Here is a 60,948-nt window from a genome sequence, read left to right as displayed (position 1 = left end):
ACTAATACTGACCAACTCAAGCGAAAGAAAGAACTGTTACACTCTTTTTACATGAAAGGGCTAAAGAAGCTTTAGTCCGGTCAAGATTCGCTGCTGTTAAAGATATGGATGCCCCCATGTCCTTCTTTTTTAACCTGGAAAGACAGTTTAGACGGAATAAGCAGGTGGTTTGTCTCCGCTGTCCAGATGGAACTCTGACCAGTGATCTCCGTGCCATGTAGGAGCATGCAGTGGGTTTTTACAACAACCTTTTCAGACAGCAGGTTTGCAACAGAAGCATGGATGCTTTACTGGATGGTCTTCCCCAACTTACCACTGCAGATGGAGCTGTTCTGTAGGCTGGGATTTCTATAGAGGAACTGACAGCTGCTATTTAGCAAATGGCTTCTGGCAAGACTCCAAGTTTGGATGATTTACCTGCAAAGTTTTATAAACACTTTTGGAGGCTGTTGGGAAAGGACTTCTGGGAAGTATTTCAGGAGTGCATCCAAACCGGCAACCTGCCATTATCCTGTCGGGAGAACGTCCTCGAGTTCGTTATACACAGAGACCAGTCATACTGTGTACCTGACAGATCCATCAAGGACAATCTTTTTCTGTTGAGAGATTTGTTTGACGTCTGTCAACTTTATGACATTGATGTTTGCATTATTTCATTAGATCAGGAAAAGGCTTTTGATAGAGTTGATCATTTTTGTATCAATTTTTGTATTTGGTGAAGGTTTAATTTCTTTGGTAGGTTTATTGTACAATGAAGTACAATTATATTCTGTTGCGATTGAACCTCTTTTGCACAAAGTCAACTCAACTTTAACTGGGATTCTTCTTCCAGGTTTATCACATCGTCCAGCATCAGTAGTCTCTGCTTATGCTGATTACTTAGATTTTTTTTTTATCACAGCTCAGGATGATATTAAGGGCTTTCAACACTGCTTGGAGCTGTATGAATAAGCCTCCCCACATTACCAGGCAATATAAAATGGGCTAATCAGGGCTTAAAATTTTAGGAACAGACACTTTTATAGAAAAAAACTGTGGGGGTGTCATGGAAAGAGTGTGTGCCAGACTGTCCAAATGGAAATGACTCAGCTCTCCTACGGGGGCAGAGTTCTGGAGGTAAATAACTTTGTTTCTTCCGCCCTCTGGCATAAACTGACTGTCTTGAAACCACCGTTATCCCTCTTACAACGTATCCAAAAGACTCTTTTGGATTTCTTCTGGTCACAACGACACTGGGTGAGAGCTACAGCACAGGGCTAGGGACAAATTGACATAACCTCACGGGTCGCTGCTTTCAGGCTTCAAACTGCACAAAGACTTCTTTATGGTGCTGGACTGCCATGGATGGACACTGCATGTCTTCTTCTGAGGAGAGCAGGACATTTGGGTTATGATAAATAGCTCTTTTTGTTACAGCAAGGGTCTTTAGACCTATCTATCTATCTATAGATTAATATTTTCAATCAAATAATTAATATTTTACAATAGTTTTCTGGCATGAAGCACAATAAACAGGGTTACAGATACATGTATTCAGTTCACATGAAAAGCAAAAAATGAAATATGGAATAATTATGTCTTTTACAGAAATTAAAAATTCATCCGGGGTCAGCAGTCAAAGCATCTACAGTTACATATTTTCCTCCAAGTCAAAGCTTCTTTAAAATAATTTGTTGAGCTCAGCTTTGCCATTCAGCTAATTTTCCATCTGACACCAGGCCGAGAGAACAGACAGACTGAATGACATCTTCTACAGCGACAACAGGAGTAAATCTGGGAACAGACAGATCTAGATCTGAAGGTAAACTGGACCACTGGCATGTTTAAGTATAATAGAGGACAAGGTATAGCTGTCCCCTGCTACAGTGATAAATGTGTCTCTGCCGCTCCAAAAAAGAAATACTTTGATATTGTAGTAATCAATGCACATTACTGATACATTTTTAATGACAATTGTCGTTTTTGTGCTCTGTCCCGCCAGAACCCATTCAAACTGACTGACAGAGCTGGGATGTTTGGAACTATTCAGAACTACATGAACCACGTGACGCTGTGTCGATTAGTTCAAAGAGTGTCGTAATTATTTGTTTCATAAAGCTCTGGATCTACCCAGTGCTTGAATCATTCAAGCAGAGAAAGCAGAGAAAAATCACTATATTTTTAGTTTTGCACAGAATTTGACATATATACTAATAATATCCACATTTATGCTGCCGTCTCTGAGACATTGTCTGTCAAAGGATGTATAACTCGAACTAAATTAACCACATCCATCTTGCAGAGAAAAAGCTAAACATGTTTTCTAGTTGAGGTAGTTCACTACCAGGAATTCAATTCAGGCATACTGATACAGTCACCACCAAAGGGCAAATCTAATAATCAAAGAAAATCTTTATATGAAAAAAAACAACTACAATAAATATGAGATAAATGCAGGTTTACTGACGATGTCTACGGTGACTTAAGTCTTGCTCACATAAACTAAATGCAGTTAAACTATAACTCGCTGGTTAACACGATTAATTAACTGTAACTGGCAACATGAAATAACACTGTTGACTTAAATCGTTACAGAGCAGTCAGCTAATGCCTCACAATACCAAAAAAAATGTTGTAGTTTCATCAATTTACTGGAGAAAATACACTATTGCGTCACCACTCTTTTTTACATTGCTTTGGACATAGACGTAAAGAAATAGACGCCACATCAACCGTTATTGCCTATTGGCACTGACGAGCCGTGGAGCCGCCATCTTGGACTGGTCACCCACTCCACTCAGTGTAATCTGTCTGGCAGGCGCAATGAAGTGTCAGAGAATTTAATCAATCATAACTCACTGAATACAAAACTGAGTTTCACAGGGTTTTTTTCTGCAACTGTCATACATGTAGGCATGATACCGGACACATGATTCGGTGTATTTTGATATTCATAGTAGGCTTAACAGTAATAGAATATTCTGGTATGTGGTTATGTATGATAGGTAGGCTATTTTGCAAAACATAAACAATATATAATATAATACACACACACATATATATATATAAACACTAATATATAATAGAAAAGCAGAAGCAGATTGTGTACTACTCAGCTATTTTAATAAGTTGAAAAATGAAGAAACAATAATACATTATACATCCATAATTAAAGTAAAACACAATAGATAGAAGTTATATATCAGAAATTAAAAAAAAAAAAAAAAAAAAACCTATATTGATTCAAATTGGCACGAATGGTATCAACCATTGTTGCCGAAAGCAAAACATACCCAAATACAATTCAATTATAATACAATTACATTGAATTATCTAAATCAATTATTATATAGTTACTCTCTCTCTATCTCTCTCTCTCTGAGAGATCTCACCCTGAAATAAATGAAAATCAATATATATCTGAAAAAAATTAAGACAGACAGATAGATGATAGAGAAATCCTAAAAAAATTAAATTAAACACTCAAGTTAAACACAAGAACATGACAACAGCCTGCCCCAAACCATGTTTACACAAATTTGCTCATGAAAGTTTAAATGAGCTAAAAGCCCTGAAAGAGGACCGTTTGCAGAGGAGGCGAGTTTGACAATGTGGTGCAGCCTTATGACTCGCTTGCAGTGAATCCTTCCCTCCTCAAAGCAACTTCTTCCTCATATCTTTGTCTTTGGGAAACCTTAAAAATAAAAACGGGAGATTAGAGAAAGTCAACACAAAAACATTTTTAAAAGGACATCAAGCTTATTTTCCTCCTTCAAATTTCTTAAGAGGGTTAGGGTCAACAAAACTCCGATTTTGACGCATATCTGTTGATAATAAACCAAAGCTGCTGAAACTGTCAGCTTGTTTGCAAACTATTCTACAGTCAGATATTCTGTAGTCTGTATTTTCAAGTAAGTGGGGTGGGTATGAGACAGGAAAGGTATCTTACTTTTGTTAGAATAAAAGAATTACATGTGAATAATACAGCCTGTGTCACCTGTGTAAAATGTTCTTATCAATGTTATATCAGCAATATTTGCATTATTTATTACAATAGCATTTTTGTATCAGTTGTAATCTAAGCCTGTGTTATGGAATATATGATTTATAAAGTCTCAGTTGGCCTAATAGCCGGGTGAACATCGGCTATAAACATAGCCTAGCTTAACGTGTGCTGGCTAAGATTTCGGTGGCGGACATAAATACAGTACAATAATATTCTATTAACAAAATACATCCAATGATAATGTTGAATCTTACTTGCGAAAAGTAATCCCCCCAACCCATGTGCGCAATAGTCCGCCAATTTGCACAGGAATTCACCGCACAGTGCTCTGGCATCTTAAATACCCGCTATCTGTGGGTAGGATGACCGGCCCAAGATGGCAGCCGTATTTCTCGCGCCCCATCGGTCAGCTCATCGACCGCAGGGGCTGTAATGTCTATGGCTCAGGATCTACCCAGTGCCTTATGGATCTACCATCTTGCCACGTTCCAGAAAAAATGGGGAGGAGGGGCAAACATAGGACTATCCACACGGTTGAATAAGCCCAAAGCATCTTGAAATCCATTGGCCTTAATATCTGTCAGCTCCCGCCTATTTTTGTGTAGCAAGTACGTTATTGGCTTAGAAAGCTGTCGGTCTTACAGTGGACGGGTTCTTTGGATGTGAGCCTTATGAGGCATTTTGATTTTGATTTTACAGCAAGAACTACAGGCCTAGGCTGCTCCAATACCTTCTCTGCTGTTTTGTCAAGCTGCTGCAGACTCACCATGGCTTCAAAGAAAAACGCTAAAGTGCACGTTAAATCTAAAGGTGCGTTGTTACTACTTTTCATTCTACCATAGGTTGCAGACCTTTAAAAGGTAATCGAAGGTTCGGCTATGATTTAATTCAATATAAAGTAATATCACTGATGGCCACTCGTTGGAAGTGAGAGGATTTCGTCGTACTTCGTAAATTCATGGAGCATGTAAACAGTTTAAGTGGAACATTGATGAGTTTAACACGTCACCGCAGCTGCGTGAAAGCTTTGACTTGATAGCTTTGCGTCAAGCTTGTTGAAATTTTTTCACATCGAGACGCTTCACTCTTTGCCACCATATTGTTTTAAACCTTAGCGAGGATTATAGCTCAGGTTTTGTGGCCGTTTGTTCATGCTCCACAAATGGGCTTGTTTACCATGGAAAATCCAGTGTTTAGGATTTCTATGGGACACTTTCGCACGCGAGAAATCGTCAGCCTTCTCTCGTGAGGCTTCGCTGCCTTTTTGCACATAGTAGGATAGTCCTTAGGTTCCAACGCTTACTCATACCTAGGCCATTCCCAATCAGCCCTCTTGGATACATACTTCGAAGTGTACCACAAATGAAAATACGCATCCGCCCCCCAGTTTATTCTTTATCTGAATACCCACGTGTCAATATACCATAAGTGAGTGGGTCATACGTGGCGCTCGGGGATCTCGGACCCTATGCAACAATTCGCCTACCCATTGTAGCTCCAGAGAGCGGTGTGCGCTAATCTGCTCGGATATAGTGCTATTGGATCTTTAATCCTGCGACATGCATTCGATCTCCGATTATACTTTTAAATTTGTCGCACAAACCAAGCACTTGAGGACATTAACTTTTAATTTAGTCTTATATAGATAAGATAGTAATCGTTTTCAAACCGACACGTGGCTGTAAGTAGACGAGTGAGCCCACGTAATACAAACTATACAGAAGGTATGCGTAGTTCAATTTTGAGACAAACTGTCCTGTGCAGAACACCGAACTTTCAGGAGCCCCACACCCAGGTAAATCTGAAACAGATATGTAATACAGCTTTCAATTAGACATCGTTTATTCATTTATTTTATTTGTTGTTATTGCAGTTGGATCAGCAGATAGCTGTGTACCAAACTAAAGGGCAGTGTCAAGGTCGAAAAAAGTGACTGAACAAAATGTCTTTTACGTCGTTTTCCTGACCCCGCCCATTGCAGTTCCTATATATTTGGTGTATGACTCAAGTTAAGCTCCAAATACAAAATATTCTAGATAAAAAGAAGACATGTTTGAATGATCAAATCACTTTTTCAAACAAAGATTGGTACTGATAAAATGTGTCATGATACTTTGGGTCTCGTTTTGAATGTCAGTATTCCAATATAAGTCATAAGTCACGTTCATTTGTTTATGAACTGCCTCTGTAGCCCAAGACACTACTACAGTGAATTTAGTGAATTATATTTACATTTGGAAAAATGCAGCCAGATACATTATGCAGTAGTTCTTAATAGATGAGCTCAGAATGGAGCACACAAGACTATGGGACACATTGAAACAAAAGGATTTGTAACCTAAACATTAATGTGAAAGCCCTGCCAAATTTGGATCTTTAACTCAAACTAATGTTGATCAGGAACTAATCTTCCTCAAAGCCATGGTAACATGATTTCTTGACTTTTGCACAGTTGAACATCAGTTGAAGTGTTCATGAAGCAGTGGTGAGTTCATTGATATAATTGAAAGAGAAAAACTAATGCACTTTGTCTCCATTTACTTCAGTTACATCAAGTAATCAAATACTGATTGTGGCATGTCAAATATCAATAGTTTTTTGCCTTGCACAGTCTAACTTGAGTAGTTAACAGTGAATTTTTTTGCAAGGTGTTTTGAATGCCTGATAATATTGAATGGATCATGGATCTTGGAGAATATATGAGAGGGATTTATCTTTGTGTATTTGTTGACGATATGTGCTGATCCTAATTGTATTTTTTGGCTTATTTGTAATTAGTAAAAATAAAGAACTATGTCTCAGGGTTCTCTTTTCTTCCTCCTGGAAACTACTCAACTTTGGAAAGATGGAAGGGTAACAGACTTGTCTATTGTGATGTAGTGCTGTGTCCTTTGCATTGCAGACTGTTTACTTTTTCTTAACTAAACCCTTTAGTCTGAAATGCATGAAATTGCAGTGTTGTGTTCATCTGTATCAGGGACAGATATTTAATTTGTAGCAGCATTGTGCTGATCACTGTTGAATAACACCAACAACCAAAAGTTTAATTTGAGAACCACAGTTTTCTTTTTTTGATGATTGAGATTGATGATTAACAAAGAATGAGATTCATTTATTTAATGTAGAGTTTCTCATTTTGTCCTTTCAGATGAGACTGTTGTATACCAAGCTTTTTTTTTTATTTATACCAGTATGAAATGAGATTATACCAGTGATACTGATTTAATCTAACCCTGTCTGTATTCCCTGCAATGCTGCCTGTGTGCATTTTGTCCTTTCTCACAATGTTTGTCAGCAACAAGCTGAGCTGCACTTGCTTATGCTGTCTTCTCATTTTTGCAAACTCAGTTACTTGATCTTTCAAAAAAGCAATCACCTTTCCATTTAGCAAGATCTTGCACAAACTATGGTTAATTTCTTCAGAGGAGAATTGCCACAACAGCCCCACAAGGGTGTGCAGGCTTTTCCTCCCCTCACGTGTCGAAAAAGGTGACAGCTGTCTGTTAACCGGGACTGCCCCCATCTACAGCTTTCCTGGTCAACCAGCAGTTTCAATTCAAAGCAGATAGTTGATGCCTAAATATATTTGGCAAAAAGCTTGCATATTTTTTATTTCTTGCTAGCTGAAATTGTGAAAAATTCAGAGCTGTAGATTTCTGTGAAGCTCTTCGATATAGCAGTCCATCTCTTGAGATATATATATACATATATATACACACACGTGTGTGTGTATATATAATATGTAAATTAGTTCTTTCCCACAGACCCAGATTTTTCCTCCACTATGGTTCATGGTGTGGGATATTTTGGCTCTGTTGTTTTTTTCTTTCTGTATGTCACGACTAGCTTGTCTAACACCACTATTAATAGATGTCTATGATCTCTCCAGCCATAATAGGCACAGAGGGTGAAACAAAATTAAAGGAACTTGGCCCACTGACAAATGAACTGAAAGAAAGCCAGTCAGTCGAGAGAGAGGGTGGGGCCAGATAGAGACCCAGAAGAAGTGAGAACAGGGTGCGCAAGGCTGTTCTTGTCCCTTGCTTCAGACTGCAGACTTTCATTTTGACCTCTTCTCAGTTATTCATCATACGGGAGGGATGGGTGATCCAGCAACCTTGGTAGAGTCTGCAGTTTTTCCAGCAATTCCTACGGTCATAGCGGGGGAAGTGCAAGGTGAGGAATGTGACTATTCAAGAGCTGCAGACTGACAAGTGAAGGACAGAGCAGTGTGGAGGTCATTGTGGGTGTCTGGTTGATTTTTGTTGGAGATACAGAGGTCTTCTCAAAATTCAGTTTCATGTTCAGGATCCAAGTTTGCACTGCTTTTTGATCTTATTAAAATCTGAGTTATTAATCTGTCAGTTAGGCATAAATCCTAAATTTCAAATGTAGTTTTGGAAGGAACTGTTACAGTATTCTTATTGAAATGTATAGCCAAATCAATTTCCAAATTTTTGACCAGCGTTTATGTTACATGTCACCTTAATTTATAAAGTGTTGATGCAGCAGGCTGTGCTCTCTTTTTATGCTTAGCTATATAAATAAAGGGGACCCAGAGAAATTAAGCCAATATCGATACGCTCAGATTCTGAGAAGACATGACATCTGCCATTTCCCCTGTAAGTAGGAGTCCATACGTTTCAGCTGGCTTGATGGATTTTCAGCTTATTACACTGTTCAGAGTAGCACTGCTTGGGAATATGTCTGCAAACCAGTGTTTGCCAGTGTCTGAAATTTGACCTCTTACCATGTAGCTATTTTAACACCCGTTCATTCTCTCTTGCTATTTTTTTCCCCTTATGTATTGTAGGGTATCTTGAGCACTCCCCAAATGGTGCCTATATGGTATATTTTATCCATTTCCTTTGGCTGTTTGTCCTTGTTTCCAGTGCAAGATGGATTAGTGCAGATATGATTGACGTATGTTTCGTAACAAATTTGCTCAGGTTTACTTTTAGAATTTAATATTTCATTATCACAGGAACATTTTAGTGTTCCTGTGCTACTTTCCAAGTTGGTTCCCTTGACACTTTGCTGGTGTTATGCTTAAGTCAAAAAGGGAAGCGGACAAAGTTGCACAAGAGATTCTGAGCAGATATAATAAAGTTGAACAGTTTTATTCAGGTTGTGCCATTGTAAATGACTTGTGCAAGTTTTCTATTTGCCTTTAATAATTTGCACTGCAATATTTCAGTTTGGTAACTAACCAACTATCCAGATGGTACCTGCAGCTTACAGATTGTTTTGTTGGTGCAAATAAATGGATATTATGAACTCAATAGTCTTATTAAGATGAAATGATTTTTAATGTAAAGTATTTCTTGTAGATTAAAGTAGCTGGTGATTTGCTACAGTATTGACTGTCTTAATTTAAATGGATTTCAACTTCCATTATAAAACATTTAGCTGCATCTGTTGGTAAAAAAATGCCATTTTATGAATAATTTTGTTTTAGTTTATTATGAAAAAACAAAGCTATTTCTTTATTCAGACTGCGCAGGTCCTTTTTTGTGAAGTTTGAAATATTGCATGGCCTTATTTCATGTTTAGCTAAATATTGGCTCTAGAGAATACTGATTTGGTTTTTTTTCCACTGCTTCCTCTTCATGCTGGAAAAGGCAGAGTGGTGTGACGGCTACTTAGTTGGTGGCAAACTGAAAATTTTCGGCAGGATATCACTATAACCCTACACACCATTTCTTTAAAATGCTTGAAGTCTGGGCGTTTGGTGTTTATGCATTATTACCTAAGATCTGTGAATATAATTTAGCTCAGAATGGCAAATGGATTACTCATTCTTCAAATTACTTTGTAGAAAATATCCTGCTTGTCTTCTTACTTAACGTGGTTAATTAAAAATATCTACATTTACAATGTGCTGAGTGTGTTAGGCTAGATTTAAACTCAATATTTGATTACAATTAAAAGGAAATGCTATCAAGAAAATATGTTAAATCTCCATCTCAATCTAATATGTTTATATGTTTGTATGTATGTATGTATATATATATATATTTTTTTTTTTTTTTACAGATGGCACTAAATCCCAGTCAGCCAGTAGGAATGGGAAGAAAGCAGACTCCGGATCAAAAAGTGCCAGCTTCTTCACTTGGTTCATTGTGCTGGCCCTGCTGGGCGTATGGACATCTGTTGCTGTGGTTTACTTTGACTTGGTGGACTATCAAGGAGTTCTTGGTATGAACATGTTGTAACACATGCATGTACATGCATGCTTCTGATAGAAAGAACATCGGAATATGTTTATTCCACTTCATTTGTCCTGCTGGAAAGGTGTGGCAGCACGTAGTTTGGCTTTTGTCTTTATGTGTTCATAGACCCATCACCTGCTTCTTTCAAAGTGATTTTTAAGCCGTTTGCATTTCTGCAGCTGCAGAGCAGCAACTGTTTTTAGATATGTACTAGAGTAAATAGAATGCAAATTAGCTACCATAAACTGGCCAAACGTAAGTTAGACAAATAACTTAAAAGCAAAAGTCACCTAAAAACAAACAGAATGGACACTTGTTATTGAGCATGACTGCTGCTTCGAAGAGTAGTCCTACAGAGTAAGCAAAAAAAAGTACAGCAAGGATAAAGGGTACTGCAGTGCTTGCTAACCCCTTAACAGTCGGACAGTTTCTGCCTACAACTCCTTTTTAAAAGAAAAAAAAAAAAGGAAAGAAAGAAAGAAAGAAAAAAAAAAAAAAGCATACCAAAGTAAATTGAAAACTGTTCTTGAACCACTTGGAGTAGAGGGCTGGTTGAGGTCTCTTTTGAAAGAAAACACTCTGAATTCTCAGCCACAATAGTCAGAATCTCGGTAAATGCTATTGCCACAGAGTAATATAGGCTTGAATACAGTGAAAGAGATGGAATTTTATTTCTGCCTAATTTTTCTTCCCAAATATGTGTAGGCTGAAAGGCAGAAAAATACCCACGCCCACCCCCTGTTCTCCCTCGACCTCATGCTTTTTACCTTTTCTAGGAGAGGGGGGATGGGGCTCCTCTAAACTTTTGTTTTGTTCCACTTTGTTTTTAGAGAAAGTAGCATGTGGGACCCCGTCGTCTGAATTATCTACGACGTTCTATTATGTAAAACAAAGAAAAAACAAAAATGTATTTTATAATACAAGAAAGACTGAGCTGTGTTTATATTAATTAACACTACTTTTTGCTCTTTGATGTTTGCTTTATTGATGAGAATGCTGCTGAGTGATAATGCTGTGCCCACGTTTTCCTATTTGGGAACAATAAAGCATCTAACTATAAAGTATCTATCTGTATCCATCAATCTAGAACTATAATAATATTAAGTAAAATAACAATGAAATATAAATTATACTCACTTGTTGACAGCAACGTTTCCCTCTTCAGATGTTTTTTACCAGTCATTACTACTGTCCCCCTCTGACGTCAGAAGCATCACTGTCCCATCGTAAACAAACCTCCAAGGCATACTGTATTTTGTTTTTGACGTTCGTTTAGCCATGTTGTCGAAAAATAAACTAATAAACTGCACAATCTGAAATTACGATGCGTGATTTTACAACTCAAAAAGGTAAACTACTTCTCTGTGACGCTTTTTACGCTTTACATTTGCCATATATGGAAGAAGAGAAACCCCCGCAACCTGCATACTGTTGTTTTCAGAATTTCATTCGCCACTCCAAAGTAAAATCCACCGCAACTGGTTCGAGCCACACACATAAGAATAGGAGCAGATACTTTTGACGCATCAGTGAGTAATTGACTATCATGCCCCAGCAGACAGGGTAAGCAGTTCCAATCTATTGGAACAAGTAAGATGCCATTCAAAAGTTTAAAGACCGGAGCTTTTACAGTATCACGGTGTGGCTAATACATGCATGCTAACTGAAGTTATGATCAAGAACGTGCAGAAAAATAAGCATCTGACGGAAATTTTGAAAGTTTGCCGCTGCAGACTATGTGTCTTTGTGGGCATAAGACTTGTTGTAGACTAACTATTTTACCGGAGTACATTAACTGGACCCTTGCCAACGTAACAGGAGCGTTTTGTTGGAGTTTTATCTTTTCTTAGAATACTGTGAGGCTTTATAGGTGACTTTGTCATTTTCTTGTATTTGCGACTGGTTTTACAGACGTGTTTATTGTGTCCACAGTTCTGATTGTTTCCTGGATTGCCATACATCACTGGAATCACAAGATCCTTAGCTTTCCAACGGTATATAACATATTTAGGTATATATAAAGGGGGGCTGAGGAAAACCCCAGATTTGTCCTGAGGTATGCAATGACATAAAAACATTAAGGGGTTAACAACATAAAATCAGTTTCCATGATTTTGTAATTGAAAAGGGAAATCGTTGAAATCGATAAAAAACTTTATTTATCCAAATGGGAAATTATAATTATGCAGTAATATTTTTTTCAAACAATCATAGGCTATCATTATGCGTAGTATTTGCTGCTGGCAGGACCAATGACCTTCATTGACTTGTGCAGCATTCTTCTTGCACAATCTAGTCTAGTGGCTCCAGAGCAGTCCCCAGAAGTGTCAGCCTTCTATATCAGTTTGTTATGGGTGGGGGAGCAGGAGCCTATCCCAGCTGTCATTGGGCGAGAGGCAGGGCACATCTTGGACAGGTTGCCAGGTCGCACTTGTAGAAAATACACACATTTTTTTTTTTTTAGCAGACATTGACGGACCTAAGCTTGAAGACAGACTCAGGGTTATATTTACAGTGTAGTGTGCTGTTCACATACACACACAGGCATCTGTATTCCTCAACCACCTTCACTTCTATATGTAATATGGAGACAGTGATTTCTTATTCCGGGTCCACCTAAATCCCACAGTCATTTGTTTTGTATTGTTTGTGTTCATGATGGGGTGATTGTTTTGACCCCGTGCCACAAAGTGATTGACCAGTTCCCTAAACTTTGCCTCATGTCCATTATTGATATAATCCAACAACTGCAGAATCATCAGAACATCTTCATCACCATTTCTACGTCTCCATGACCCTACCTTGGAGAGGGAACTGCCACAAAGGCAAAGCAGTTACACCCTTGAAGGAGCAGCCCACCGATCATGCCATGGACAACCCTCTATCTGATGTCAGCAGCGATGTCTGATAAGGGATTACATGAAGTGCCCTTCAAGCCACTGGCCCTACTGTGGTCACCAGTGTCCCTATATCTGAACTCAGTTATTCACTGCAGAACAATTAGGTAATTTTTTAAAAAGAATTTCACTGGCCTCTTTTACATATTTTTTGCACTTAAAATAAATCACAATGGGAAATCAGTTAACTTGATTATATTAAAATAAATTTACAGGAGACAAAGAAAAATTAAGAGTATTGCCCTTTTTCTTAAATTTCTACCACCCTTTTGTTAGTTTTTTTTAAATTAATGAAAAAATAATGCTAATTAGGATTAATCAAACATTTGTGATCTCCCTGATGACTGTGGTCATCTTTACAGTATTAATTAATTACCCCTTTCAGAATATCTGCAGAAGTAAAGTTCACCAAATCTCTGTGTCATAGTTCATCTAATTCTTCTCCGCTGGCACACTGAGGTTATCTTGGTGAAAGGTAAAGTTCAACCCTGGCCCTCTGGATGTAAGGGTGAAGGGTGAAGTGCTGCTGCGCCCCAAAGTATTGTGCAGGGCAGTATTGGTGTTTGGAAGGGTTCAAAGTTGGCGAATACTACAGGATTCTACCACAATAAACCTTGAATATATTGGTTCAGTTATAGCCAGTACCTCAGAGGGCATTTGATGTAATCTCCAGACCGGTGTAGTTGCTTCAGAAAGAGGTGAAATAGGGCTATGGTGTAATAGGAGGATTGCTCCTGCAGAGGTGTTTCCTGAGGCAGGAGTGTGTTCCATAGCAGTTCCCTTTCCAAGACAGGGTCTGTCTGCCAACTTTGATCCTCGAAGATAGTTGGTAATGGTGATGAAGATAACAATGGCTTATATCGTAGTCCAAAAGTCATGGGTAAGTCATGAGCAAATTAATATTTCTTTCTGGGATCACTGAATTTAACTAAGTTCCTTATTAGGAACTCTGTTTGGGGAAAAAAAAAAGAATTGCAAATAAAAAAGAAAACTTGCTTGTCAGCAAGATCTCTACAACTAATGTCCCAGTTTCCAATGACAAAATTTTAATTAATAAGAACATTTCTATGTTTATTTCATCGTCTCAGGTGTAAATGCTGCTACTGCAAAGAAATTTCCCAGTTTGGGATGAATAAAGTACTTCTGTTCTATTCTAAAACGTACAGATCAATGATGGATTTGAATTACTTGATACAACCAATTAACTGCCGAGCCCTTATGTATTGAGAACCTAAAATGATGGCAATGGAACCAATCTCCTCAAAAAAGGATGAAAGACATGGAGATATGAATACTTGCTACCAGTAAGAGCTTGTTTTATTTAAATTTTTTGTCAATGTCAAAATGGTTGCATAATTGTTATATGGTACCATATAAGACAGCTTTCCATTAGAGCGTGGGCTTTTTTTTTTTTTTTGCTTGTTTTCCATCTAAATAACGTAACAAATCCCACTTGTTTTTGGTACTACCTCAATTGAAATTCCAAATTGTTTACGCTCCTGTACACTCTTCACTCAAAAAGGCGATTTTGATAAAAATATCTGTTAAATCAATGGAATGTAATACATACACACAGCAAAACTGCGTGTCGTAGGTTGCTGCTTTTTCACAGATACAAAGATGTTTAACGGCTGCCTGTTATTTTTGACTCTTATCCTAATTTTCACTCTACTAATAAATGGTTCATTCTTGTATGCTTAGAATGGATCTGTTGTTCTTGTGTAACATTTGAATCTGTTTAGTTCTGTTTCCTAATCTTGCTGTTCCAATATGTATGTTCTTTGTTTTGCATGCAGACAAGGCTAAGGGCTTACAAATTAACCTGTCTGAGACCCTACAAGGTAAAAATCACAAGGCATATTTATTTTTGTTATGTTAATTGACATTGTTATGTTTTTCAAGAGCTTTTTGGCAAAAAGTTTTAAAAGGCAATCATTTCTCCTGATTTGGCATGCTAGCTGACAATTATTTTGTTGCCCATTTGGTCTTAAAATAAATTCACTGTCCATGTTGTGAGCTATATTTTAAAGACCCCATCAATTTTTTGTACGCAGCACATAGCCTTTATGCAGCATCCAAATCTGTTAAAACGGGTATATTACTGTTAAATTCTGATTTGGTGAATTTTGCACTAAATTTCATAATGAAAAAGAAAGCTTTCAAGAGCCCACTAAACTGATTTTCCTTATTTAGATCAAATTTTCTATTTGCATGACATGTTTAACATGTCCTGCCATTTCAGTGTTGTTTTGAGAAAGAACAACTTATCCATTGACCAATGATAGTCATAAATAATACTCTTAATTCAATAAAACGAGAAGTTTCTATTAATTATATGTCAGGCGGTATTGTTTCACATATCCTGATAAAACTACTGGATCCTAGTAACAGGGTGATGACCAGTGACCCCAGTGCTTGGTAGATTTTATTTAAGCCATTTCCCATCTGACTTCTAAATTTAATTACTTTGTGATAGTTTCAACAATACTTTTCAATGAACATGTATGCAATATTTTGCACTGTGTTTTGTCCATTATTTTGGAATTCTTAATCTTTGTCATTTTTTTTTTTCAATGTATCAAAAAGACTTGAAACAGTGACTTGTCTATGTTGAATGATTCATGTTAATCTGACTTTGTGGTCACTGTGAGAACAAAACCCTAAGTCTACATGTATATTTCTCCCTGCTGTAGGTAAACTGGTGGCCTACGATACAGATGGCGATGGTGATTTTGATGTCGAGGATGCAAAAGTTCTACTAGGCAAGTTGATTTATCTCTGATTTATAACCAGTTTTACAATTTGTTGTCTTACAAAAGAATATATGACGCCTGAAAATTGGCACAATTTGTGTAGGACTCTGCAGGGATATGTTTTGTGTTTTATGAAGTGCACAAAATGATGCTTTTGGGTTTGTTTTGCATTGCTTAATGTTACTTTAGTAGATTAAATGCTGTTTAATCTGTTAGAATGCCAAATGATGATTTTAAAAACAAAAACAACTCTTCCAACATTTGAATATTGAGTTTTCTTAACGAGTTTGTTATTTGGAACTAACGTTGCTTACACTTCTAATTCAGTATAACTAGTTGTTGCTTCAACCAGAAACAAACTTTGCAGAGGTATTTTTAAAAAAAAAAGAAAATTAAATCTATGATGGACTTCAAGAGGAAAATGAAGATGGAGAAGAATTAATTTTGTCTCTGGGAATATTTTGGGTATTATATCAAAACGGAAAAGATGCTGGACAATCACAACAGTTAACCACTGGCTCAGAATGGAAACGGGTAGGCAGTCGCATCACTTGAATCTTTGCCAGACAGATCAGACATGATTTGCAAAATGGTTTACATTCCCCTTATTGCACTTGAAGTCTACTTGAAAAAGTGGGCAAAAACCAACTTGTGGGTCCAAAAATTACCTGAAAGTTGCGGCATATTGAAATGCGGCATTTAATGTCAGTGTGAAGCAATTAGTATTTGTTTTCATTGCTTATTATTCAAGGCATTTAATCGATGGATTTATTTCCAAACCACTCATGGCCTTATACCAGTCCCTGACCCGGTGGTTTGGAGATTCCTTGAACAACAAGTCATTTAAAATCCATGTTAAGTCATGAGTTGTTGTTTTTATCATTTCCTTTTTATCATTACTTTTATCATATCATTATTCATTTGTAGAAATGTGCTGTACCGAAGTTGGCAACAAGTTGCTTCAGCTCTTGATGTATGATAATGATGGCTACTTTTTCAGCAAAAAAGATTTTGAAAGATTTTCCAGCACAGGTTTCAAAAGCTATGCTGTTAGAATGGATTTTCCTCATATTTTTTACATCTGTTATGAGTTGCTGTGCCAACTCAGAAGTAATTTACAAATGGGAGCAGCTAATTGAGATTTCCAAATGTCAGCTGCACCCTCAGAAAAGGCTCCAAAACCCCAACAATGTGAAGAAGAAAGTTTGTGGATGTAGGGCAGGAGCAAGATGGAGAAACGAGTGGAGGAAGTCCAGGTCAGGTCTTCACGTGATACTGATGGGAAATGTCAGATTGCGTTCAAAGTTTGGACTTCTTTAAAGGCCAACGCCTCTGTACCTGGCTTTTAAGACAATAACATTAGGAACAGCAAAAGGAAGTATGTGCTTATTTAAAAACAGGTGGTGAAATCCTGGATGTGTCGCTGTGAAGATAAGGATCTGTACCTGGGAAATTTAACTGCAAGCCTTGATGTTTGCGTTCATATTATTTACCAAGAGAGCTCACTTGTGTTATTCTGATAGTGGTGTTTATAACCTGGTGCTCCTGCTGACACAGTCTGACTTTCATCAGCAAACCCAAACCCACAAACAATTTCCAGAGATTTCATCCAAATCTCAACATTTTGTCAACTGCTCCAACAGAGAAAATAAAAACTTGTTTGTGCAAATGTAAAAGATGCAATACGTCTCCTCTACCCTGCCGCCTTTCAGAAAATCAGACTACAATCTGGTTCTCCTCACCCCCACTACCCACCTCTTTGTTTTTTTTTTCCCCACAATCTCTTTGTTGATATTTTCAGAAAAGGGGCAAATACCACAAACCAAAAAATATGACCCAAGACAAAGACCGAAAACAAGAAACGGTTCAACATGATAGAATTGCAGAGCAACAACAACAACTACAACTTAACCTAGTTTATAATAAATAAATTAAAAAAAAATTGTAATGTTAAAAGTATGAGGCAATAGGTGTGGGCTGGCCTAAGATGTGCCACATCATGACTCCAATAACACCTCTGAGACACCAATAAGTCAAAGTAGCAAAGTCCAGTTCTTGTACGCAAACAAAAAATGGTGTGGGGGGGGAATGGGATTTACAGTTATTTGAGCCAATAAAGAATGTTTGGAGACCAAAACAACATATAAACTTATTCTATATTTTGTGTAATCAGAAGAGGGACTCTTCATAAGAGAATTAACTAATGCTGAAAGTGACACTAGGTACATGATGCAGCCTCCATTTTAAGCCAAATAGGGGAGGAGAGGTGTGTGTCTAAGTCAGTGTTTCTCAATTCCGGTCCTCATGACCCACTGCCCTGCACGTTTTCAATGTTTCCCTCCTTCACCACACCTGATTCAAATGATCAGCTCATCACCAAGCTCTGCAGTGGCCATTAATTGGAATCAGGTGTGGTGGAGGAGGGAAACATCGAAAACGTGCAGGGCAGTGGGTCATGAGGACCGGAATTGAGAAACACTGGTCTAAGTGTAGCCAAAATTAATTTTTTCTGAGATTGGCTGCCCTGTAATAAAGTTTCAAATTTGGCAGTGCCATTCTACGCAGCATCTATGGCTTCTTTAAGAGTTGTTTACAGATCTTTTATTTATTTATTTTTGTTTTTCAGGATAAGAGAGATAGAAGCTTAAGTGATGAGGGTATACTAAGAGATGAAAATTATACGTTAAACATATCAATTAAAACAGGCTAATTTGTGTTGACATTTTCTGTAATACTCAATTGGATGGCCCCGGACATTTGTCACTTTGCATAGCTGGAATAGCAACTGAGATTTCATCGGTTATTGGCATTTCCAACTTTTCAACCATGTCAGGTCTAACCAGAAGAATTTTGAGTGCATTGAAAAGAAATGTCAAAGCCCTGCGTATCTCAATCGGACGTATATGATAAAGCATAATAGTTTTTAAATACATCATTAATTCTTTTAGGGTCAATTGGTATACCTGCTGATGTTTTAATTTGGGGGATTTGGTGAGAAGAGGTAGGCTGCTTTAATTGGTGGGCCAGTAGCTTGCCAGCCTTGTTACAGCTAGACTTAAGAAGTAATTCAACAGCATGATCTGTATTAAGTGTGTTGAATTCTGACTGGAGTGATAGGTGTTCTCTATATAAATCTGGGGATGGAAATGAGGATGTGATGTATAATCTCTCCACTTGAGCAATACGTTCAATTCATCCAAATTTTCTTTTCTCCTTTTTTAGTGGTCTAGGTGTCTTATTTGTGCTAAAAAAATATATATCAATGTTTAACAAATTTTTAATCCAAGAGTAAATATCCACCCATTGTTAAGCAAAAACCTGTCACAGTATGATCTTTGAAAAAGTTGTCTGGGGCGGCTGAAGATGACGTGCGGGGACGCTTTGAGCCCCCAGACAGGAATACACTCTGTGAGCAGCATGGAGATGCTATCAGTGCCATGACTGAGTTTGTTGATTACAACCTCCGTATGGAGAGTTTTATTCCCACAAGAACAGCAAGGTGCTTCCCCAAAAACAAACCCTGGATTACCAGTGACAGAGGGGCCGGAAGATGTACAGAAAAAAAGAGTAAAAAACTAAAGTAAACTCAAGCAGAACAACATCGGAGGCGTGTGGTCAAGGATAAGAAAGATCACAAGCTTTAAGGTGAAAGAGGATTGGACTGATAGAAGCCTTAGCTCAGATCAACACTTGGCCTGCTCCTCCCCCATCTCCAGCAGCATCTGAGCCAATGCCCCAAAGAAACTGAACAAACTGAAGTAGGCTGGCTCTGTACTGGCGACCTCTCAGGAGTCCCCGGACCTGATTGTACGAGAAGAATGCTGCACAAGTTAATGAACACCACTGTCAATCCTCTTCATAACATTGTGATGAAATCAGTGTGAAGCTTTCTTAACTCCTCTGTAACATGGAGAAATACACACGTGGATAAAATTGTTGGTACCCCTCAGTTAAAGAAGGAAAAACCCACAATTCTCACTGAAAGCACTTGAAACCTACAAAAGTAACAATGAATAAAAATGTATTGAAAATTAAATAATCAAAATCAGCCATTACTTTTGAAATGTTGATTAACATAATTATTAAAAAAAAAACTAATGAAATAGGGCTGGACAAAAATGATGGTACCTGTATAAAAGATTGAAAACTATTTGACCAGAGTGACATGATTAACTCAGGTGTGTCCTTTAATTGACATCACAGGTGTTTCCAAACTCATAATCAGTCAGTCTGCCTATTTAAAGGGAGACAAGTAGTCACTCTGCTGTTTGGTGAAAAGGTGTGTAACACACTGAACATGGACAACAGAAAGCGGAGGAGAGAATTGTCCCAGGACATCCGAAAAAAAATTATAGACAAACATCTTAAAGGTGCAGGCTGTAAGACCATCTCTAAACAGCTTGAAGTTCCTGTGACAACAGTGGCTCATATTATTCAGAAGTTCAAGACCCACGGGACAGTAGCCAACCTCCCTGGACGTGGCCGCAAGAGGAAAATTGATGACAGATTGAAGAGACAGATCGTTGGAATTGTATCCAAAGAGCCCAGGACAACCTTCAAAGAAATTAAAGGTGAACTCCAAGGCCAAGGAACATCAGTGTCAGATCGCACCATTCGTCGTTGTTTGAGCCAAAGTGGACTTCATGGGAGACGACCAAGGAGGACACCACTGCTGAAAAAAAATCATAAAAAAGCGAGACTGGAATTTGCATAAATACATGTTGACAAGCCACAAAGCTTCTGGGAGAATGTCCTTTGGACAGATGAGACCAAACTGGAGCTCTTTGGTAAGGCACATCAACTCTATGTTCATAGACTCAAAAACCAAGCATACGAAGAAAAGAACACTGTCCCTACGGTGAAACATGGAGGAGGCTCAGCAATGTTTTGGGGCTGCTTTGCTGCATCTGGCACAGGGTGTCTTGAATGTGTGCAAAATGAAATCTGACGACTATCAAGGCATTCTGGAGAGAAATGTGCTGCCTAGTGTCAGAAAGCTTGGTCTCAGTCGCAGGTCATGGGTCTTCCAACAGGACAACGATCCAAAACACACAGCCAAAAACACCCAAGAATGGCTGAGAGAAAAGCGTTGGACTATTCTAAAGTGGCCTTCCATGAGCCCAGATCTGAATCCCATTGAACATCTGTGGAAGGAGCTGAAACATGCCATTTGGAGAAGACACCCATCAAACCTGAGACAACTGGAGCAGTTTGCTCATGGGGAGTGGGCCAAAATACCTGCTGACAGCTGCAGAACGCTCATTGACAAATACAGAAATCGTTTAATTGCAGTGATTGCCTCAAAAGGTTGTGCAACAAAATATTAAGTTATGGGTACCATCATTTTTGTCCATTTTTAATAATTATGTTAATCAACATTTCAAAAGTAATGGCTGATTTTGATTATTTGATTTTCAATAAATTTTCATTTATTGTTACTTTTGTAAGTTTCAAGTGATTTCAGTGAGAATTGTGGGTTTTTCCTTCTGTAACTGAGGGGTACCAACAATTTTGTCCACGTGTGTACAAGATGTCCCTCCTGCTAGCAGCAATGACTCTTCATAATAAAGTTAATGTTTGTTTAAAAAAATAGATACACAACTGTAACAGCATAATTTACCCTTTGGGAATATGTTGTTTTTCATTTAATTTTCCTTTGACTTGTCTTAAGGTCCAAGTTAAGTTGCACTCGTAACTCACCTTTGTCAATTTTCTTGATTCAAAGTCAAATTTGTGACTAATCTCTAATTTGAGTCAAAGTTGGGTAACTTGAATCCACCCCTTAAGCACTGCACTCGGAACCACAGTAGGTAGAGGTCATTTTTCCCTGACAGGAATGACTGATTAGTAACCCTGATCTGAAGATAGCTGCCACTCCTCCTCCTCTGCCTGTGGTTGGAGGAACATGAACATTTAAATAGTCAGAGGGAGTTGATTCATTAATGCTAACATGATCCTCCTGCTGCAGCCAGGTTTCTGTAAGACTAAATATATCAATATGATGATCACAGATCAAATCATTCACTAACAGAGACTTCGAAGGGAGAGATCTAATATTCAGCAAACCACATTTAATAGTTTGATGTTTTTGTTCAGTTAAAGTTTTTGTTTTAAATTTTTTTTGCACAAGAGGATTTGCTCCTTTTGTGTTTTTTGATTGGGGCGGGGGGGGGCAGCATCAGCTGGGAAGCCGCAGAGAAGTGTGTAAGACTACAACTCTGCATCCTGGTCTCAACCCTGGGTTGTCATGTTTTTGGATGACTAATAAATTTCTAGAAATGAGAGCCGCTCCTTCCAAAGTGGGATGGATGCCGTCTCTCCTCATCAGACCAGGTTTTCTCCAGAAAGATTGCCAATTATCTATGTAGCCCACGTTGTTTGCTGGACACCATCTAGACAACCAGCGATTGAATGAGGACATGCGGCTAAACATGTCATCACTGGTCAGATTTGGCAGGGGTCCAGAGAAAACTACGGAGTCCGACATTGTTTTGGCAAAATTACAGACAGATGCAACATTAATTTTAGTGACCTCCGATTGGCGTAACAGGGTGTCATTACCGCCGACGTGAATAACTATTTTACCGTATTTACGTTTATCCTTAGCCAGCAGTTTTAAATAGGATTCTATGTCGCCAGCTCTGGCCCCTGGAATACATTTGACTATGGTCGCTGGTGTCTCTAATGCCACGTTTCTGACTATAGAGCTGCCAATTACCAGGGTTTTGTCCTCAGCGGGTGTGTCGCTGAGTGGGGAAAATCTATTTGAAACGTGGACAGGTTGATGGTGAACCACGGGCTTGACTTTAGGACTATGACTCCTGTTCCTGACAGTCACCCAGCCACTCTTAAGTCCCGGCTGCTCGGGATCTGCTTGGGTGTGACTAATGGATAGCAACGCTAGGTGGCTCCGCACTGGCTAAAGGGGCCTGGCTCGCTATCGGGTGGTTTTCAACAGTGCAGAGCCGAGCTTCCAATTCAGATAACTTCTCCTCCAAAACTACAAAAAGACTACATTTGTTACATGTACCATTACCACTAAAGGAGGCAGAGGAGTAACTAAACATCTGACACACGGAGCAGGTGAAAGCAGGAGATAGAGGAAGAGAACTGGTAGCCATGCTAAGCTAGAGAACCAGACACACCGCTAAAAAGTGAAAAATAAAGACTAAAGATCTGTAAGAGTGAGCGTTAGAATATAACAAGTATGCGATAGAGTTAACTATGCAAAATGTGTAAATTATAGGGAGAAATGAGGTGATTATTAGTAGTTCAAGAGGAGCAAGAAATTCCACAGTACACACAAATGGTAACAGGAAGTGATGCAATACGTCTTACTGCAAAGCAAAGCCTCAGAGGCAGGTTTCAGCTTTCAACACATACCACACTAACAGCACCAAAGTACATTAAAATTGGGGCACATCTGCCATTTGGGACTTAAGTGGACTACACCTCCAACTTAACCAGGCTTTGGATTTTGTCGACGGGCTCCATGCGCGCTAACTGTGGATAGTGAAAAGGAATTTTTGCCCCTGAATGTGGGAATGCTTCATCCTTTTTTCTGTGGGAGGGGATGAAAGGAGATGCAGGCTGCTCTATCCCAGCTTGAATAATACCCAGGATAGAAACCTAGAGCGATACAGAGAACATTCAGTGGAACAAAACAAAGCCTGTTTCTCATTTATTCTTTCTAAAACCACATTGACATTTGTGCATTTGTAGTGTGGCAGACCACTACAGTTTGCAAATCTGCGCAATTTCAGCAGAATGTTGAACTTTGCATAAATTACTTTTTATTGCACCTTTTATTACCAGCTCAATATTTGTTTTTGTACCATTTAGTGTTTTCTGCCTATTAAAATAGCATGTCTGCCAAATTGCAAATGAACATATAAGTCACTCAGGACTAAAGCACACCTGTTTCAAATGAATGGGTCTTCTGCAGACTTTAAAGAGCTGACCAGTTTATTTGAATCGGGTGTGATACATGGAACACATGCCCGGCTGGGTGCATTGAGGACCAGGGTTGGGAAACGTTGTACCAGATTGACCACTTATAAATGTTATGTGAAGTCCATTGCTCACATGTTCATTTACATGGAAACTAGTGAAGACAAAAAGCGTGCATTTCTCATCTCCACTTTGGAATGCCCCAATAAAAACAATAGGATGCCGTTATTACACATGGCAGTTTTGATTGGCACTAACAGGTGACCCCACCCCTAAGGAGACCTATAAAATTTGGAGATAATTTGCCAGTGTGCGGAACTTGTCACCAAACCAGACAATCTTGCATATCACCAACTAGTTTCACAGAACTGAACAAAATTTGCCTTTCGTGAAAGCCTGCTGCATTTAGAACTGTATGCTTTCTCATTCAGCTGTCATTGTTGGAATCTACTTCTCAGTTAACCTGCCCTTTATACAAGCACATAAATACTTATTTGGATTGAGATCTGGACTCCTTCCTGTCCATATCATGCTAGTTTTTGATTTCTGCTCAAAAGAGATAATTTTTTAAATTTTTACTCAAGTAATGTGTGCATGTGCATTGTCATGCTGAAAGATACTGTAACATATTGTTTTCACAAGGGAAAAGCTTTTGTTGACTGTAAATTGTTTTAAAAGCTTGGTCATATTTGATAAGGTCATTAAATTCGGCATAAGAGAATGCACCTCAGACCGTTATCCACCATGTTTCACTGTGGTAACGATGCAATCTGGGAAAAATATTTTCATCTGTTACCTTCTCATACAACGCTGGCATGGGGACACTATTAAAAATGTGATCCGTCACCCATAGGGCAATTTAGATAATTCTGTCCCATGCTGCCCACATATGGATGTAAAGCTGAGATAATCTATAATGCTCCACACAAGTGTTTGGTTTTTTTTTAGTTTTTTTTTTAATCTTTTAGATGAAAAACCAACAGATTGCATTGGAAGTTCTAAATACCTCATCCTGAGCATGCATGATGCGATGTTGGAAAGAAAAAGCTCTCTGGCTTTTGGGATGCCTGGTTGATCCTGCCATTAGCTTATGCTTGTCTCAAAGAATAAGCCATCCAAGTCTAAGTATACACGGTTGGTACAGTGAAACTGCAAATGGTTCATTAAATCAGTTATGCTCTATAACACTAGGTCAGCTGAAGATCTGTTACCTCATACCTGCTGAGAAAGAGAAACACAAGTTAAGACAAGAATAATGTTATATGTGCATTGAGAGTAAAAGAGAACAGAGTGACGAAGTGTGCATCACAGGAGGTCCCCCAGCAGTATTTCAGCGTCTCCTGAGCCATGTCTCTATCTATACGCTTTATCAAAAAGGAAGGTTTTCAGACTGATTTTAACGGTAGAGAGAGGGTGTCTGCTTCCCGGACACTGAAAGCTGGTTCCGCAAGAATGGTACCTAATAACCGAAGAGCTTCCTCCCTTGGGTAAGCTGGAGGCCTTTCAGAGAAATTGAAATGATTGAGTTGACATTTTCTATTAAAAATATCAAATTAAATAGATTTTTAGAACAAAGAATAGACCGTTTTCATGCCATTTAATTGAGTTGATGTGTTTTTCCTGGAGAAAGGTTTTAACGTTCTTTACTTGGTGGCAAGATTCATTATCATCCCAAAAAATTACTTCAGCATCATCAAACTGTCTTTCGATTGATGTAGTGAGAAAGTGCCTAAAGTTTTGATGTATGCCTATACATTTACTTCTGAGTAGGGTTCATATGGTCATGAAAAACCAGGAAAAGTTATGGAAATTGAAAATGCAATTTCTCGGTCCTTGAAATAATAAAATCCTCTGTAAAGTTTTGGAAAAGTCACTGAAATATTGCGTGGATAATATTTAGAATGTGTAAAGTAGGCCTATTTAAAAATAAATATAGTGTAACGTGTGATTAAAATTTAAATTCACCTGGAAGTGCGACGTTGCATCACCTACGGTTTTGCTCGAAGTCCTTCGATGTGAGCGGCATGGGAGAAGCGGCCCTGCTGAGCCACATGAAAGGAAAAAAAGACACGGCAGCCACAGATCGCTGCAGAAGCAGCTCAGAGTTGTTGTTTTTTCCCCACACCGACGACCGCTGCTGTGGTGGTGGCACTGCCAATAGTTTACAAACACACCTGGATGCCTCTGCAACAACAGCTTAAGGCTGAGGTATAGAGGGCATTGAAAGTTATGAATTCACATTACTTGTACAAATCTTCGGAAGACATATGTCGTCTTGTCCAAGCTATGTTTCCAGACAGTCAGGTTGCAAGGAAATTTGCATGTGGAGAGAAGAAGTGCAACTATGTGTTGCACCATATTTTAAGAGACTGATACTGAAGGAGGTGTCGCAACAAACAGCATATGTTTTGTTATTTGACGAAAGTCTAAACAAACATTTGCAGTCAAAACAAATGGACATTCAGATTAGACTGTGGGATGGACCAGAGGTCAAAACTAAACACATTGGCTCTGAATTTTTGGGACACTCATCGGAGGCCGATATAGTTCAAAAACTGGGCAAAGTGCTATCAGAGATGGGGCTGCGCAATCTCCTGCAACTGTCCATGGATGGACCACATGTTAACTGGAAAGTATTTGAACTCACTCAAAAGGAGATGAATGCACTATGGTAAATGTGTTGATAAGAATTCAACTTGCAATTAAAACAAAACAAAGTGTATCAAAATGTGTCTGTGGTTTGATTTAGAGGCACCGACGACAATGGTCCGACTGAAATGCGTTAATTCTTTGGTCTTGAAAATTCATTGAAAGGTTATGGAGAAGTCATTGAAAACCATTGCTAAAAAAGTGTATGAACCCTGTCTGAGGTAATGACTGCCAGGTCCTTTACCTTACATGCAACCCCATATCATCAATGATTTTGGAAATTTGCTTGTTTTCTTCAGGCACTCATCTTTATACTGTAGGTTTCATTAGACCTGCACCTGTCTATGACTGTTTATCTTTAGCCCACTGTAACATTTTCTTCAGTTAGGTCTTCCAAATGATTTTCTTTTTGATTTTTACATTGTTTTTTATTTTTTTGTATATAAATCCCATTTCCTTCAGCTGGTTTCTTACACTAGTAACAAAAATGGACTCTGGTTTTTGCCTAGTTTAATTTCTTTTGATATACATTTCTTGCATTTTCAAGACATATTGCTTTTGAGTTTTTGCTCCTAGCGCTTTTACGTCTTTCTTGGTCGAATTCAATTCAATTCAATTTTATTTATATAGCGCCAGATTACAACAATTGTCATCTCAAGGCACTTAAGTAATATAGTCCAATTCAAGCCAATTGGAATTCAATTCATTGTAATCATAATCCAATTAATTCATATAGAGCCAATTCAAAAAATTAATATCGTAGCTAAGGAAACCAACAGATTGCACCGAAATGTGTCTTCAGTCCAATCTCCCGTCCTGAGCGTGCCTGTGGCAACTGATTTGTATGTTTCCTTTTTACAACCCATCCCATTTTGTTTGTATTTGCTAAAAAGTTTAGACAAATTTGACGATGAACAACCAGCATCTTTTTCCACACTAAACTGTCTTCTTGAAAGAGTTTTCTAATCCATTTCATTGTCTTGACATGTAGCTCACTTGTTGGGGCCACGTTTCCCGCCAATCAGCTAGATGCAACAGCTCATTAGGCTCTGCATGTACACTTTATATATGCAAATTAGTCTGCAGTTAAGACTTTAGCTGGAAATTGCATTTAGAAATGCAAATTACAGTGATTTCATAACTTTTTCCTTCACAATTGAGTAATTCCATTTTTCTTTTACTTCACCTAAATAAAAAAAGGGTTTCAAAATGTTCTACAAAACCAGAATGGTTGGCTAGTAAATTAAATAGATTTTTTTTTTTTTTTAGAAAATAAATACTCTGGATGAACATCTTCTAAGTGCGGTGATTCCATCATTTTTGCTAGGGGTTGTGTACCCAGACAAAGTGATGGAGATGGCTCAGACAGTTTACCGTCAATAAGATACCGAATTGCACTCTATCGAACAGTAGCTTTTAAGGTTTAATGGTATAGGCCACCATTTACACCTTTTTACAAAACAATGTTATTTGCTTCCTGGCATTACGATGCTCACTCCCTTGTTTCTATCTGGCTCATTATTTTAATGCTTATTTATTGAAGTTGTGTAGATAGTAATATGTCTGCAATAATATTGCTTAAATTGATCAATATAAAATAAAGTGTAGTAAATATTCTTTGTATTAAAGTCTAATACCTCCTAATTTGTAGCAAAATATGTGCAGATATTAGTTTTTAACTTCTCCTGTGACCTCAATCATTGAAAATCCAACTTCAACTTTCCTTCCTTTCTGTGTCTTTTTGTTTGTCCAAGGATATTTCCACTTTGTAAGAAATGTCAAATAATGGATCACGATTGTTAAATTCAGCAAAATTTTTTGCAAATTTTAATTGCTTGCCATAATTACATCATGGCTTTAGCTAGAACAAATTGATTTTAATTTTTTGTTGATCATGCTCAGATAGCCAGACTTTGTACCTATGATAGACTGAGAGTAGATCCCTCACTGCCTAACCTACTCTTAAAGCTTTTCTTACCTTCTCCTCTTCTTTCCCTCCCTCCCTCTCTTTCCTTTTTTCCCCTCAACCCTCTTCAGTACATTTTGTCTTTTATTTGTATCCCCCCCACCACCACCAATCACCACCGGCACTACCACCACCACCTCTTCACATAACATCCTTCAATCCGCATATCTTACCTCTCACCCCTACTACCATCCCCCATTGACCATATCTCCATCCCACACCCTGTTTGCATAGGCCTGACCAGTGAGGCTGATGGTCAGGGTGAAGCCAAGGCTCTGGATTGGTTAGAAGAGGTGGAGGAAGGTGAATCTGATTGGTTTAACGGTATCTTCACTTTCCTGTATGGTCTTATAAAGCCACTGGAGTCCATGGAGGGTATGGAAGAGCATGGTTCTTCAAGAAGAGGCATGAACATGCATGCGGAGGAGGAGGATGACGAAGATGAGGGAGAGGTTATAAGAAGAGGAGCCAAAGATGATGAAAATCGGGGGCAAAAGATTGTCATAGTTGGCTTACATAACCAGTAACTCTAGGTCAGCTGCAGCAACCTGAAGGGCCAGCTGAAGTGCCTCAAAGTCCAGCAGACACTACAGTGTAAAAAAGAACCGACTATTGCAGTGCTTTTTATGTTCTGTGCCTACTTTTGCAGGTTTTGGCAACTTTACCCAACCAGTCACTTTGGATATCAATACCTCCAGTCTAGTTTTGCGTTGTCGGCCTCACCCAAGTTTCATCTCCACCAGCCCTCAAAAAAAGTCAAACTTGATTAAACGAATTTATGTATTAGCAGAATCTTTAAATGAAATCCTTTTTAGAAGTTCTATTGCATTATGTGGATTAATTTGCCTGGACATGGAGATGATATTCAGGAAGTTATTTAGTGTATTTAAAGTATTGATAAATAACCTTTCTCTACACTTGTTGGCAATATTTTGAACAACTTTAAACGAATCATGCACTTGGATAGCTGCCCTGTTGTCCCTTTCTTTCCTGTTGCTGCAGAATGTAAAAACCAAAGCTGAAAACATTTACTCTAAATCTTGAACTGTGCACTTTTTTAAAATCCGTGTTAAGGTTAAGGCTCTTGATTTTGTGTTGTACCAATTATTTTGGCTGGTGGGATCATGCCAGTTGTATCTGGATTTCAGTCTGCGTGCCATTTGAAAGAGCATACCACATTGGGAGGTACTTCTCCCTGTATTGTAATTGATCTCAGTCAGATGTAATTTGCATCTGTTAAGCTTTGTCACAGTTCAAATCAAAATTCTGCTCAGCATGTTGAAAGAAAATTACTGATTCATTCTGCCTTTTATGTATAGTTACAAAATGCATTTGAAAAAATGTATGCCAAAGGAAAGCTCAAGCAGCATGTCTCTCCCCCACCGTTTGTGACAAAACGCTTCTGCTGCCTGTGGACGGTAGACAGGGCTTATTTCCTCGTTGACATAAACAGGTACAATTGTTGCCTCACATGAATTTTTAGAACTATGTGGATTGAAATGCTACATTATTGTTCTTTGCCCATATAATATACTGGTATACTTTAACTGTACCCGAAACTGTGTAGGATTTTCGTTTCAATTTAATAAGTATTATTGCCCATCAGATTATCTATTTAGCCAAGATGATAATGATTTGTGGGAATCAAGATCCAAGCATCTTGAACCTGCCCTTATCCTGTCAGTCATGAGAGCCTTTTAATATTTTATTTACCGTAAATTCCGCACTATAGAGCGAACCTGAATATAAGCTGCACCCTCTAATTTTAAAAAGAAAATCCATTTTGTACTTGTATAGGCCGCACTGGATTATAAACTGTGGGTGTTAACATTGTAATTACGAGATATTTACTCAGAAAGATGTTACACATGAGGATTTTTAAAGTTTTGATTAAATGTGTATGGTAACATAAACGAATACATACTGCAAATGCTATTTTTCCCGAACAGTGCCTGTAACACTGATGGTTTTAACTTAAATACCTATCGTTAAAAAAAAAATTTTTTTTAAAAAAGACTGTAGCCTACCAGGAAAAGTCATTGATCGCCTTCTTCATCTCCCTCCTGCGCACTAAAACCATCAGTCATCTTCTTCAGAGTCCGAATTGAACAGCCTCAGAACTTCGCCACTCGCTGCATCAAATGCATTTCTTCGTTTGTTTTCCATGTTGAGGGAGTACAAATGACTGATTTATAATAACTTAGTAGTGTAAGTGTGTTTGATTTATCGTACAATTTCATTGGACCACTGAACTATTCATTAATTTTATTGATCTAATGTTACGAGGCAAAATGTTTTTGGTGGCATGAAGAAAAAAGAAAAAAACACATATTAGCCGCACCGTATTATAAGCCGCGGTGCTCAAAGCCTGGGAAAAAAGGAGTGGCTTATAGTCCGGAATTTACAGTAATCCAAATTTATTTAATAGATCTTTAAACATGCACAGTTGGAATAGTTGAATCTGCTAATGACGGTAACAATCTTTCGCTTTTACACTAGGATAGCCCGAGGGACTATTGGGCAGATTGGACAGGGAATGCCAGAAAATTTCACACCTTCATTTGGTTTGGTTTACTTCTTGTTGTTTTGTTAGGACCGAAAATGGAAATCCTTCCCCATCAGCCAGCTTGTTCACAACAAGCAATAATCATAGCCACAAGCAACCGCAACCTCTGACCATATGTTGGTAAGGGCCTGTGCCTCCTCACCACTCCACTCATCTGCTGACAAAACATCTATCAATCCATTTTCTACACCCACTTAAATCAACTTAGGTCCTGGGAGGCTGGAGCCTATCCCAGCTGTCATTGTGCTCCATCACAGAGCCACATAAAGACAAACAACCAGCCACACGCAAACTCACAATTTAGATGTTTGTAGGAGGAGTACCTGGAGAGAACCCACGCATACACAGAGCAACACCAGCTGGTATTTGAACCAGGAATCCTCTTGCTGTGAGGCGACAGGGCTCAGGAAAGTACCCTTACAGAACTGAAACTAACTGCAGGTTTATTATCTTGTGTATGTGACAGGGTTGCTATACCAGCAGAATTGCAATTAAATTAATGGATGGTATGATTGCAGAAGCAGGCTGTTAACTTCCTGTTCTGTGTTGGAGTGATTCTTGTCTCTTGTGTTTTTAAGAACAAAAACTGAAAGACATACATTTTATAGCAGCTTTGACTTAAAACAACTCTAGAGAAGTTTGTTAACCTTAAAAATATGTGCCTCTGACTCTATATGATGTACACTGAGTGTTGTTATGCCCATTCAAGCCAGAAACTGCCCTGGAGTGCCCGGGGGCTGAGATATACCAGTTGACAACATTACTTTCCAGCCCTGCATCACACTGTTTTGTTTGATGGCTACTTAACATTTCTGTGTGCCTTTGACGGCGTCTTTGAGGCCTCTTCAACATGACAACAAACTATATGGCTGTACATTTGCAGGGCTCACATAGAGATTTGTTTTAATAACAGTGGTGTCATATCATACAGCTGTAGGGGGAGCCAAAGAACAAAAAATTAAATCAACAATTAAAATCAACTTGTAATAACAGGAATTACAGGATTTTATCAATGCCTGTTTTTTCAGCAGTATCGTTCAGGGCTAGTGCTAGAGCCGTTCTAAGTTGGTAAAGAACCAAGAACTAGTTTGATTTTTCACAGCCAGAGAGCCACCGCATAGCCATGTCAATATGACACATTAAATCTCTCTTCCAATACGTTCTTGAACCTTCCTTTTATAGTATCCTGATCACAGTGCAGTATATACAGGTGAATATTACATGTCTTAATCTTCCATCATCTACCTAGTTTATTAACTCTGTTTAAACAATAGTCAATGCTTGTAAAGGCTCTACAGAGCCCACCTGCATTTCCCAATGCTGACTGGTATTTGAATGGCACTGCAAATTATATTTATCGAAACTTTTTAATGCAGGATCTAAAAACGCCAGATGGCAATATTGTTTATAACTATAGCTACAAACACGGTTTATAAATTTGGTTAAAAACGGTGATTATGAATGCTGCTCTATGCAACACATTGGGCAGCATTTACAAAATGATTTGCAATATTAAAACATTGAACAGCAGGAAGATTTGACACTGAGCTCATGCTTTTCTACTTCTGCTTCAACTTTACATCCATGTTTGAAGCTCAATTTTTATTTATTTATTTATTCATTAATTATTTCTTAAGCAAAACAGACCAGATGCTACACACTGACTTTTTCCTTCATCAAAATAATTTTGTTTGTCTTATTGGTCTCAATGAGCTCGACCCATTGCTCTCATGTAAAACTGTTTTTTGCTCTGACCCTGTAAAATGTTGCACCTGTTTTTTGGGGGCTGAAGCCAGTATGTTGGCAGGTGAAATGGAAAGAACTGGTTACAAGTTCGACACTGCCTCCATATCAGCGCTGGAACCGCTTTGGTGGAAAAACTTTGTTTGGAGATGTGCTGCACTGAGAAATGTATTGCTTGTGGCTCAGAATCTCTTTTAATCAACACTAAATTCAACTGAAGACAACTTGTGATTTTTGCTTAATCTTGAAGCTTCAAGTGGACCGGAAAATAACTATAATATATGGAGCTATGAAACTTTAAAAAAAAAAGTAAAATACAACTGCTACTGCTCAGCCAGTGTGCAAATTGAGTGACCATTTGAATTCTATATAATAGCTCAGATACTTCATGTAAAAGAGCTGATTGTTATCTCTTATCTTTATGCAACACTAGATGAAAAACCTGGAGATGGGGTCAGGAGAGGAGTAAAGAAAGGTATAGTCCTGCAGCCTAATTTTTCAAGCTGTGTTTTGACACAGTTTAAACTAGACTAATGATTAAAATTTGACCTACTCACAAGTCATTGTGGTCTTTAACCCTCTGGGGACTGAGCTGTAATGACGTCATGTGATCTGATCACGCCGGTGTGATCATAGACCTCAGAGGGTTAATTGAGCAAGATGTGTGTTTATTTGCTCAGTTGTATTAATTAACTAATTTTGACAATTTTTTGAAGTTTGGAATTATTTGGTTTTAACAGTGTTGGTTTATTGACGTTAATGAATATCTGGATTGACTGTGCCTGGACTTGTTTATTATATTTTCCTAGTTTAATATTGGTTTTACTAGAGAATCTCAACTTAAGCACATTTGTAAGCTATGGGTGTAAATCATGTTCTACAAAGTGCTCTGAGAAAATAAGAGATTGGCATGGGATTCCTGTTGCTTTGAATGAGGCATGGGCCAGTATGTGGTTCTGACATTATTTGAGCTAAAGCAAAAATCATGGTTTCACAGTACTTCACTATTGCAGTGATAGCTCTAAAATGCACTGCTCAAAAAAATCAAGGCAACACTAAAATAACACTTCCTATCTCTCAATGAATGAAATATTCCAGTTGAAATTCATGTTTCATTACATAGTGGAATGCGTTGAGAACAAAAATAACAAAGTGATCAATGTAAATCTAAATTATTATCCCATGGAGGTCTGGATTTGGAATCCTACTCAAAATAAAAGTGGAAAATCACATTACAGGCTGATCCAACTTCAGTAGAAATTCCTCAAGACAAGTCAAAATGAGGCTCAGTAGTGTGTGTGGCCAACACCTGGGCATGCTCCTGATGAGGTGGTGGATGTTCTCCTGAGGGATCTCCTCCCAGACTAGGATTAAAGCACCACTCAACTGACGGTCTGTGGTGCAACGTGGCGTTGGTGGATGGAAGGAGATGATGTCCCAGATGTGCTCGATTGGAATCAGGTCTGGCAAACGAGCATTTTTTTTGAGCAGTGAATATTATTTTGACTCAACTGGATAAAATACTTTTTCCATTTAAAAAACCCCCACAAAATATAGAATATGGAGCTCTACATGGTGGTGTGGTAGTTGTCACCATTGCCTCACAGCAAGAGGGTTCCTGGTTCAAATCCCAGCTGGGGCCTTTCTGTGTGGAGTTGGTATGTTCTCTCCAAGTACTCATGTTTCCTCCCACCATCCAAAAACATACAGGTTAGGTTAATTGGTGTCTCTAATATGTCCTAGGAGTGAATGTGCATGGTTGTTTGTGTCTGTGTGGCCCTTTGATGGACTGGTGTCCTGTCCAGGTTATACCCCGCCTCTCACACAATGACAGATTGGGACAGCCCCTCAATTTGGTAAAGAGTGATGGGTAGATGTGAAATCATATTTGATTGTTATACTGCACACAATCACGGATTTCTGCACTTGATGTCCTTGAGTCACTAAAAACAAAAAGGGAAAAAAAAGCATACCACAGGACAATATAATGGGAAAAGAAATTTAAACCATGATATAGAATTAACCTAGAAACTGGCCAATGCCTCCTTTTTTCTTTTTTTTTTTTTGCAATCATGAATTCATCCAGTGATGTGCAAATGCCTGCCTGCCTCCGTGCCTGCTGTGTGATGCTCAGTAACAGAGTGAATCAATATGAAGCTGTTACCTTTAAATGGTTTTCCGATTGGTGAAACACCAAACAGTGTTGTTCATCATCCCATCCCAGAAACCTCCTCAACCAGGGATGTGGGTTTAAATCTCCGGGAAGCTTTAAAGCAGCAGCTGGCTATCATCCATGCACGCGTAGAGGCCAAGAAGATTGCCAAGCTGGCCCTGGCTGAAGTCAGAGAGCTCTTGGCAAAAGAGCAGGAGGAGAAGGAGCTGGAGCTGGGAAGGAAGGAAATAGCTGTGAGAGTGAAAGAGAGATTGGCCACCAAACTGAAGGATGAGGAGGAGAAGATGGAGAAAGAAGAGATGGAAAAGGCTGTGAAGAAACTACGAATGGAAAAAACTAAACGAGACAATGCTAAAAAGGAAGGAATGAGCAAGGAAGATAAGTGGGGTGGTGGGGGAGCAAAAGAGGGAGAGAAAAAGGATAAAATGGAGGGGAAGGGAAAGGAAGCACAGCATGAGGATGAGACAAGGAAGGAATCTGGCAAAGAAAAAAGCTGACAAAACTGACAGAGTAAGCAAGAAATAAAGTTTCTTGGTTTTCGCATGAATTGTTTGATTCCATTGGAAAATGGTGTTAGCTATTTTTGATTTGATTGCTCCCTATACTCTGTATGTATTTATTTGTATTATGTATCAACTTGCTGAAAGTTGGCATCAAATACTTTCAGACTTGCAATACGAATATATTTAATGTTTTAGATCAGATGAGATTCCTGGTTTGAAGTAAGATTTTTTTTAACCAATTTTAGACCATTTAAACATATATCCATTGTGTTGATTAGAAAGGAACTTGATAAATATTTATGTTTCTCAAAGGAAGGTATAGCTATAAACCAAACCAGTATCTTTTTGAAGTAATTAAATTTTCAAACAATATCAAGCCTATTCAGGCAACATCTAGTTGCTATAGATCAACTCAACTAATTCAAATGTTTAGTAACCTAACTGTAAAAAAAAAAAAAAAGTCTTTGCCTTTGGGCACATACTGAGAGAGAAGTTCCGGATTTGTGTGTCACCACATGGTTGCTGTTTAGAAAATGTGCTTGCATTTGCAGGCTTAGATGAAGTGTCTGAAGAATTGTGGAAAGGATGCCAGCAGAGGTTGCATTTTTCTTCCGGAAAACATTCTGCATTTCTAAACCTATTTTGTCTAGAAGTAGGGATCTCGGTCTCCATAACTGGTCTAGCAGAAATTGGATATCAACCAAAGGCAGTGGCTGATATCCATGTGTTGTGTTGCTTTTTCTTGTCACTGAAACTGAGAAGATTTAATATTTCCTTTTGTTGGGCTGAAAAGTCAGAGTTGGAAATGGTTTAACACGATAAAATAATTTGAAACCGTTTTTTTAAACTCAATCTTTTTATGTTCAATACATTCTTATGAAGAATTTGTGCTCATTTACAGACAGTGTGATGAAAGGTAGAATGGTCATATTTTATTCAGTTTTTGTTGATTTATTATTTTTTTTGCCTATTTCAATGTTTCCCGAGCGTTGCATTAAAGGGAGAATAAATATGAATAAACAGTCTGTATTGGTCACTATTTTCTGTCACATCCTTATCTATATCAGTCCAAAATTCCACAATCAGTTCATCCTTGGCTTTAGAAAAGCTATTTTTTTGTATTCAAGTTTGTCCCAACTTTTCCATGGTAGCTGCTGCTCCTATCACATGTGTAGACAGTTGTCTTCCTACACAATAATGCCTCCCACAAACTTTCTTTACAAGACTTTTCAAGGTGTTTGTGCCCGTCAATATTTTACACCAAAATACAACGCAGGTGAGCTGAAAAATTCTGGCTTTTATTTTTTTTCAAATAGTGTTTAAATAGTGTTATTATTTTTAAATAGTGTTATTATTTTATGTTTTGAGCTTGGTCCAAACAAATAAAAGTTGTAGCAATTATATTTGTCATCTTTGTTGAAGGATGTGAAATGTACATGCCCTAAAACATTAAGTTTGATTAAGTTCGATGTTGATGTACTTCAGTGTTTGTGATTTTCTTATTTAAGATTTTACTAGATCCCAGATTATTGGCCCCAGTGTGTAAGATTGTTGCAACGTAAAAAAGAGATTTGTTTCACAAGAATACTATTTTCTCTTGCAAATAAAGTTCCAGATCTTTCCATTTTTTATTTTAATTTTTTTAGTTTGTGAAAAATCTTGAGTGTGTATTAAGTTATACAGAACCCTTCACAAATTCCTCCACAGTTTTCTCTAGCTATAGAGCCTTAACTTATTTTTAAATGGCAGCAAACAGGGTGTTTTATGAACCCTATATTGTTCTTAATTATAAAACAAATGCATATATACCAAAGAAGAAGATTTTTCAAATGTCATTTTTATAAAGAAATATTCAGTGCTGGAAGCGTGGGGCCACAAGGGGGTTATTGTTTGATGTATTGCAAATCATCATGTCATTATTTACTGTCATTGAAATCGCAGACTTAAACTTTGTGTCAGCAAAGGAAACCCATTTAAATGTATTGATTTGTTATGTTTACAGTTACTTATGACGTGATTTTTCATGTGTTAAAGTTCATTCTTCACACAGACTGATACAGCACATATTTTGGATGCAAGTATGAGACTATTCACAAATACAGCTTTACCCCCAAATATGTCACAGAAACTGAATTCATAGTATATCATTATTTAAGGATTGCAAACAAATACAGTGGATATCTTGTATTTATAACATACATATACATGTAAATCCTTCCAACAACATGTGCATCGTTTAATGTAGGACTGAAAGAAAAAGCTGTTGTCGTCACCTCCCATAGCGAGGAGGCAGCTGACCCTGTGGAGACTGCAGAACCTGAACCCTTACAAGAAGGTAACTCATACGTTGATGTTCACAATGTTCTAAAATGATCTCTTCAATTAAAAAAAGATGTATTTGTCCCGAGGGGGCCAATTAAACAAACTTATTGATAGAAGAAAAGTGAGTTGGGTGATGACAGTTCGTCACACTATCACTAGCTCAGAAGCTTGTGGTTTTCAATATCAGAAATGGTTGCGAAAGGAGTGAGCAAATGTAAAATGGTCAAAATGGACCCTGCCCATCACAGTGCATAATATTAAGCCTACTATTCTGTCTGTGGCCTACTTTTCTCTTACCTCGTCTCACAAGCTGCCACTCGACACTTAACACACAAGTAATAGCATATCGACCAGCTGTGGCCAAGTGACAAATTAATAAATCTCAGTAACATAGGGTAAGGTTCGTAGTAAGTGAAATAATACTACTTCAAAACAACCAGCAACAAAAAAAATTCTCAGCACATGAGATGCCTGACAGAGATGATTGCTAAGAAAAATCTGGTGTGAGAACACAATGGCCGATTAAAATATACTTGGTGGCAATGAAGAGAAGTTATTCTCTCAAAGCACAGCTTTCTTTGGCAAAGTGCAAACAAAATATCAGCTTATATTAGAGGTGCCCTCCCTAGGCTGTCTGCTATCCAAATTTGTATTTAATATTTCAGACTCAGTTGGTCAGGTCTGAGTCACTTTTTGTGTAGTATCTTCTGAAACCCACTTTTGTTTCTCAACATCATTTCATTTCTTTTATTTTTTTTTGCCACTTTCTGTTTTACTGTCAACTTGCAATTTTGCACATTTCTATAATTGCCATGACCCACCATTCCATGTGTTCTTATTTTTAAATAATCCATTAATCCTATTTCAGTTATATATAGGAGTTAATTGATAATGTGCCTAAATATGCAAAACTGTATATTTGCATTTTTTTCAACATAATTTAACATTCTCAAGTACATGAAATCACAACAGCTCAGAAATTACATGGCAAATTCTGGCACTTTAATTACAATGTATACAGCAAATAAAGAGGACTCATTTATTCTCACAAAAAGTAATAAGAGCTATATCAACACAGTTTAATTGTTTTCTTAAACTTACTGATGATTTCTTCATGCAGGTCTTAATGCAGTGACACTAGATGCATAAATGATAGATGCACCTGTGATCGGGTATAGAAAAAATATGCCCTTTCACTTGGTTCTGCTTATTTTGTTCAGCATGATCAAAAGAACATGCTTTTAAAATGATAATTAAAAAATAGTTCAATAGAAGTTAGCTTTCGTAAAATGTCCTTGGTCATTTATTCACACATTGACTCTTTGGTGTTTGATATTATGCCTTTTTGTTTACAGAAATTTTTGAGCCTGACCCTGTGCCTGTGGAAGATGTGACTGAGGAAGTGATTGAAGCTGCTGTAGCAGAGGGTACGGGTTTATCACCACTTGGTGTGTTTGTCAGTGAATGCCGTGGTTACTCTGAAGCTCGGCTTAACGTTACAATTGGAAGTCTCACCATCTTGTGTCAGTGGATATTTTGTTATGTCGGTCTAATTTTTTGTTAGATTTATCAATACTTAGCTTGCTCTGAAAAAGTTTCACTGACTGACTTCTACCTGATATAAACTGCACCAAGGTCAGAGCCAAGGGTGACCATAGCTATCATGCACATAAGCCTGGTTACCACTCTTGCCCACCCACACTAGAAATAGAGTGCTACTGTTATACTCATAGAACTTGAGTTGCATGAAAATCTTATTTTATATAAAATTCTATTTTATTTAAAAATCAATCAAATTGACTTTCTTTTTATGTAGCACTTTTTTTATATGAAACGAATGTAGCACAAATTGCTTTACAAAGAAAAAAGGCAAAAACAGTCAAATATTGTATTAGTTAAGATTAAAAAATACTGATGTTCTATGTTTAAAAAACGAATAAATAAAACAAACATACAAACAACATCAATTCAAGGCACTAAAGGAGAAACTGTCTGCCAGTTGGAAAGTCAGTGGTTAGATATCCACTTCCCCAGTGCACCTGTAAGTGTCCTTGGGCATGATACTGAATCTCACGTTGCCTTCAGAGTGTTTATTAGACTGTAAGTATGGGTGTGACAGAAAAGCACTGCATAGCATCAACGAAGACATGTGTGTGTGAATGTCATTTTTAATGCAAAGGCATGTTGTAAACAAGACTTAAAAAAGCGATACATAAATGCAGTCGATTTACCATTTAAAGAACTGAGGAAATGCTGTCAAATTTATATATTATCAAACTAATAGATTTTCAATGAGAAGATGTTGGAGAAAGAAGAAATGCAAAATTGTTTAGTTAAGAAATGGTGCTATCGGATCATAAATATAGGTCGAATAAAATGAAAACATTTATTTATTTGTATGGGATACATTAAAAATTAAATAAATATATAAAATCAAAGAAAAACAATAATTGGAAATAATAAAGTAAATAAATAAATTTTCTAATCTGTAAATATAAAATTCTCATGACGCAATTCATAAAGTTTAACAATACTGACTTTTTCTTATTTTCTCAATCAAGGGTTCCGTTTGTATAAATGCAATTTGGTGTTCCACAAAAAAAATTCAACCATTGTGGATTTGCATGAACTTGCCTCTGTACAATAGTACCTGAAAAATACACCTTCACACGAATCTTGAAATGATGGAGAGGTGGGATGGGAATTTGCAAATGTCTGCAACATTCCACTTTCTATGGATATTTTCTGTCCGCCCCCTCATAAAAGTGGGTGACACCAACATTTCAACAAACAGCAGTGTCTGTCTATTTAGGATTAATATCTACTTTATTATGGAGTTATTGTCAAACTTACATACTGATCAAAATATGTTTATCGCTAACAATACTGTCTTTATTTGTGGGCAAATAGTAGTAACTCCATAAGGTGCAAGTTTATGCTTTTGATATGACGAATATTGTAGGCAAAGGTTTTTTCTATAGCCCGCGTATTTTTAGGCACCTATGCATTGATTTCCCAGACCTATTGCAACAAATATCTTTTATATATAGTCTATGTATATGTAATGGAAAATCTCTACAGCTCTCTGCTTCTCCTCTCTAGAGCCTGAACTTGAAGTAGCTGCTGAGCCTGAAGTGGTAGCATCTGAGCGTGAACAAGAACCTGAGTCTGAACCAGAGCCTGAACCAGAAACAGATCCTGTGGAGAGTCCTGAGGTTGGTATACACGAAGTAATTCATAATAACCTCTGCAGACATGAAGACATTAGCTGTGTCAAAAATTGGCCGATAATCACAAAATTTGTCCCTGTTGAAATACATGATTCCTTTACATCCTTTTACACTGATGCAGTGAGCTGGCAGTTGGTAATGATTACTGGCTAAATAAAAAAAAAAAGAAAGAAAGTATACTCTTTTTTTAGTTCAGAGGTTTAATGTACTGGGACAAAAAGAAAGAAATGTGGTCCTAAATGTGTACAACCTCATGTGAACAACACATGATAAATAGTCACCAAGATATTTATTTAACAAACACTAAGCCAAAATGCAAAAGCTTTTTGGTGTTCAAAATGGGCTTTTTTTTTGTCACAATTTTTGACAAGTTTCGCAGTCCAACACAAAAACGGAAATATTTGAATGAGTGCAGCTTGATTGGGAATTTGCCCGTATTAGTATACACTTACATTTGAGTTATGAGTAAAAAAAGATGTGCTTTATCCCTTGTGGTTGTTTGTTATCAGCTTCTTCCTTCTCAGTGATGGAGTTGTTGAGTGCCTAAGCTCATTTGAGGCTATTTGTGGGTAAACATGCACAAGTAATTTAACCCCCAACTGCATTATCTGGGTGTGCTTATCTAGCTTTGAGAACTTTCATTTAATTTCTAACGTGTTTACATGCAATACAAAGTCCGGTTTGAACTCTGTCATAAACTACCCGTCCAAAGAAAAGTCACCACCTGGATTTAATTAAGCAAATAGGTAAGAGCCTCCCATCGGATAATTACTGCATAGCTGATTAGGTTTTAGCCGGCAACAAGTTATTTAAGATGTTAACTATCCAGCACATTATTAAAAACTGGAAGGATAGTGGGGAACCATCATCTTCGAGGAAGAAATGAGGTCAGAAAAAAATCTTGAATTATCGTGTTGGGAGTCACTTAAACGGTAAGTGAAATCAATCGTAAAAAAACAACAGAAGAACTTTATTATTCCATCCATCCATCATCTACCGCTTATCCGGGGGTCGGGTCGCGGGGGCAGCAGCTTTAACAGAGAAACCCAGACGTCTCTGTCCCCGGCCACTTCCTCCAGCTCTTCCGGGGGGACCCCGAGGCGTTCCCAGGCCAGCCGAGAGACATAGTCTCTCCAACGTGTCCTGGGTCTTCCCCAGGGTCTCCTCCCAGTGGGACGTGTCCGGAACACCTCACCAGGGAGGCGTCCAGGGGGCATCCTAACCAGATGCCCGAGCCACCTCATCTGACTCCTCTCAATGCGGAGGAGCAGCGGTTCTACTCCGAGCCCCTCCCGGATGACTGAGCTTCTCACCCTATCTCTAAGGGAGAGCCCAGACACCCTGCGGAGGAAACCCATTTCGGCCGCTTGTATTCGCGATCTAGTTCTTTCGGTCTCTACCCACAACTCATGACCTTAGGTGAGGATGGGAACGTAGACTGACCAGTAAATGGAGAGCTTCGCCTTCTGGCTCAGCTCCTTCTTCACAACAACGGGTCGGTGCAGAGCCCACAACACTGCAGACGCCGCACCGATCCGCCCGTCAATCTCACGCTCCATTCATCCCTCACTCATGAACAAGACCCCGAGATACTTGAACTCCTCCACTTGGGGAAGGATCTCATTCCCAACCCGGAGAGAGCATTCCACCCTCTTCCGGCTGAGAACCATAGTCTCGGATTTGGAGGTGCTGATTCTCATCCCAGCCGCTTCACACTGTGAATCGCTCCAGTGAGAGCTGAAGGTCACAGCCCGACGACGCTAACAGAACCACATCATCCGCAAAAAGCAGAGACCCGATTCTGAGGTCGCCAATTCGGACACCCTCAACGCCCTGGCTGTGCCCAGAAATTCTGTCCATAAAAGTTAGGAACAGAATCAGACAAAGGGGCAGCCCTGATGGAGTCCAACCTTCACCGGAAACGTATCCGACTTACTGCCGGCAATGCGGACCAAACTCTGGCACCGGTCATACAGAGACCGAACGGCCCCTATCAAGGGGTCCGGCACTCCATATTCCCGGAGCACCCCCCACAGGACTCCACGAGGGACACGGTCGAACGCTTTCTCCAAGTCCACAAAACACATGTAGACTGGTTGGGCGAACTCCCAGGATCCTGCCGAGGGTATAGAGCTGGTCCACTGTTCCACGGCCAGGATGAAAACCACACTGCACCTCCTGAATCCGAGGCTCGATTATCTGACGAATCCTCCTCTCCAGTAACCCCGAATAAACCTTACCAGGGAGGCTGAGGAGTGTGATACCCCTATAGTTGGAACACACCCAACTATAGGGGTATCACTATAGTTGTAATAATAATATATAATAATAATAATAATAATAAAGTTCCACTATAGTTGGAACTTTATTATTGATAAATGTATTATTATGAAATGTATTATTCCTATCTTAGAGTATAATTTTTTTTTCAATTTTGAGAATTAAATTTTTGCGTCTGACCTGTATACCTGAATATACTGAATGACCAGGTTATTCCATCAGTGGAGTTTTTTTCTCCCGTAATGGCACGGGCATAGTCTAAGATGACAATGCCCGGATTCAATCGGGTTCAAATGTTTTCCCTCTCCTCACAGACAGTACAGGTTCTTACCAACACATGCATCAATCTTCTTGCTCAATGTTGTGAGGCTAGTCATGTGAAACTAGTCTTGAGAGATTACACAACATGTAGATGATGGAGATGATGCCAAAAATGGCAAATTTTAAAACTCAATGAATTGGAAAAGTAAGTTTTTGAACCCAGTCTTAATATCCATTCTCCTTAAGTCTAAAGTTGATCATTTGAAATACTCAGTCATAACATTCTATTGCAATGGCTTAACCATGTTACAGGGATTAAAGGAGAAGCATTGGGCAGGTTTAAGTTATTTATCTAATGGATTCCAGTTTGGGCATGTAAATGAGGAATCTTCCTCACACACCACAGTCAACCATAGAGCTCCTCAGAGTTCTGTGCTTGGACCATTACTTTTGACTTTTTATTTGCTTCCTCAAGGAAACAGTGTTTGATAGTATGCCATAAAATTCCATTGCTGTGCAAATGACACACAGCTGTATTTATTCACAAAGCAAGGTGAAACCAACCAGTTGGTCAGACTACAAACATGTCTTTAAAGACAAAGGCCAGAATGACTTTTAAAGTAACACTCAACAATTTGTCTCTCTTTTTTTACTTTTGCTCTTTGGCTCCCCCTACAGTTGTGGGATGTAAAAAAAATTTGTGTACAAATGTACAGCCATACAGATATTGTCACAAAGATGCCATCAAAAAGCCCACAAAGCAAAACTTTGTGGTGTGGGGCAGGAAACCAAAGTCACAACTTGTGGTATCTCAGGCGCTCATGGGCAGTTTCAGGCCTTTGAATGTAAATAACAAAAACTCAGTGTACTTCAAAATGAGTCAGAAGCATATAGTTTTAAGATTTATAAACTTCTTTAGTGTTGCTTTAATTTCTTGCTTCCAAATTCAAACAAGACTGAGGTTGTCGTTCTTGGACTGAAGTGTCTCAGGACTGTTACCAACTCATTAATCCACAGTTTGCGGTGTGTTGGAGTGAAAAACCCGTGTGGCCTCTTCTGTTTGTAACTCATAACTTTGTTGAGTGGAAAATTCTCCTATGGCCCCATCCCCCAGATGGCGACCGACCTCTGAACATCCAAAAGGTGCCACAACGAACTGTTCACGTTTGCCAATGGCAAAGGACAGCATAGTTGAAAAACTACAAGTAATACTAACACAAATGAAAAACATCAAATGAAAGAAGAATGCAACGTATAATGAAACAAAAAGACAACAATAGACAATAACAATAAACAACCACACAACACTCAGAACATTGACTGATCAATGGAAGGAATGTAACAAAATGCTAAACAATACACAACATTTAGCTATGACAATGCATGTGAATATAAACCTGTGACCTTGTTCAGATATGATGAGTAGTTATACAATGAAGTGTAAGAAATTGACAAATTTTTAAAGGCAAAATTGAAAGAAAAAAATGGAAATGATTATCATGTGTAGAGCAATGTAGTTACAGCTCAGTCTCTTCTGGTTCAATCATGCTATCAATCCTGCGGTTCAGCAGTCTAGTCGTAACCCTTGGAACGAGAGGTCTTTACCACTCCCTTAACAAAGAAATCTAATTTTAGGACAATTTAGGAGAGAATCCTTTAAAGAACCCCTACTCGAGACTTTCCAGGAAAATTATGCAGAGACATTCAAAACACAGATTGAGTAGCATAAAACTTTAACATCTGGCACCTTGGTAAGGAGAACGTGAGGGTTTGGCATCCCTACATATTGTACCTGCAACATTTAATATTCTCAAATCAAGCCCTAACGTATACTTGGATTTCTCTATTTTACCCCTTTAAATATTGAAATGGCACACTTGCTGTGCGTTATAACAATTCAGTTGCATTTGTTTAGTACTAAATCACAACAAACGTCATCAATTTTACTTCTGAAGCGAAATTGATAAATAATGTCTTTCAATGGTGACACTTTCGTTGTTTCTGTTTGCTTTAACATTGGAAGGTCTGTTTTAATAATTTTATGAAAATATGCACCCTGGGGAGAATTTATTTTTATTTTTTATTTTTATTTAATTTAAAAAAAGGCTTCTCTCCCTGATAAATCATTAGGGGTTCAATTGGACATCAAGATTGGTATTACAATTTCCATTCTAAAGTCTGGCCCTCCGTAAGTATCCACCGAGCCTCTCACTCCACTTTGCCGAGGATGGCTTTGATTATGCTAAGGAGTTTTTTGTGATCATTGGCAGTTGGTTATATAATCACCAAACTCATCTCAGGTCCAGCATGCTCCCGTGCGTCTTTGCACACCTGGCATGCTTCTCTGAGGCCGATATAGCCGCCCCTTACAATCTTTTGTTTGCACTTCCTTCATTCTTTGCATGATGTTAACTCAAATTACCTGCTAAGTGTTTCTTGGATTATCTCCCCTCTGTGCAATAAAGGTTAGCTTTTGGCACCAAGACATCAAGACATCATCATGAGCAGGTGATTTACAGACTCCCGCTCTGACAACTCACTAAACAATTCCAGTTCCCAAGCTCATTGTCTTAATTCACATAAACACAACCTGCCAGGGCCAAGCAACTCGTCCCTCATTAACAATAAACAGTGCACTTAGATCATATCACATAACAACTGGCTTTTTTTCACAGCCACCCGCTTCACAAACAAGCTGCTGTTTGCCTAATTATTGTCCAAATTCAAACAATCAGCACCTCTGGGCACACAACCATAGACATATATACATAGACGCCGCATTGACTGCTGCCGCTCACTAGAGGGGCGTGCCTACAGGGTGGCCATCTTGGTACAGTGCCACTCGCTCCTACAGTACATTACATCTATGGAGGAATAGTGTTTCTACACAATAAAAGTGATCATAAATCACTCAGTTGTCAAGCTATTTTCACGAGGTTTGTTTGATAAACATCAGACATGACAGACAGACATAGATAAAATGAAAAGAACCCAGAAAACGTTCAGGTATATTCAGGTCTTTATTTACAAAACCTAAAATATTCAAATTAGTATTTCCATTTTACCCGAGTAGCATTCAAGCCTGTCTTTCAGCTCTTCATTTATGTGTTTTTCTCCCTCAGATCTTTGAGAATAGCGTGCACATTTTCCTTCGCTCCAGGAGCATGCTATTCCTCTTCTCGCACTCCAGACTTTCCGCTCTAGCCAGAGCTTCACTAAGTCTCTCCTTTAGAACAGTGGGAAAAGCAGGCCAAGCGTAATTGTGGTCCCAGTGGAAAGAGAGGTGGAAATATATATTGATGTTTATAACTCATCACTCACTGATGTAGCTGGCCCACATTCTTAAATTCATCTCTCAGTCCCAACTGTTTGCACCCTGGGTATGAGCTAAGCTGTCTAAGTGACAGGGACATAACACACTACAGTATGTTTTAATGTGTACTCGTGTGTATTTCAGTGTGTCTAAAATGAGTGGCAGAGAGTAAATGCGATACAGATTTTAATATTACCAGGGCCTTGATGCTCTCCTGTGTTTGAAAAATATTACATGCAGATACTCACAACATTAGAGTGAGGTTCAGCTTCAGGGAAATTCTGAGGCAAGTCCACTGGAAGAAAACCAGCATTTTCAAAATATCCAAGCACCCTGTATCATAGCTACATGTGTGACGTTTTTTACAAATCAATTCATTTGGAAATCGCTCCAAAATTCAGCGAATAATTCTACTTTAAGATTTGAGGATTACCTTCGTAAGTTCATGCACCTCTGCCTCTGCTAGCCCTGTGCCAAAATGGCGGCGCTTTAGGCACACCCTTCCACAGTTGATGTGGCGTCTATGTATGTATGTCAATGCTCACAACAATTTTCCTGAATAATTTCATCAGCCTGCCTGTGTACAAGGGAAATGATTAATTTTGGGGGAAAACCCAGAGGGTTGTCTCACTACACCAAACAGCCAACATCTGCCGCTTTAATGGTTCGGAAAAAAAATATCGTACCTGCTGGCTTTCACGACTGATCTAAACTGCTGAGGCACAGAGGACTCACTCTTCAGGGTTCCAGAAGTCAAATTCACAATTTAAGGGTCACCATTATGTTGTGGAGAAAAGACCAGAGTGGTTGGACTCTCAGGAGAATTTATTCATAGGAACAGACGACATTGAGTACACGACAGAGTACAAGGAATTCCCAAAGACAGTAGATTGTGGTGTTCTCTTATACCTTCTGATAACGTTCTGTGCATACATGACCAAAACCCAATCTATATCTGACAACACTGTGTCTTAGATTTCCACAAACATCTTCTGTTGTTGACCTTACCAGATTAGACTGTGTAAAACATGAAAAGAAGCCCAATTACCATTGGGAGAACATTCCTTGGGGGTTTGAGACCATTGCAAAAGTTAAAACTACGACAACAGCGTATAATTTGATTGGAATTCTGATTGAAGTTATGCAATTAATTGATTGAAGTTATGCAATTAATTATGGGTATAATTAATTATTGTGAAAAAGTGTTCTTACTTCTGTTGTAAACTGTATGTTAAGTATTCTATAACTATATCTGCAGTCACAATCCACATGTAATTAGCATGAGTTTAATTTTCATTTCCAACGTTTATCGAAAATCAAATTGAAATTATCATTTTTTAACTGCATATGCAACAGTCAAGGATCTTATTTCTTTGTTAAAGAAAATAGAAAGAAAACAATTTATGTTGAACATGTATTTATTATATAAATTAATAAGGGTAATACTATTCCTAAAAATTACAATGTCTGTATCTCTCTCTCCTTACCATTCCCAACACCTCTGTGCTAAAAGACCCACTTCTAGCAGCAGCTTCTTATTTGTTTTTCTTGTTAATTTTCTTATAATTAGAATTATGAAATCAAATCTAAATTTAGTCCTTTGAATAAATTGTGTTTCTGAACACCAAAAAGTTATATTACGTAAACTTTCCTGAAAGTCACGGTAAAATTTCTTGACTGGTTGCAACTTAGTTGGAACATGATATCCGCCACTATCTTTGAAGCATTTCAGTGCTTCTTTGGAAAAATATAATTAAGAATGAAAATAGAAAGTATGTTCTCTGTGAACAAACGATAACATTTGCAAGAAGTTGACATTTTACATATCTTAACAAATTATTATTTTTTGTTATTAAAGAAAAGTAATCGCTTTCTTCTGACTTTTCTGTGAACCTGCTAATAGCATTTTAATTGTGTGTGCTTTTTTAGGTGATTGAGGAGGATCCAGAGGTCCTAGAGGAGGATGTCCTTGTGGAGGAGGTATGATTTCATTATTTTGCATTGTGTCTGACATGTCAATGATTCATAATTACATTTTTGCATTACAGGACAGAGAGGTGGGGATGTATGCGAGAACTTAAGTGGTATGGAGGTGTGAAAAAAAGATAAACACAAGCTCAGGTTCATGTACTGCACCCATGCCATTGAACATATTAGAACGCTGGTCAGCAATATGAAACACTTCAGACAATGTGATGGCAAATTAACATGTCTGTGACGTATTAATTACATTTTTCAGTGACAATATGACTAGGTCTGACCTTGTAATGCCTACTCATCACTTTCAACACTGCACAATTCTAAACTGCTGCATTCACATTAATACACAGGCTCACACAATAGTACTGTATTCATTTTAATTCAATTCAGTTTATTTATATCTCGCTAATTCACAACATATATAATCTAAAAGCACTTCAAACGGAGAACAAGTGAGACAAAAGTGAAATTACTACCATCCATAATCCACTTCATTGTTGTCCAGTTAGAAGTTATGACACAGTTAAATACCCCTGTCAACCATGGTTGGTTGGTGACACTGGAGAGACCTCAAGCAGAACCGACCTCAGATCTGTTGGTGGCAGGGGCCAAATGAAGATAGAAAACGGTTTTGAGGAGTTTGAGGTGTAGCTTTCGCTCTGTTCAAACATATATAAATATTTTTAACCGCTCTGACACACCTTAGGAGCTTTGCCAAGTTTGATGCAAAATCTTTTAAAAAAGATGTAAAAAAGCTAACTTTTTTTTCGCGCATTAGTGGATAGTTAACCTTTTTTTATTTTTACAGTTTCTATTCACCTTTTTTTTCATTTGCATCTTGTGTATAAAAAATAAAAAACGGCAATGAAAACCCAGCTAGGATGCTAGGTGACATATGTACTGATCTGCATTTATCACACTATCAAAGAAATGTAAATTACCTTTGCCAAGAACACTGATATATTTATTATTTGAATTCCATATTGTGGTGCTTTACAAAGACTTCCCACAGTTATCCCTTGTCAATGTAATTATGCTATGCCATCACAGGTGTCTTGTACAGGCTTGCATCCCTTCCCTATCTGCACTGAAATTACTCCAGATTTATTGAAAACCTTTATTCAGTATGTGTATGTGCAAGTGAACTGAGAAAAATCTTTCATTTAAGGAATAATTTATTGAACGTCTCATTGATTTTTGTCACTAATTTTTTGACAAACTGGAGATCCTCCAACCATCTTTCCTGTTTAAAGACTTGTTAATGATAACTTGTTTCTGGTATAGGCTTCTGCATTATAGCATAATAAAATTGAGGTAACATATGGGTAGGTGCAGTTTCAGAGGAACGTCAACCATATATGATTTCAGTTGGTTGCTGTTTTGTTTTGTGAAGGGTCTTACTCTTGTTTCTCAATCTTTTTACTAATTTTATGGAAAAATACTTCAACAGGAACGGAAAATGATGGTAACTGGAGAACCAACAACAGAGGCTGAGGCTGCAGTGGAGGAGGCTGAGGTTGTGAAGGGGACCGAGGAGCAGGGAGTAACTGCTGATGAGGTAGCTAAGACTGTTGAGGAGGAAGACACTGCTTTAGAAGAAGCTGTTGAGGAACCAACTACACAAGAGGAGGCTGCTCCTGCCGAGGAAATTCAAGAGGAAGCAGCATCTTCAGAAAAAGTTATTGAGGAAGTAGCAGTAACAGAAGAGGAGGAGGCTGATCCCTCAGAGAAACCTGCAGAGGAAGCTGCTGATGAGGAAGCGGCACCTTTGGAAGAATTTGTTGAGGAATTACCAGTAACAGAAGAGGAGGAAGCTGATCCCTCAGAACAACCTGTAGAGGAGGTTGCTGAAGAGGAGGTAGCATCTTTGGAAACATTTGTTGAGGAAGTAGCAGTAACAGAAGAGAATGGGGCTGATCTCCCAGAGGAAACTGCAGAGGAGGCTGCTGAAGAGGAGGCAGCACCTTTGGAAAAGTTTGTTGAGGAAGTAGCCGTAACAGAAGAGGAGGAGGCTGATCTCCCAGAGGCACCTGCAGAGGAGGCTGCTGATGCAACTACAGAGAATGCTGTCAAGGATTTAACTGAACCAGAGGAAGATGAGGAAGCTTATTCAGAGGAGATTACTGAAGAGGAGGCAGCCACAGAAGAAGGTGTTGAGGGTGTGGCATTAGAAGAGGGGGCATTGCCTTTAGAAAATGCTGATGAGGAGGCAAGACTCTCAAATCAAGCTGTGGAGGAACCTGCTGTTGAGGATGAGGCAGTTGCAACAGAAGAAGCTGCTGAGGAGCAAACTGAAGTGGAAGAGGCACCTATAGAAGAAGAAGTACGAGATGCTGCATATGCAGCAGAGATGGAGGAAGTAGACAAGGCCACGGATGCAGCTGGAACGGATTCAGCTTCAAAAGAGGATTTGGATGAGCAAAAAGTAATAGGTGAGAGGAAAGTATACCAGTATACCAGTGCAGAACCTTGCTGTTGCTCTTGGTTTTTAACTGTTATGGCTTTCTTTTTTTTTTACCCTAAAGTCACGGACACTGAAGAGGAAGCAGCACAAGAAGTAGAGGACGTAGTAGAGAAAGGTGTGTATGCACACTGGTCTGCTAAACATAACACATTTTTGATAAGACATACTGTATCTTGTTGATTTAATTGATTTTTTGTCTTGTTTCTGCATGTATGTCTTTATTTGCAGCAGCACAGTTTGAGACCGAGGAAAGGATTCCAGCAGAGCCCTCAGGTAAACACCAGCTATTTTCAACCAGCTTAATAACCTAAATGATTGTTTCTGTGTTGTATGGTTGTGCCAACTATGCTAGATAATGACACTTTGGTAGTGTTGAGTTATACATGCTATTTAGAAATTAGTTGGAACCTAAAGCAGAAATAAGCAGTCGAATTCGAGTCAAATTCATTATTCATCATACATTAACCAAACATAAATTATTTAAATAATACCTTATTACCAAAAATGACATTTCAAAATCAGAAGAAAATTAGAAGGCTCTTTGCTGTAATATACTTGGGGAATATCTACTGAGGATGCTGGCTGACATATCAGATTAGCTAAAAATTACTGCACCCATATATTTTTATTATGTTTCTATTTCTTTGATATATTTTTTTATTCTACTTTATATTTATACTGTTTTACTTCTGTTTCTCAGAGCCTTGCAACAGAATCACGTTCAAATGTGCATTGCAAATGTGTTTTTGAATGACAATAAAATCTGTCTAAGTTTAGCTCAGGAGATAAATAGGGCATAATTTGTTTTAACTAGGGCTGTGACTTTAACACGTTAATTAAGATTAATTAATTACACAAAAATTAATGTGTTAAAAAAAATAACGCACTTTAATCGCACTTATTTTTGTACCGCGGAACATTTCTCACTGGATGAGTTTCAGGCATACCGATTATACTGGAGCACCAAGTAACGTTCATGACTTCAGACATAGGCGGCGCCAGGGTAGGGCTATATCCCCACCAAGAATTGTGTTAGCCCTACCGTTAGCCCTTCCATAAAACCAAGAGAAGTGCAGAGTCCAACAGCACCTCCACGTCAGGCTGCTGCAATGAACTGTCACTCACATGACGTACATCACTCGTGTGACGCATGCTCGTCACAAAACCCTAATTTGAAAATCTCAACCTGGTGAGTTTCAATATTGTTTTTATTGTTTTTGGAAACTTTGCAGACTTTGCGTTTTGCGTGTTGCCTGTTTCATCCTCTTCCTCGCTGCGGTCTTGTTGCCTAATTAGCATACTTAATTGGCCGGGGCTGTGTTTTGACTCTTGGCTGTTGTGTGGTAGACTATATATGGCTATAGGACAACTTAACTATTAACTATACCGTCTCTCTCTGTGTGTGTGTGTGTCTGTGTGTGTGTGTGTGTATGTGTGTGTTTCTAGCTGTGGGAGGGTGTTGTTTTATTGAAAATATATTCACATTGAAATTAGGGCATTGATTTGAGCCCCACCGCTCTATGGGTTAGCCCCACCATAGATGAACCAGAAAAAATACTCTGGCGCCGCCACTGACTTCAGACAACAACAAACCACAGTGAACAATAGTCAAACATGAACGAAGAAGCTGATGAGACCGCGTTGATTGGCCCTGTGGATGGGAAATTTTGTTTTAAAAAACAGACGGATGGGATGGTCAGTAGCGTAGTAGTGGGTTGTGCAGGTGCCCCGTGTAAAGAGACTACAGTTCTCGCTGCAGTCGGCCCCGGTTCGAATCCCGCTTTTACTGCGTGTCATTCCCCCTCCCTCTGCTTTCTGTCTCTTTTTATCTGTCCTGTCCTTTAAAAGGCAAAAAATAATGAAAAATAATATAAAACGGACAGATGGATTGAAGCATCGATAAAAGGGCCGTTGGTTAAGTACCACCTTGAAAAAAAAAACCAATGTTTTGTTGCTTAAGCTTATGTATTCAGTCATTATTCAATTCAATTCAATTCAATTTTATTTATATAGCGCCAGATTACAACAATTGTCATCTCAAGGCACTTAAGTAATATAGTCCAATTCAAGCCAATTGGAATTCAATTCATTGTAATCATAATCCAATTAATTCATATAGAGCTAATTCAAAAAATTAATATCCTAGCTAAGGAAACCAACAGATTGCACCGAAATGTGTCTTCAGTCCAATCTCCCGTCCTGAGCGTGCCTGTGGCGACTGTGGAAAGGAACGACTCCCTTTAACAGGAAGAAACCTCTGGCAGAACCAGACTCAGGAAGGGTGGCCATCCGCCTCGACCAGCTGGGGTTTGAGAAGATTATTCAATGGTATACTAAAATCCATGTGAAAAAAAAATAGCTTCTCACTTTTTTCAGGTCAAATATTTATATACGATTAAAAACGTGATTTATTTCAATTAGTTAATTACAAAGCCTCTAATTAATTAGATTAATTTTTTTAATCGAGTCTCGGCCCTAGTTTTAACCAAATCAAACTGCTTAGAAATTAAATTACAAACGCACACCGCATAAGTTAAATACTTAAAGTTCAATAGAAGTTAATAGAAGTTATCTTCCAGCTGTGGAGTAAGTTACCAACTTTGTCTGTTAAATTGTCTGACTTGTATTGGCATGGTGTGCTACCAGTTGAAATGATGTGGGTGTTGGCAATGATGCTCTGCTCTGTATTATATTGGCTTTGCACAATATCGGTCCACTATGCTGTCCATATTAACTCATCTAAATTTGGTTCTCTATTTTAACTCAGTTAATATGGGCACATAATGTAACGTAACAACTCTGATGCTCGATTGTTAACTTAACCATTCATGTACCATGCGTGTACTCGTACTCAGCATTCATTAAAGTGTTCCAATACTACAGAACTGATACCAGTGTAACAGGAGCTAATTTTCCTGCAATGTGTTTGTCAAAGTTAAAATGTTAAAACAATATCTTCGAGTAGTTTTATATTACTGTAATGCTGGTGCCCCAACATTTGGTAGCAAAACAGATTGCACTCTCTGCCAGAGTCTGCACTGTGCCTTCTTGTAGAGAACTTCAGAAATGAATTTCCAATTCAGTCTGTTGTCCAGATGAACAATCTAGTACACTATATTGCCAAAAGTATCCACTCACCCATCCAAATAATTAAATTCAGGTGTTTCAATCACTTCCACTGCCCCTGGACCTTTTATCTTCTTACAACTGGTACAAACTCTTTGGCAGGCCAGCTACAGTGATTAAATGAAACCTGGGATTGTTCTCTCTATTAATGATGGGTCATATGCAATGATACACAGTTCTAGCTTTGTAAAGGGCTGATTTTATACACACACACACATTTCACAAACTTGCAGTTATTGTTTTCTTGAGAAAAGGGGTTGAATGTTTAAGGAACATTTTAAAGCATGCCATCTCCTATGACATACAATGTAATTAATGCATGTGAACTTTGAAAGAGACAGACAGAACATCTTGTTTTTGCTTCCAGCAGAAACGTAGATGCAGCAACAATCGCCATGATGATGGAGAAGAAACCCACTATCATTATATCTGCACCATCTGAGTGCATTCAGAGAGTTGATGCATCTCTCCACCTCAATAGATTGAGTTGTCATAACAACTCTCATCACCCCCCCCCCCCCCCCCCCCCCTTCCCTCTAAATTTTTCTTTTAGTGAATGTGTAATATAATGAATGAAACTTTAAATAATATGGTACTCCTCTCATTTTACCTTTTTTGTAAGTTCTTTGAGTTTTTCATTATCTTTCCTCTTTAAGCAAAGAATATTTTTCTTTTTAGAGTGTTTTATTTTACTGTGTTTGTTTCAGGCTGTTTTAGGGGTGTATACGATACTTGTCCAGCCAGTTTACCAGTCTTGTATCTGCTACAACAAACAACTCTGGGACTTGATTTTGAAGCTTCTCATTGATATTTGGTTTTGTGTTGCATGACTTTGCTGCCATTCATATTTTGGACCAAGTTCATGGCTGAAGGCAAATCTTGAGTTTGTTCAGTCATAACAGTAAGAAGACTCCCTTTTTAAAGGCTGGGACAAGAAAATCTTAAATCTTACTCTGATCACCTGCATATCTTCAGGGGACATTCTTATTAATGCAGTCAAATCAGTTCTGTCCAGTCATACGACTGTGATTGAATAATGCAGATATGTTAAACTCCAGTCAATTTTGTAGTCTATGCAAAGTTGTTGTGAGGTGTTGTCACCCACCATCCTCACTACACCTTCTCCTCATCCCCTCAGACAGCTCATTTACCACTCAGTAAGTTTTACCCCTTGATGAGCCATATGTGAAAATAAATGCTGTGTATGAGTGTTTTGCTAAACATTCCTCTCTTTGAGCCATAGGTTTCAGGATGTAGTTCAAAAGACTGTTCAACTCTTACTACATTTGAGTGTGTGTTTGTTGTTTTTTTCTCAGCTTTTTTTTTCATATTATATGATTAGAAGATGATGGTATAAGTTGAAGTTGTTTCTTAAATCCTCAGCTGATTGAGTTTGAACTGTGATATAAATTAAGACACTGTGGACATTAAGACATTGTTTCTCCCTAACACATAAGCTGCAGACAGCTCCCGTAGACAATGGTGGTGGGATTAGGCAGGACGGAAGCATTTAAACTCTCTGATCTGGTCTGATCTGATCTGATCTGGACTTCACTTTTGTAAAAAAATAAAAATAAAAAAAAAAACAATTTTAAAAGAATAAATAAAATTAAACTGTTATTCACAGAGGTTCAAGATCAGATATTATATTAATGTAAAAACCTGACCAAAACCAGGTAACAGTTAAATTGTTTTTTTTTTCCAAATAGTAACTACTGCCTCATTCCTTCTTAAAATAAAACTTGAAGGCATTTTCACACATATACACCTTTCCCCTTTCTTTGGAAATCAGAACTGAACTTGGCATGTATGTGTGCTGTTTTTTCATGACCCATGCTCCAGCAGGCTCCAAACATCTTACACATGCAGCCATCGCAGAATGTTGAATTTAACTTTTTTTTTTTTTTTTTTTTAAAAAGCCTGCCAGGAGAATTTTACATCTCATCTTCATGACCACATCTGCTATACACTTAAATATGGGTAAACTCCTATGTACTGGATGACATACAAGCATCAGACTAAACATATTTACTGGGTGTGTAGAAATTATGTTATAGAATTCACTACAACACGCTGCATTTGATGGAAGTTGAGTTTTTGTGTAAATGTCCCACTTTGTCTCTTGTCCATAGATATTTGAACTATTATGTTGTTTGTTAGGGATGAAACACAATCCATTGATGTAACATTTTTGTTTCGTTTGTTTTTTGTGCTATAACTCTAGTTGATCTGTTTTATTTCCACACTTTGTAAGCCAATGTGAACTGTAACACTTTAAAGTAACACTAGAGAATTTGGGAATGTGGGCTCCTACAATTGTTGGATGTAACAAATCTCCATGTAAACCTGTAACATGTACAGCCATATGCATGAATTTGTTGCCATGTTGAAGAGGCCACAGAGACACCATCAAAAGCCCACAAAAACATCAAGCAACCAGGTTGGTGTACTTACAAATGAGTCAGAAGGAAATAGGTGTAAGGTTGAAAACTCTGGTATTACTTTAAGATTACATTCTTTATCAAGAAAGAGCTAGATTTGTAAAAGAAACATTTATTTAAAAAAGGAAAGACATAAATTTGATACTTGGAAAATGCTTTAAAAAGTTTTTTAAAAGCCATAAGCTGTTTGACAAACAAGTAAGGGGCTGTTTCTCCAGCACAAGCATATTCTGTTATAACACAACAGGAAGAGCAATACTTTAATAAAATGGCATCGTGATGACACTGCAGCAACTTTGTGGGCAGTTCTGTTTACAAGTAAGGAAATGGACAGTTTAAATAAGTGTGAAGGGAATGATATATGATCGTTAGGATGAGAAATAGAAAAAAATGGGTTGCCTTTCTGCCTAAAAGTTTAGTAAACCACAAAGTCTGCAAGTCTGATACTAGCCCTGTGGACTGTGACTGTTGCTGATTTAATGATGGGTTTTTTTCTTCTTTGAGAATTGGCATACTTTTCTATAAAAGATTTGTTCTGGGAACTGCAATAAAATGTTTGGGACAACATAACGGTGACTTCAGCCTTTCTTTATCAATACAGTATTGTATGTGAAACACAGATGAGCTTGTCATGAATACTACTATCTGCTGCATGTGATAAACTTTCTGATTTTTTTCATACAGATGCCTGTATTCTCTGAACCTCTCAAATATATCAAAGTGCACAAAGTCACCTACACAATCTTCAACATTCACAGTGGTGAACCTTAGTCTATTACCAAGCAAACAAACCCCTTATCTAAATGAAAATACCACAAAGAAAGATGGCATGTAAAAAATAAAGCACTTAAATACAATTTCATGCCAACCGTGCTTTTTTGGCAAGCAAATGTGTAACTACATTTTAACACAGTTCAAAAGGCATAGCTTCATAGCATACATGGTCAAACATGGCCACGTCACAGCTTTTTTCAAAGTCTGGCTGGCTGAATGAAATTATCATGTCTTTGTATTTGTGGAAGGGAGGAACAGGAAGTCCAGAACTTAGAGCAGGAGTAAATAAAAGGGGCTGGAAGGCTCATTTGGGCATTTCTTCTTGCACTGACACACCTGGGAGCAGCTGAGCTGAGGCCTTTGTTTGAAGCTGAGTTGGTAGGCTCTACTTTTTAGATGTTTGAAAGCATGATTTTAATATTATTTGATCACTAGAGAATAACCATTTGGCTGTTTATTTGTGGTATGAATTGTTTGTAGGCATTCTGTGTTGGGAGGGGACTGATCTATTGAATGGTTGTTTAAAGACATCAGCCAATAAGGAGGTACGCTTAAGCAGTGCTGAGATATTTCAAAATAGATTTTATTCTTTCTACAACAAAACTAACATGATTATCTCTGAATGTTGCCCCCAGTCACCTGCATGCCCAACTGGAACGAAGGATTATGTTCCAGTGTGAAAGGTTTTCAATGGAATGTGTCTAAAAAAAGCCAACCACTGTTTTTCCCAGGTTTATTTGAGTTTGTTTTTAATTTATCATTTGGGCAGGTTATTTTGTTGTGGAGTTTTCTGCCATCTTTAAGGGGGGAGACTGCGTAGCAGTGCGGCCATTTGCATGTGTGCTTTATTCTGTGGTTTGTCACTTTAAGATTGCTGTGAATTGAGTGTGTAGTGGTATTTCAGTCATAAATTGCCATGTGTTTGTGATGTTTTATCTTGCTGTGCATAACTTCAGGAGGCTCCCCCCTCCCCCCGGTCGTGCAGTCTAGTCCCAGGGTTGTTTTCTTTTTAACCATCTTATGTTTGGTTTGATTGTATTTTTTGTCTTTTGTAATTTAGCTACTCTAGAGGTTAGTATTTTATCAAAAAATATATTGTTAATAAAACTTATATTTTTTGTATAGCAGTCTCTGGTTCCAGTTTATTCTGGGTCTGTGCAGTTAATATCACTTGGCCACATATTAATATTATTTTTAGTCAATATTTTTAAATCTTTGTATTCTATCTGTGTTTTACATCATTTTTGAAAATGGCGTTGTACTTTATTTTAGTTGCTCCAAGCATAGGGAGTTTAGGCAAGGCAAGGCAAGTTTATTTGTATAGCACAATTCAACAACAAGGTGATTCAAAGTGCTTCACAGAGACATTAGAACAGAAGAAATAAAAAGCATGATTTAAAATTTAAACAAAAGAAGGAAATAAGAACAATATATAAAATCAGAAAAAAATTATATATATGAAAGATAAAATCAGGAGTTAAAACATTATTCCGTTTTGAAACTCAAGCTTATTCAAATGCAGCTGAAAATAGATGTGTCTTCAACCTGGACTTAAATACACTGAGTGTTTCAGCTGATCTGAGGCTTTCTGGGAGTTTGTTCCAGACATGTGGAGCATAGAAGCTGAATGCAGCTTCTCCAGGTCTGGTTCTGACTCTGGGAACTGATAAAGAACCGGATCCAGATGACCTGAGGGGTCTGGAAGGTTCATAGTGGGTCAGGAGGTCACTGATGTATTTTGGTCCTTGACCATTCAGAGCTTTATAGACCAGCATCAGAACTTTAAAGTCTATCCTCTGATGGACAGGCAGCCAGTGTAAAGACTTCAGAGCTGGACTGATGTGCTCCACTTTTTTGGTCTTAGTGAGGACTCGAGCAGCTGAGTTCTGGATGAGCTGCAGTTGTCTAACTGACTTTTTAGGCAGACCTGTAAAGATGCTATTACAATAATCAAGCCTACTAAAGATGAATGCATGGACTAGTTTTTCCAGGTCCTGCTGAGACATCAGATCTTTTAGCCTTGATATATTCTTAAGGTGATAGTAGGCTGACTTTGTTATTGCCTTAATGTGTTTGTCCAAATTTAGGTCTGAGTCCATCACTACACCCAGATTTCTGGCCTGGTTGGTCGTTTTTAGATTTATAGATTGAAGCTCTGTGGTGACTTTCAATCGTTTATCTTTGGCTCCAAAGACAATTACCTCAGTTTTGTTTTTGTTTAGCTGGAGGAAGTTGTGGAACATCCAGTCATTAATCTCCTCAATGCATTTTCCAAGAGCCTGTACAGGCCCTCTGTCTCCTGGTGACATTGTTATATACATCTGTGTGTCATCTGCATAGCTATGGTAGTTTATTTGGTTGTTTTTTATAATCTGTGCCAGTAGGAGCATGTAGATGTTAAACAGAAGAGGTCCCAGGATGGAACCTTGGGGAACTCCACATGTGATTCTTGTCTGCTCAGATGTAAAGTTACCTATTGACACAAAGTACTTCCTGTTCTCCAAGTATGTTTTAAACCAGTTTAGTACAGTTCCGGAAAGACCAGCCCAGTTCTCCAGTTGTTTGAGTAATATATTGTGGTCAACTGTATCAAAGGCAGCACTGAGATCCAGTAAAACTAAGACTGACATTTTTCCACCGTCTGTATTCAGACATATGTCATTAAACACTTTGGTCAGAGCAGTCTCAGTGCTGTGGTGCTGTCTAAAGCCTGACTGGAAGGTATCATAGCAGTTATTTTGTGTTAAAAAGTAATTAAGCTGTTGAAAAACTGCTTTTTCAATGATCTTACTTAAAAATGGGAGATTTGAGATGGGCCTGTAGTTGTTCATTTGTGTCTTGTCAAGATTGTCCTTTTTCAGCAGAGGTTTAATTACAGCTGATTTTAGAGGCTCTGGAAACACACCTGACGTTAAGGACAAGTTCACAATCAGTAGCAGGTCTGACTCCAAAGTCTTTGAGACCCCTTTGAAAAAACCTGTTGGCAGGATGTCTAAACAGCAAGAGGAGGACTTCAGGTGACGTAAGATGTCCTCCAGGTCTTTACTGTTAATGGGTTGAAATAGTGTCATGGTGTTTAAACCGGTTTTCGGTGGACACAGTACATATGCTGAACCTGCTGCTGATGTACCAACTGCTTGTCTAATATTTTGGACTTTGTCTATGAAGAATTTGGCAAAGTCATTGCAGGCCATGGTGGAATGGAGTTCAGTTCCCACTGAACAGGAGGGTTTGTTAGCCTGTCAACTGTAGCAAATAAGGCCCGAGCATTATGACTGTTTTTGGTGATGATGTCAGAGAAGTAGGACTTCCTTGCATTCCTCAGTTGTAAATTATAAGAGTGAAGTTTCTCTTTATAGA

General features: G+C 38.2%; 2 protein-coding genes across 6 annotated transcripts; both read left to right on the top strand.

Annotated features, from left to right (window-relative positions):
* The first annotated feature begins 4,603 nt into the window (after window positions 1-4,603).
* asph (aspartate beta-hydroxylase) lies at window positions 4,604-56,277 on the top strand. Of its 5 annotated transcripts, none has more exons than XM_072363503.1 (12): window positions 4,604-4,795; window positions 10,022-10,183; window positions 14,891-14,935; window positions 15,788-15,856; window positions 37,643-37,732; window positions 39,075-39,146; window positions 40,822-40,934; window positions 48,733-48,783; window positions 50,234-51,215; window positions 51,309-51,362; window positions 51,476-51,520; window positions 54,741-56,277. In XM_072363503.1, exons 1-12 carry the CDS (start codon window positions 4,657-4,659, stop codon window positions 54,749-54,751), a joined length of 1,833 nt encoding a protein of 610 aa, XP_072219604.1. In that variant the 5' UTR covers window positions 4,604-4,656; the 3' UTR covers window positions 54,752-56,277. The 5 variants fall into 5 exon arrangements, with proteins under 5 accessions (XP_072219604.1, XP_072219603.1, XP_072219602.1 ...); XM_072363502.1 differs by having other exon boundaries at window positions 39,075-39,167; window positions 54,744-56,277; XM_072363501.1 differs by having other exon boundaries at window positions 39,075-39,167.
* On the top strand, window positions 33,222-37,018 carry LOC140268588 (uncharacterized). Its single transcript, XM_072363516.1, has 2 exons — window positions 33,222-33,289; window positions 33,365-37,018. Exon 2 carries the CDS (start codon window positions 34,873-34,875, stop codon window positions 35,389-35,391), a length of 519 nt encoding a protein of 172 aa, XP_072219617.1. The 5' UTR covers window positions 33,222-33,289; window positions 33,365-34,872; the 3' UTR covers window positions 35,392-37,018.
* Window positions 56,278-60,948: the final 4,671 nt, after the last annotated feature.

Source organism: Leuresthes tenuis, unplaced genomic scaffold (assembly GCF_036924035.1).
Source record: "Leuresthes tenuis unplaced genomic scaffold, fLeuTen1.0.hap1 SCAF_14, whole genome shotgun sequence".
NCBI lineage: Eukaryota > Metazoa > Chordata > Actinopteri > Atheriniformes > Atherinopsidae > Leuresthes > Leuresthes tenuis.
The sequence above is the reverse complement of the archived record's forward strand: the minus strand, read 5'-3'. Positions and strand labels throughout refer to the sequence as shown.

Excerpts from the sequence above, each read along its gene's own strand:
- LOC140268588 (XM_072363516.1), top strand. The coding sequence starts at position 34,873 with ATGAAGCTGTTACCTTTAAATGGTTTTCCGATTGGTGAAACACCAAAC.
- asph (XM_072363501.1), top strand. The coding sequence starts at position 4,657 with ATGAGGCATTTTGATTTTGATTTTACAGCAAGAACTACAGGCCTAGGC. Across the intron at positions 10,184-14,890 it reads GGACTATCAAGGAGTTCTTG|ACAAGGCTAAGGGCTTACAA; the intron begins GTATGAACATGT and ends TTTTGCATGCAG. Across the intron at positions 48,784-50,233 it reads AGGATGTCCTTGTGGAGGAG|GAACGGAAAATGATGGTAAC; the intron begins GTATGATTTCAT and ends ATACTTCAACAG.